The sequence below is a fragment of the Felis catus genome, chromosome X (genome assembly GCF_018350175.1).
Source record: "Felis catus isolate Fca126 chromosome X, F.catus_Fca126_mat1.0, whole genome shotgun sequence".
In the NCBI taxonomy this organism is placed as follows: Eukaryota; Metazoa; Chordata; class Mammalia; order Carnivora; family Felidae; genus Felis; species Felis catus.
The window spans coordinates 81,195,979-81,263,243 of NC_058386.1; the positions used below are offsets into that span (position 1 = coordinate 81,195,979).

General features: G+C 42.0%; 3 protein-coding genes across 27 annotated transcripts; all 3 read left to right on the forward strand.

The window, feature by feature from the left end:
* Positions 1 to 1,549: 1,549 nt before the first annotated feature.
* Positions 1,550 to 38,264, forward strand: ARMCX4 (armadillo repeat containing X-linked 4). Of its 14 annotated transcripts, XM_045050480.1 has the most exons (7): positions 1,597 to 1,670; positions 1,962 to 2,030; positions 2,605 to 2,678; positions 3,136 to 3,211; positions 3,430 to 3,519; positions 3,859 to 3,942; positions 4,669 to 13,251. In XM_045050480.1, exon 7 carries the CDS (start codon positions 4,813 to 4,815, stop codon positions 12,898 to 12,900), a length of 8,088 nt encoding a protein of 2,695 aa, XP_044906415.1. In that variant the 5' UTR covers positions 1,597 to 1,670; positions 1,962 to 2,030; positions 2,605 to 2,678; positions 3,136 to 3,211; positions 3,430 to 3,519; positions 3,859 to 3,942; positions 4,669 to 4,812; the 3' UTR covers positions 12,901 to 13,251. The 14 variants fall into 14 exon arrangements, 10 of the variants coding, with proteins under 10 accessions (XP_019679636.3, XP_019679635.3, XP_006943930.3 ...); XM_019824077.3 differs by lacking the exon at positions 1,962 to 2,030 and having other exon boundaries at positions 1,550 to 1,670; XM_019824076.3 differs by lacking the exons at positions 1,962 to 2,030; positions 3,136 to 3,211 and adding an exon at positions 4,223 to 4,313 and having other exon boundaries at positions 1,550 to 1,670.
* A 3,245-nt stretch (positions 38,265 to 41,509) lies between these two features.
* ARMCX1 (armadillo repeat containing X-linked 1) lies at positions 41,510 to 45,703 on the forward strand. Of its 12 annotated transcripts, none has more exons than XM_011291835.4 (4): positions 41,510 to 41,723; positions 42,036 to 42,106; positions 43,441 to 43,543; positions 43,795 to 45,703. In XM_011291835.4, the coding sequence occupies exon 4, from the start codon at positions 43,923 to 43,925 to the stop codon at positions 45,297 to 45,299; it is 1,377 nt and encodes a 458-aa protein (XP_011290137.1). In that variant the 5' UTR covers positions 41,510 to 41,723; positions 42,036 to 42,106; positions 43,441 to 43,543; positions 43,795 to 43,922; the 3' UTR covers positions 45,300 to 45,703. The 12 variants fall into 12 exon arrangements, with proteins under 12 accessions (XP_011290137.1, XP_011290139.1, XP_011290138.1 ...); XM_011291837.4 differs by having other exon boundaries at positions 42,036 to 42,094; XM_011291836.4 differs by having other exon boundaries at positions 42,039 to 42,106.
* A 6,106-nt stretch (positions 45,704 to 51,809) lies between these two features.
* On the forward strand, positions 51,810 to 64,010 carry LOC101091926 (protein ARMCX6-like). The gene is made up of 2 exons (XM_023248968.2): positions 51,810 to 51,867; positions 62,843 to 64,010. Exons 1-2 carry the CDS (start codon positions 51,810 to 51,812, stop codon positions 63,397 to 63,399), a joined length of 615 nt encoding a protein of 204 aa, XP_023104736.2. The 3' UTR covers positions 63,400 to 64,010.
* Positions 64,011 to 67,265: the final 3,255 nt, after the last annotated feature.

Consider the following 67,265-nt stretch of genomic DNA (forward strand, 5'->3'; position numbering starts at 1 on the left):
ATAAAATATTAAATGTTTATGTAATCAACTTATGAATCTTTCAATTTAATGGAGACTATAAGTTAGTCATGAGCAATTGAGTTCTGAGAAGTCATATCAAGGTTCTAGAGCACTCTGGGCTCCTTGGCTTGCTTCCTAGAGGGGCCTCCCCCACACAGAGGCCCCTTGTAGGGAGAGCTTCCTGCTAGAGTGTCATATTTCAGCATTCAAAGAAAGAGGCTGCCTAAGGGTCCATATTTAGAGTATGATTCCCTAGCTGGGACAGCTGAATGGGGACTAATTTCTGCATACTTTGTCCCTGAGTTCTGGTATTATTCTGAGGGGCTTGTATGGGTGGTACAGTGAAATTGTTACAGAAGGCAGCGAGTGAAAAGGCCTCTTTCTTCTGGTGACTGCTTGAGATCCTGTAAACTGTGCTTTTTGTGAGGGAAAAATGACAAAGATTTCATTTACAGACCCTCACCACTTTCTACACTGGAAGGTGCTGAACACAAGCTGCTGCTAGGGTGACATATAGTACATGAACAACAGATCTTGGAGATATCTCACCAATGTCGTGATTAAATGAACATTCCACCTGCTAAGCCTCATTGCCATCAGTGGGATAATAGTTGGTCCTGTCCAGGGTGTGAGGAGACTGATTTGATCACATGCTTGTGTAAAATCCAAATAAAGCCCTGAAAATGGAAAACAGGTTAATCTAGGAAGTCACCAGTTTTCAGGCACTGGGTTCATCAGGAGTTGGGTCTTCATTCAATCATCCAGGAGTCATCTATGAGGAAGTTCCCAGACACCTGAAACGAGATCATAGTTCATTTCAGTCAGAACCTCAAAAGGTTGTAAATCACTTGTGGGAAATTGACACTTTTAGAAAACTGAACGTTTTCCCATAGATTATAGATGACATTGAAACCGTGGTTTTGTTTGACATTTGTATATAAAATGTCAGTAATTACTAATATGTTTTGAAAACTGATATAGTTCATAGCAACTAATGTGGCACAGAATAATGTGTTTTGTTATTTTTGCGAGCTAAAATTTAAATGTCAAATGAAAATGGCTTGACTGCATTTCCCGATTACAAAAACAATGAGTGCAATGTTAAAATTAAAAAAAAAAAAAGAACATAAAAAATGTTAAGCGTCCTTTCTAAATGCATTCTCTGCCTCCTTTCCTGACATCCTTTCCCTAGCCCATTTTGGTGCATCACTGTACCCCATGGGGACTGTTGGTCTTATAGTCTAAGGCAGAAACAGAGGATTCCTCTAAGAATCCAGAGAAAAGACTAGAGCAAAGGCCTGGGGGAGGGTGAGATGCAGACCCTCCCCAGTAACCCTAGAAGGGCAAACCACAACCTCAAGGCAGAGAGGCTACTCAGATTGGAGAGGACAGAGCTGAGTGACTGGGCGGTGCACGCTGAGGCCCATCGCAATGACGGGTGGAAGGGGAGTTGGTGCACCATGAGGTGGGGTGTAGGGTCCTGCAAAACTCCCGGCTGTCCAGAGGGGGTGGGGTGGGAGGGGAGAGAGCTTGGTGACGCGAGGCCCTCACATGACCTGGAGCTGCAGAGCGACGCAGCTTTCCGTGCAGTCGTCACTCCCTTCTAGGTATCAGCTCCCCGCTGCCTTGCGCCTGGCGGGCTGGCACTGGGTCCGAGGAAAGCGGAGCAGGTAAGGGCTCTGGGGCCCGCGCGCTGAGGCCAGGGGGGCAGCCGCCCACCAACCCCGGTAGCTGGTTCATGGATACCGGACAAAGCGGGTCCAAGTTCCAGGAGCCTTCGCTGTGATTCTCCCGAGTCCCCTCCCCCTGCCTACGTCTGTGCTGGGGAATCTTGGGCTATGACAAGGCGGATAGTTGGCAGGGGGTGGGGTGGCGGGGAGGAGTGTCTCGAAAGGGAAATGCAGAGATTGAGATGTCCCATCCTCTCTGATTCTAATCGCTGACCTCACACTTCCGTCCAGATTCCTGCTCCTTTCATTGGAAGGGACATGTCGCCGTGGCATTTACACAGAAAATGGTGGGCCTTCGCGGTCCGTGAGTTCGAGCCCCGCGTCAGGCTCTGGGCTGATGGCTCGGAGCCTGGAGCCTGTTTCCGATTCTGTGTCTCCCTCTCTCTCTGCACCTCCCCCGTTCATGCTCTATCTCTCTCTGTCCCCCAAAAAATAAATAAAAAAACGTTGAAAAAAAAATTAAAAAAAAAAGGGGCGCCTGGGTAGCGCAGTCGGTTAAGCGTCCGACTTCAGCCAGGTCACGATCTCGCGGTCCGTGAGTTCGAGCCCCGCGTCGGGCTCTGGGCTGATGGCTCGGAGCCTGGAGCCTGTTTCCGATTCTGTGTCTCCCTCTCTCTCTGCACCTCCCCCGTTCATGCTCTGTCTCTCTCTGTCCCCCAAAAAATAAATTAAAAAAAACGTTGAAAAAAAAATTTAAAGAAAATGGTGGGCCTTGGTGACTGGACGGTGGGGTTGGTGGGGATGGCGTTTTGGAATGCGGGAAGGGACATTTGATAACAGGGATCCTGAATTCAGAAAGGTGAGTATTAGGATCTGTGTCCTGGGTGCTGGTCCAAGCACTCAGCGCGTTTCCTCTTTTCTGTCTGATGAACAGTAGATCGGTGTGGCACTGTTCTGTGGCGAGGCAAGGGAAGAAAGAGAGAAGAAAACTGCACGGGATCTGTGGAGGTTAGTGTGAGCACAGGCACTGCCTATGGACAGTTGAAGTTCTGTGTGCATTCTCTATGGCAGGAACTTAGGCACCGCTGTCTGGTTGAGATATAAGGTGGGGCTAACTAGGGGACTTTCCCTAAACTGCGTTTACTTACCAAGCTTCGGATTTTTAACTTAAATTGTATGTTGAAGACCAGTAAAGACCGCAAACTTTTCTACGGATGCTTTAATTTGCACTCCAGATAATATTGAGAAAATGCAAATTATATCAAAAAACATTATTATTATATTTTGAGATAGCCTTTGCCAAGAGGCATAGCAATTTTACAAAAGAAAAAAACCTTCCCTCACTCCTTGTCTGTTCTGCTGGAGACTTCTAGAGATGTATTTAAGGAGAAGTAGGTGTCAGTCTGCTATGTATGATTCTGGAGTAAGGGATCTGGGGGCTTCCATCTCTTTCTCCATTTTCCAGTTTTCCAGATTCCCCTGTCTGACCACCTTGGTGAAAGAAATGATGGACTTTTGGGAGAAACCCTAGAATCTTACAGGTGGTTTTAAAATAATTTCCCTTTGTCTCTTCCCTTTTATTTTTTCTGCCTCCCTTTTACACCCTGCCCATTTCAGTGCTGGGGAAGCCCCAGGCTCTGCTTTTCAGAGAATGGGTTTCTAGATCTAGCACAGAAGGTACTGGGACCCCTGTTTTAGATATTGGGATGTAACAAGCACTCAACAGTTAACCTTCCCCTCCTTCTCTGTTTGTTCCTAGGTCTTCCCATAGGCCCACAGTAGGGCTGTTTACCATTGGAAGCAAGGGAAAGGGGGAGACTGGCTTGGAACCATGAAGGTTGGTGTGAAGGTGAGCAGTGCCTTGGGATAACAAGAGGGTGAGCACAGAAGGTGGCCAAGACTTGAGAGGGTCTTAGTGGAGGGTATTTCTGCCTCTCCCACACTCTGTCAGATTTCCACAGTGTTGCCAATCCCTTGGTGATTTCTGTCCTGGAAACAGGAGTAATATTGGGATAGGGGTGGGCTGGAGTGTGACTGAGAAGACAAGAGGAGGGATCACAAGATTTAACACATTAGCAAACTGGACATGGGCTCTGGCAAGGCAAGTACTGGGGTCAGTGATTAGGGCACTTGTGTGTTCTATGAGGACTTAGTGTCTATTACCTCCTGTTTGTTTACTTGTCCATAGATCTGCCTGCAGGTCTGCTGTAGGGCTTGAGATTACTGGAAGCAAAGAAACAAGGAGGAAATTGCCTCTGATCGGTATAGACTGGTAAGAGGATGGGGAATACCTGTAGATCTCAAGGGTGGGTTGGTGGAGATCAGTGTGCATCTAGTAGGGTCAGTGTGCAGTCTGGAGGATCCTTAGCCTCTCCCTTTCCCAGCCACCTTTCCTACAATCTCTGTCACTTACCCCACACTCTTACCTTTATTTTGGTACAGAAAGTTGGGTAAACTGAGCAAGATAGAAACATAGTTTGATAATGTGCCTGTCACATTAAGAACAAAATCTCCAGTCCCATCTGTCCCTCCGTCTGTCTGTCTGTCTCTAGGTCCACAGATCTCATAAGTTTATAGATCTACTTTAGGGTATATCACCAATCAAAAGAAGGAAAGAGGAGGGAACTGCCTTGATCATTACAGGTTGGTATGAGGGTGGGGACCTCTGGGAGTGGTGACAAGAGTAGGTCTAGTAAAAATCAAGGTCTGAGGGCTTCTCAGTCTCCCCCATTCATAGTCAGCACCAGACTCCAATATCTTTTTCATTATTCATTTGGTGTAAGGAAATGTGTATGGATGTACCTTAGGGGAAAGTTGTTGGGCACTGGGGAAAATGGGGAGGGGAGAAAATAAAAGGGATGGAGAGAGAGTTTGCTCATCATCCTCTTCTCCCACCAAGGACATCATTTCTACACTTTTCTGTCCTTCTGTATATCTATCTGTATGATGCACGAAATTAGAAGAGAAATTTTAGTCCATTTCCTTCCTCCACTTCTAGGTCCACCTCCAGTGGCAGCTGTAGTGGCCTCTAAGTGGCTGAAGACCAGCGCCCTCACAGGCCTACACCCAGACCTACTACCCTCTTTCCCCATCCTGATTGAGCTCCCCGTATCTTGTTCGTGCCTTCAGTAGGAGTGATTACATGGGTCGCATTCAGGAAGTGGGTTGGGTGACTGCAGGATTGGTGATCTGGGCTGGTACCTGCTACTGCATTCACAAATTAACCAAAGGAAGAGCCCAGGGAGTGAGGAAACTTTCCAGAAATGGGTCCAGAGTCAAGATGGAGACTGTGGTTGGGGTACAGAACCAGACCTTGGCCATGAGTGAAGCCATGGCTGGAACAGAGACTGAGACTAGACCCATGGCCAAGACTGGAGCAGAAACCAGAGCAGGAGGTAGGATTGGGGTTGAAGTAGAGACTACCACCATTGCTAAGGCGAACTCTCAGGCCAAGACAATGGCTGAGGTAGAGGCAGAGAACCAGTCTGAGGCCAAAACAGTGTCCACAACAGTGGGCATGATAGAGGCAGTGACTCTGAATGTGGCCCAGCTCAAAACTGGGGAAGTAGCCATGAAAGAGGCAGTGACCCAAACTGACTCTGAGGCTGGGAGAGTAGTCAAGAAGGAGGCTGTGACCCAGACCAAGGCTAAAGCTTGGGCACTGGTTGCCAGGGCAGAAACCAAGAAGCAAATAATGACCCAGACAAAAGTGGAAGCTTGTTTACTGGCTGAAAAAGACACGAACAAAGTAATGGTGACACAGAATGAGGCCTTGGGAGTGACCAGGGAAGCAGCCAAGATGGGTGCCATAAATAAAACTGGAATTATGGCTGAAACCAAGGCAAGAGCCCTGGATGAGACTGTGAATATGGTCAAGACTCAGTCTGAGGCCAGGCCTGGTCACATAGTTGATGCTAAGGGAAATCTTAGTACCATGTCCAGGAAAGAAGCTGGAGTGGACATGAAGTCCTGTGTACCATCTCAGGCTGTGGCCAAGATCCAGGTTGACAACATGCCTGGTGCTGGCGTGGAGGCCAACGGGAATCACAAAACAGTGTCTCAGGCAGAGTCTAGGGCAGACATGAGGGCTTGTGCTCAGCCTCAGATTGTAGCCAAGACCCAGGCTGAGGCTATGCTTGGGGTAAAGTTTGATGCCGGGGGTAATACCAATGCTGTGTGTAAGGCAGGGGCAGGGGAAGATATGAGAGTTTCAACACAACCTCAGACTGTGGCCAAGAAACAGGCTGAAGCAATGTTTGGGGCCAGGGATGATGACAGAGGAAATACCAATGTCACATCTAAGACAATGACTGGAGGTGACATGAGGGCTGCTGCTCAACCTCAGGCTATAGCCAGTGCTCAGGTTGAGCCTATGCCTGATGCCAGAGTTAAAGGTAGAGGCAATTCCAATGCTGTGTCTAAAACAGGGGTCAGGGCAAACTTGAGGACCAATTCCCAGGCTGAGGCCTTGCTTGATGCCAGGGTTAAGATCAGAGACAATCCCAATACCATGTCTAAGATGGGGGCTGGGACAGACATTGAGCTCTATACACAGCCTCATCCTATGGCCAATGTCCAGGTTGATGCCTTGCCTGATGGCAGGATTAAGGCTAAAAGCAATGTCAACACCATGTCTAAGGAAGGGGGTGGGACAGACACAAAGGCACAGTCTCAGGCTTCTAACAAGAGCCAGGTTGAGGTTTTACCTGGTACTAGAGGTAAGGCTAGGGGAAAAGCCAAAAGCAAGTGTAAAGCAGAGGTGGGGATAGAAATGAAAACCTGTGTGCAGCCTCAGATTGGCGTCAAGATCCAAGCTGATGCTTTACCTGATGGCAGGGATGATCCTAATGCCATTTCTAGGTCAGGGACTAAGGCAGACCTGAGGGCCTGTGGTCAGCCTCAGACTATGGCAAATTCCCCGGGTGAGGCCTTGCCTGGTGCCAAGAATAAGATCTGGGACAATTCCAATGCTATATCTATGTCAGGGGCTGGGCCAAATACAATGGGCTCTGCCCAGCTCCATGGTATGGCCAATTTCCAGGATGATGCCTCACCTAATACTAAGAATAAAGTCAGGGGCAATCCCAGTGCTATGTTTAAAGCAGCAACCGGGCCAGATTCAATATGTTCTGCCAAGCCTGAAACAGATAAAACAGACTCTGCCCAGCCCCAGGCTGTGGCCAATTCCCATGGTGAAGTCTTGTCTGGTACTAAGAATAAGGTTAGGGGCAATCCCAATGCTGTGTCTAAGACAGCAGCTGGGCCAGGTGCAATAGGCTCTGCCCAGCCTGAGGTATCTAATATCCAAGATGAAACCTTGCCCAGCACTAAGAATAAGGTCAAGGGCAAGTCCAATGCTGTGTCTAAGACAGGGGCTGGGCCAGATACAGTGGGTTCTGCCCAGCTCCAGGCCGTGGCCAATTCCCAGGGTGAAACCTTTCCTGGTATCAAGAATAAGGCTAGGTGCAAATCCAGTGGTGTGTCTAAGACAGGGGCTGGGCCAGATGCAGTGGACTGTGCCCAATCTCAGGTTGTAACCAATTCCCAAGGTGAAGTCTTGTTTGGTACTAAGAACAAAGCCAAGGGCAATTCCAATGCTGTGTCTAAATCAGGCACTGGGCCAGATACAGTGGGCTCTGCCCAGCTCCAGGCTGTGTACAATGCCCAGGTTGAAGCCTTGTCTGGTACTAAGAACAAGGTCAGGGTCAATCCCGGTGCTGTGTCTAAGGCAGAGGCTAGGGCAGATGCAATGGGCTGTGCCCAACCTCTAGCAGATACAACAAGCTCTGCCCAGTGCCTCACTGTGGCCAATTCCCAGTGTGAAAACCTAGTGTACCTGCCTGGTACTAAGAACAAGGTCAGGATCAATCCCAATGCTGTGTCTAAAGCAGGGACTGGGCCAGATATAGTGGGTCCTTCCCAATCTCAGATTGTGGCCAATTTCCAGGGTGAAGTCTTGCCTGGTACTAAGAACAAGGTTAGGGGAAATTCCAATGCTGGGTCTAAGACAGGGGCTGGGTCAGATACAGTGGGCTCTGCCCAGCTCCAGGCTGTGGCCAATTCCCAGGGTGAAGGCTTGTCTGGTCCTAAGAATAAGGTCAGGGGAAATCCCAGTGCTGTGTCTAAAGCAGAGAATGGGTCACATATAGTGGGTTCTGCCGAGCCTCAGATTGTGGCCAATTCCCAGGGTGAAGTCTTGCCTGGTACTAAGAACAAGGTCAGAGGAAATTCCAATGCTGGGTCTAAGACAGGGGCTGGGTCAGATACAGTGGGCTCTGCTCAGCTCCATGCTGTGGCCAATTCCCAGTGTGAGGCCTTGCCTGGTATCAAGCATAAGGTCAAGGGCAATCCCAGTGCTTTGTCTAAAGCTGAGACTGGGCCAGATACAGTGGGCTCTGCCCAGCCCCAGGCTATGGCTGATTCTCAGTGTGAGGCTTTGCCTGGTATGAAGAATAAGGTCAGCAGCAATCCCAATGCCATGTCTAAGGTAGAGGCCAGAGCAGATATAACAAGCTTTGCCCAGCCCCAGGCTGAGTCTGATTCCCAACGTGAAGCCTTTTCTGGTGCCAGGAGTAAGGTCCAAGGCAATCTGAGTGCTCTGTCTAAATCAGGCACTGAGCAAGATATAGTGGCCCCTGCCTGGCCCCAAGCTGTGACTAATTCCCAGGATGAAGCCTGGTCTGGTACTAAGAATAAGGACAAGGGCAATCCCAATGCTGTATCTAAGGCAGAGGCCACTGCAGATATAACAGGTTCTGCCTGGCCCCACGTGGTGGCCAATACCCAGGGTGAAGCCTTGTCTGATATTAAGAACAAGGTCAGGGTCAATATCAACACTGTGTGTAAGGCAGAGGTCAGGGCAGATACAACAGGCTCTTCCCAGACCCAAGCCGTGACCAATTCCCAGGGTGAAGCTCCAACTTGCACTAAGAATAAGGTCTGGGGCAATCTTAGTTCTGTGTCTAAAGCAGGGATTAGGCCAGAAACAATGGGCTGTGCTTGGTCCCAGGCTGTGGCCAATTCCCAAGGTGAAGCCTTGCTTAGTGTCAAGAATAAGGTCAGAGGCAATCCCAATGTTGTGTCTAAGGTAGAGGTCAGAGCAGATACAACAAGCTTTACCCAGCTTCAGGCTGTGTCTGATTCCCAAGGTGAAACCTTGCCTGGTGCTAGGAGTAAGATCCAGGGCAATCCCAGTGCTATGTCTAAGGCAGGCACTGGGCCAGATACAATGTGTTCTGCTCAGCCTCAAACAGATATAATAGACACTGCCCAACCCCAAGCCAAGTCTAATTCTCAAGGTGAATCCTTGTCTGGTGCCAGAAATAAGGTCAGGGACAATCCCAATGTGGTATTTAAGGCAGGGGCTGGGCAAGATAGACGAGGCTCTCTTTCACCCCAAGCTGTGGCCAGTTCTCAGGGTGAGGCCTTGCTTGGTGCCAGGAGTAAGGTCAGGGGAAATACCAATGCTGAGTCTAAGGTAGAGGCTGGGGCACATATGATGGGCTCTGGCCAGCCTCAGTCTGTGGCCCATTCCCAGAATAAGGTCTTGCCTGGAGCAAAGGACAAGGCTATACCCAAGTCTGAGGCAAAAGTCACAGAAGATGAGGGCTATGTAAAACCTAAGACTGAAGCCATGCTCACTTCTGAGAGTGGCGGTGGGACAGGCACTCAGGCCTGCAGAAAAATTCAGCCTAGGGTCCATGACTATTACTGGAATGGGATTGGTATTGAGGATTGGATTGCTTCTGAGCGATGGATAAAATTTAGGTTTCAGGCCAGGGATGGATACTGGGAGAATAGCATGTCCTGGGCTGATGATGAGAATGAAGCCAGTGTTGAATCCTGGACTGGGGCTAGTGATAAGTCTGATATTAAGTCCTGGGCTGGGGCTAAGGCTGACAATGAAGCTGGTTTTCCTTCCTGGACTGCAGCTGGGGACCAGGCTTGTGGGAGGCTCTGGGGTGGGAGCCAGGCCAGTGAAGAGTCCTGGGCTGGGAACAAGGCCAGTGGGGGTTCTTTGTCAGAGGTTGGGGACATAGCCATTGGAGGGTCTTGGATTGGGGTTGAGAACCAGACCAGTGTGGGATCTTGGGCTAGTACTGGGAACCAGGCTATTGGTGAGCCCTGGGCTGGAAGTCAGGCCAGTGGGGTGTCCTGGGCTGGGAAAGATGCCATTGGAGGGTCCTGGACTAGAGCCGAGGAACAGGACAGTGGAAGGTCCCAGGATGGGGCTAGGATTCAGGCTAATGGAGGGTCTTGGGCTGGGAATGTGGCTAGCATTGGGTACTGGGCTGAGGATATGGACCAAGCTAGTGGAGGGTACTGGATTGGGAATAGTGATCTGTCTGCTGGATCCAAGCCTAGATTTGAGGATCAAGCCAGTGGAAATATGTCCTGGTCTGTGGCTGGTGGCCAGTCCAGTGGAGGGTCTAGGCTCAGGCCTGAGGATCAGTCTGGTAGAAAGTCCTGGGCTGACACTGCAGACCAAGCCAGTGGAGGGGCCAAAATGAGGCCTGTGGACCAGTCTGGGGGTGGGTCCTGGGCTAGGGCTGGGGAACAGGCCAACAAAGGGTCTAGGCCAGGGTTTGTGGACCAGTTGAGTAATGGGTCCTGGGCTAGCACTGGCAGTCAGGTCATCGGAGGATTCTTGGTTGGGACTGTGGACCAGGCCAGTGGGAATTCCTGGGCTGGGACTGGTGATCAGTCTGGTGGTGAGTCCAAGCCTAGATTTGAGGATCTGGTAAATGAAGAAGAGTCTTTGGCTAGGGCTGTTGGCCAGGCTGGTGGAGGGCCAAGGTTGGGGCCTGAGGACCAGTCCAGCAGAAGGTCCTGGGCTGACTCTGAGGTCCAAGCCAGTGGAGGGTTCTTGGTTGAAGCTGTGGACCAGGGCAATGGAGGGTCCTGGGCTGCACCTGGGGATCAGGCTGGTGGTGGGGCAAAGCCTAGATTTGAAGAGCAGACAAGTGGAAGAGGGTCTTGGGCTGACAATGGGGGCCAGGCTGGTAGAGGGTCTAGGCTAGGTCCCAGGGACCAGTCATTTGGAGATTCCTGGGCTGGCACTGGGGACCAGGCCAGTGAAGAATCCAGGCCAAGGCCTAAAGACCAGTCCAATGGATGGTTCTGTGCTTGCAGTGGGAGTCATGCTAATGCAAGAGGGTCCTGGGGTGGGGCTGGTGGCCAGGCTGTTGGAAGATCTAGACTAGGGCCTACGAACCCATCCAGTGGTGGGTCCTGGGCTGATACAGGGAGTCGGGTCAGTGGAGGGTCTTGGGTTGTGGCTGGAGATATGGCTAGTAGCTGTCCCAAACCTGGATTTGAGGATGCCAGTGGAGGAGGGTCCTGGTCTGGTGCTAAGGACCAGATTGTTGAAGGGTCTAATACAGGGTCTGCAGACCAATCTAGTGGTGGGCCCTGGGCTGGCACTGAGAGTCAGGCCAGTGGAAGGTCCTGGGCTGGGGCTGGGGATCAGGCTGATAGCTGTTCCAAACCTGGATTTGAGGACCTGGCCAGTGGGGAAGTCTCCCAGGCTGGCACTGGGGATCAGGCTAGTGGAAAATCTTGCCCTGGGTTGAGGCATGGTAATGAGGCCAGTAGAGGATCTAGGCTGGGGCCTGAGGACCAGGCAAGTGGAGGGTCCTGGGCTAGGGCTGATGACCAGGCCAGTGGAAGACCACAGGTCAGTGCTGAGATGGAGGCCAATGAAAGATCCTGGTTTGGGACTAGAGGTGAGATTTCTACAGGGTCCTGGTTCAGGAGAAGGCAAGAGGCTGCTGGTATTGCGTCCAAACTTGGAGGTAAAAATGAGGCCAGTATTGAATCCAGATCAAGGGTTGAAGAAGAGGCCAATATTGAGTCCTGGACCAGATCTGAAGAGGCAGCTCATGTGGATTCCTGTGTGGGAGCTGGGGCTGGGGCAGAGGCCAGGAAGGAATCTTGGCTCTGGGATGGAGATGCAGCCACTACAGGGTCTAGGCTTGGGGGTGAGGAAGAGGCTTGCATGGGGTCCTGGTCTTTGACTGAGGATGTAGATGAGGATGAGCTAAGTAGAGTGTCCAGCCCTGATATTGAGGAAATCAGTTTAAGGTCCTTGTTTTGGGCTGATACTGAGAAGAGTAATGAGTTCAGATCCCGGAGTGAGAGAGATGTCTATAAGGCCAGTGCCAAGGATAACCTTGAGGCTTCTGGTGGAATTGATGTAAGGTCTTGGTTCTGGCATGGTAATGAAAACAGAAGTGAGGACAAATCTGCACTTAAGACTAAAGCCAAAAAGTCAATTGAGTCAAGAGGCACATATCCATCCATGGTCCCTGGGGCAGGAATGGGGTCATGGGCGGGAGCCATGATCTGGACGGAAATGAAATTTCCATACCAAAATGAGTCCTGCTTCCCACCTGAAGATGAAATCAGAAAGATAAGGTGTGAGGAGAAAACTCATCCCTGGACCTGTCGCTGTAAACGCGAAGCTAATATGGATCCACGAGAGCTTGAAAAACTTATTTGCATGATTGAGATGACTGAAGATCCTTCTATTCATGAAATAGCCAATAATGCTCTATATAACAGTCCTGATTATCCATTTTCCCATGAAGTCATTCGTAATGCAGGTAGAATATCAATTATTGAAAGCTTGCTCAATAATCCCTATCCCAGTGTTAGGCAGAAGGCTTTAAATGCACTGAATAACATCTCAGTGGCTGCTGAAAATCATAGGAAGGTGAAAACATACTTAAACCAAGTATGTGAAGACACAGTGACCTATCCCTTGAATTCAAATGTGCAGCTGGCTGGACTAAGGTTGATAAAGCATTTGACTGTTATTAGTGAATATCAGCATATGGTTACAAATTATATTTCAGAATTTCTTCGTTTGTTAACTGTGGGAAGTGGAGAAACCAAAGACCATATTTTGGGAATGCTTTTGAATTTCTCTAAAAATCCATCTATGACAAAAGACTTACTCATTGCCAATGCACCAACATCACTGATTAATATCTTTAACAAGAAAGAGACAAAAGAGAATATTCTTAATGCTCTTTCACTATTTGAAAATATAAATTACCATTTTAAAAGAAGAGCAAAAGTATTTACCCAGGACAAGTTCAGTAAAAATTCCCTTTATTTCATATTCCAACGACCTAAAGCATGTGCCAAGAAACTTCGAGTCTTAGCAGCAGAATACAGTGACCCTGAGGTGAAAGAAAGAGTTGAGCTATTATTAAATAAACTCTGATTAGTTATATGTTTCCAAACAAATCTGAGTAATATTTTGGTTTTGCTGCCTGGAGGTAATGCACATTGTAAATTGCATTATAACTTTGAAACTGATGTTACTTATGATGGTCTATAGCTGGATCACTTTATGAACACCAAACGAATTCAAACTTGTATTGAAAATACATGTGTTGATTATTACCTTGTCTGGATCAAGATATTTTTAGTATGCTTCATGAACAGAAACTGACCTGATTTTTCATAAGTAAGGTAATTTTTGGTCCTTTGTGTGGACTTATGTTTATACATTTGAGGCTTTATTTTTATGTCATCAATAAAGTTGTGTGTTATAAGCAGAAAAAAAGAGACACATCTTTGTCCTTGGGTTTATGATCTATTTGGAAAGGCAAGATGTATGGAAACAAAAATATACTACAAAACCATGAGCCTCTGATCATGGCCAAACAGTGCAGATACTTCTGCAGGCAACAGTGGTCAGAGAAAATTTTACAGAGGAGGGGGACACTTAATGAAGCTGGGCTTGAAGGATAGGATAAAAATGGGGTGGGAGAGCATTTGGAGGAGGGATGAGTGGTGGGAAGAAATGCATGGAGGTGGAAATCCTGCTCCATAGAGGAGGCTGGCCTGCCTGGAGTTCCACGTGTGGGGAGGGGAGTATGGGAAATGTAATCCATCAATTTGGGTGAGCCCTTTCATGGAGGATCCCTGACTGCTAAACTGAGTTGTCTTAATGTTACTCCATCCACCCCTGGGTGACCCTACAACCTTTTGTGACCAAAGGAATGAGCAATTAAAGGAAAAGAATGTAGCTGATCTGTGTGCAGGATGGGTCAGAGTTGGGGTGGGGACAAGAGTGGCCACTGGAGATTGGAACACCAGTTAGGAAGTTACTGCCATGGTCCAGGTATGAGATGTTAAAAGTGTGAGACTTCACTACTGGCCATGGGAATAGCAAGGGGAGGAAGGAAGTGATACACTCTTTGAACAAAGAAATGATGGAACTTAGCTTGAGGGCATACATAGAGGGACAATTTTATTTTAGGGTCCTGGTGGTATTTAATAGGAAAACATTCTCTTTGTTGACTAACTCTGGTGTCTGTGTAAGGTAAATACATTAGTTATTATTTTGAAATAATAAAATATAATAGAAGAAATAACAATGTTTAGTGCTTCTATTAGATTTCTTTTAGAAGTTTGATTGAGGCAGGGCCTTTATGGAAACACTGAGAGTGGTGTTGATATCAATACTGAAGAATATCCACCTTTCTCCCACTCCAGATTGTGGTGAGGGTGTGGTGGGAGGGGCACTCTCAAACTGGGCTGGTGGGAGCATACATTGGTACAAAGATCCATCTGGATACATGTTTCAGAAGTCTTTAAGATACACATGATCTTTGACCCAGTAATTCCACTTGTAGAAATTTATCTATAGAAGATGATCAAATAATTGGCTTGTGCAAAGCTGTGTATCTTCATACTGTTTTGAAGAGTGAAAAATTGTGAATGACCCAAGTGTCTCAAAATAGGCAATTGGCTAAACAAATTAGGGTGTGCCTACACATAGAAACATCTTGCAGCTACTGAAAATTGTGATGGGCATCCAGACTTATTTACTTGGAAAAAACTCAGCATTAATCTTAAGTGGGAAAAATAGGCTGCAAAAACACATGCTATACTTTTTATAAAGTAAAAGTATATATCTAAATTATCTCCTGTATAAACTTTGGTGTATACTGAGAGTGTTAATAGTGTTCTATGGGTGTTAGATTAATGGGCAATTTTATCTCTTTTTTGCTCATCTGTATTTTCTGATTTTTATATACACCACAAATTTTTGCATAACTTGCCAAGAGGAAATGGATGGATTTGGACTAAGCAGACCTGTCAATAGTATATCAGGGAACTAGGGCAAAATTATAAATAGAGGTTCACATATTGATGTCTAGATATTTGGAAGGTATAAATTAAATTTTTGAATAAATATTTGAATAAAGCTGTAAATGTAAGTGTAAATGTTTGAAAATTTAAATCTTGTTAATCATTTTAAAAGTAAAACTGTTCTCAATTCTATTATTCAATGGCCACTAAGTTTCCAGTGGAAAAAATGATGTCACATTTGTGGTAGATTCTGCAGTCTGTTGCCCTAAATCCTCCTTCAGGAATAAAGAGGTTATTTAGTTGCTAGGAGTGCTGCCAGCAGACAGCCCTCAGCTGTCATCCCTTTTCAGGAATTGCCTCAGCTGGGAAGTCACCTCCCCCAAGGTCATGCCCTCTTCCTGGGGGTACTTTCATCCAATGGCTGATTGACATGGCCTTCTTGCCCCAAATGGGACAGCTAAACTTCTCCTTCTGTCCAATCCTGCTTCCTTCTTTTCCCTTCTACAGATTTTGATCTCAAGAGCAATTCCTAATAAAAGCCCTTCATGCTGAACTCTGAGTCTGCTCTCCAGGAAGCCAACCTACAACAGTTGATATAAGCAGTAGTTCAGGAAGGCAAACACTGTGATGAAACTTTGGAGATGAATCACCTGCTGCCCATCTGGCAAGGAGGACCCCATCACTGATGGTAGGTGGAGTAGATAGGCATCTGAAACATGTGGCAGAGGAATTGTCAGAGCTTTCAGTGATGGTGAACTGGGATGGCACTGGTGGAAGGAGATGCATTAGCTGGTTCTATGTAGCAGACTTTTGAGAAATATGTGGGAAATATTAGATATAAAGAATGCCAGAAAATTGTGTAACTATTTCTATGCTTGACTTCTAGAAAAAAAATAATGAAGAGCCAAATTAAATTAATCAGCAATTAAATGCTATATGTGAAAGCCAGAAAGTTTCATTCATAACCTATAAAGAGGCCCTCTTCTTTTCTAGGTAGAGGGTAGAGAGATCGTAGGACCAGGCCCAGGACTTATTGAAAGCAAGAAAGTTAGAATCCCAACCAAGACAAGTCTGCTATTCTGGTTAGGAAGGAATGGGACCCTGACACGTGGGATGGGGACTTATGGATTGATATTCCTAAAAATCTTGTATTCTCAGATTTCCCTGGACACCTTGAGCATTCAGAAGTATCCCACTCCTTCCTATTTAGGGCTAGTACTTCACTTTGTTTGAAAATGCAGTGTCCTTTCTCCTCTAAGGTAATGTGTGTTTCCTTCAGAACCTGCCCCACTTCTCATCCTGGCCACTGGGCCTATGTATAGGATTAAGTCACAGCATAACCTCCCTGGGGATGTGCTGGGCCTAAGAAGAAGGAAGGAAAGGGGATACCCCAAGAAGAAGCTATAGGACTTAGCCAGCATGTACTAGCAAGTGCTGAGGGGGAATCACGGGACTAAATTCTGAGGGCCTTGATCAAGGGAGATGGAATATAAAATTGAATAAGGGAAAAATTAATTGTATTGAGAGTCATCTCCCAAGATGCAGTATTTAACACCCTGGGAAAGACCCCAGGAGATCTGTGAACTCACTAGTAGAATGGCGTCTCAAAGTATGGAAAAAAAGAATTAAGTGAGGTTTAAATGCCAGAGTTGTCATAGCAGATGGCAGGGAAAGGGTTAAAGTCTCAAAGAAGTGGGGATGATAGAATAAATATATCATGTATGTTCTGAAAACCCTCTGGAGGAGTATGTTCTTCAGGAGGATCCAAAGGACACACTATTTGCTGGAGCTATAAGGAATGCACTGGTGAAAGGAGCAGCAGCATCACTAAGTTCAGGGGCGGCTTGCCTCTGGAGGCCAAGGCTCAGAATAGGAGAGGATGTTACAGGATGAAGAACACTGATAGAAATGGTGATAGTTCAGGGCACTTGGGTGGCTCAGTCGGTTGAGTGTCCAACTCCTCGTTTTGGTTCAGGTCATGATCTCGCAGTTCGTGGGATTGAGTCCCGAGTCAGGCTCTACACTGACAGCGTGGACCCTGCTTGGGATTCTCTGTATCCCTCTCTCTCTCTCTCTGTCCCCCACCCTGTTCATACATGCATGCTCTCTCTCTCTCAAAGTAAATAAAATAAACATTAAAAAAAAGAAAAAAGAATTGGTGATGCCTCTGAACCAATAGAGGCAGGATGACTGCACATAACCATCAGAAGTCGGGTCAATGCAAATACCATAATGTGCTGCAAAATCAGAGTGATAGGCAGGGAGGCCTGATCTGCAGAGATCTGTGGAGATGATTAATAGAACAACAGTGCCCTGGGGAAAATAAGCAGCCAATAATCTGTACCGAATGTGAGCAATCATCAAAGATGGTTCAGAAGTCTGAGGGACAGTGCCTAGATAAAAAGTCACAGTTCCCTGCTCAGCTTCTGACCCTAACTCAATTTTTGATCCAGAGTGCATTGTTTGAAGGAGAGGCTGGGTGCAGAGGAAGAAGAACCCTACAACATTAGTAATTATTTCTCCAGTCCTTCCATTTATGCATGTAGCTGTATGCAGGGAAAAGAGGAATACTCAAACATTTTGAGGACTTTTGGACGGTAGTTATGAGTTGATTTACCCAGAGACCTAAAATGTCAACATGTTCTCCTTCTTAGAATAAGGGCAGATGGGAGCCTGGTATTAAATGGACTCCTGGCCTATGTTGAATTTGGAGTGGCTCCACTGGGTCCACAAACCTACCTGATGGTTATTTTCCTGGTCTCTGAATATATAATTGGAATAGAAATTTTGGTAGTTGGTATAAACCTTACATTTGTTTCTTGGCCTGTGGAGTCAGACCTGTTTGTAGATGAAAAGTGAAGTTTCTGAGACTGCCCTCACCTTCCTTGGCCAAGATAATAAACAAAGACATATAGCATCTTGGGGAGGATGGCAGAAGTTAGTGCCACTGTTAAAGACCTAAAGAATGCTGGAATGTGGTCCCCATCATATCTACATTTAATGCACCATTTTGGGCCCCTGCAAAATGTGGGCAGAGCCTGGTAGACGATGGTAGACTATTGCAGACTCAACCATGTAGTGGTACAAGTGCAGCTACCATGTCAGATATAATATATTTGCTAGAGCAGAATAACATGAGCTTAGATACTTAGTAATTAGTTATTGATTTGGAAAATGTAGTTTTCTGTCCCGATCAGAATAAAACATCAGAAAAAGTTCACATTCATGTAGAAAAGACAACAGTATACACGTACAGTTTTTCCTCAAAGGCCTACCAACTCTCCTGTCCTCTGTCATATTATAGACTGAAGATAGCTGGACCATCTGAATATAATACTAAACCGCTATGTTGATGACATCATGCTAATGGGACCAAAATGAGTAAGAAATGGTTAGCACATTACAAGCCTTGGTAAGACACATGTACTCCACATGATGAGGGATAAACCCTACAAAGATCCATGGGCTGGCTACGTTAAGTGCAGGTTTTAGAGGTTGAATGATTTGGGGAACATGCCAGGGGATCGCCTCTAAATTAAAAGACAAATTATTGCATTTTCACCTTCCCCACAAAGAAGGAAACTCAATGCCTGGTAGGCTTCTTTGGGTTCTGGAAATACCATATTTCACACCTGGAATTACTGTTTCTACCCATATACTGGGTGACACAAAAAGCTGCCAGCTTCGAGTGGAGCCTAGAGCAAGAGAAGGTCCTAAGCAGGTCCAAACTTTGGTACCAAGTAGTCTTGGCACTTGGTCTATACAACAGACAGACCTTATGGCATTCGAGGTATCTGTGTTGGCAAAAGATGCTATCTGGAGTTTTTGATAAACCCCAATGGGAAAGTCAGAGCTTGGTCCAGAATTTAGGGTCTGGAGCAAACCAATGCCATTTGCAGTGGAGAATTATATATATCTTTTGAAAATAGCTCCTCACATGCTACTGCATCCTGATAGAGATGGAAAGCTTGGCCATAGGACATCAAGTGACCATGTAGCCAGAACTGCCCATCATGAACTGAATTCTGTCAGATACACCAAGGTATAAGGGTGGGCAGGCCCAGCAACCAGATGGAAGTTTTACACGCGGGATTAAGCATAAGCAGGGCTGGAGGACACATGCACCTGCACAATTAGCTAGAGCATATCCGCCATGATAGCTACCACTGTTGCATTATCATCATTAATTCACCTTACACCAGTGTCCCCTTGGGAAATGTCTTTTGACAAGCTGACTAGGAAAGAAAAACCCAAGCATTGTTTATAGGTTGGTGGGCTTGGCTTGTGGGTATCAGCAAGTATAGCAACTCCAACCTAAGAAAGCCGTGGTGACCAGGAAGGAGGGTCTGAGTCACACTACCAGGCAAACTACCAAGACCCTAAGACTGATGGGGATCTATAACTGTTAGTTGAAGTGGGAGATGATTATTTGCAGCTTTGAGACCAGCTACAGTACCGAAGGTTGTAGTTTGTCCAATGTTTCTCCTAGGAAGAGAGGTCCACCAGACTCCTGGAAGAGTTGATCCCAGAACTTATATGAAATGGATCTGGGAGGCACAAGGTGTGGACTGTGGTGGACATTGTAATGCCTTTCCCAGAGCTCCCTTTAGCAATAAAGGCCTTATTACTTCAGTTGTTAGGAATTCTGCCATCAGAGAGCCCTTAGTTGCCTTCAGGGATTACGTTAGCTGAGAGTTATCTTGTTCAAGATTACATCCCATTGTCAGGGTGACCCACATCCAATGACTCACTGATGCTGTGTATAAAGGCCTGGCCCTCTTGCCCCTAACTGAGATAGTTTTGGAGTTTCATTTTGTCTTCAGAATTCCCTTCAAAGTATGCTGAGTCCTTCCATTGAGAGCACACTAAAATTTGATTTCTCCCTTTTCCAATTCCTGCTTCTTTATTCCTTTTCCTTCCATAAGTGTTGATGCCAGGAGCACTCCCCAGTAAATCTTCAATTCTCTCATCTTTGTCTCAGAAAATGACTCCTGGAACATCCAATCTGTGACAATGCTTTACATATGTTACATCTATCTATCTATCTATCTATCTATCATCATCATCATCATCTATTATCTATCTATCTATCTATCTATCTATCTATCATTTATCTAATCTAGCCATCCTAAAATCAAGAGTAATAGGTGTTGTTTAATGTGAAATGTTCTTTAACCTCTATATGCAACTGTTGCAAATATTGCACTGATTTTTTATTACTTCTGGAGCCACAGACTGGAAATTAAAGATAAGCAAGAAAATGGACACTATTGGGAAATGATAGTTTGTTAAGCAGAAACCTGTTGTATTCATGTATCTAAGAAGGCTTTGACAAGTTAGCTTGTTTCTTCTCTTCCATAAGTGCTTCCACTGCTTGAATCTTCCCTGCCTTCTGAAATAATGTCTGCCTCTTAGGTCAGCAGTGGCATGGTCTACAAATCTTCATGACATTTGGACACAGTTGCCTTTTGTTTAGAGGATAGAGGGGAACAGGTGTGGAGAAGTACTTTCCTGGAGCCTGAACAGTACTAGCCAAAGTGCATATGTTTAGGGTTATAAGTTGCACTGTGCCAACAATGAGCACGAGATCCTGTGTCCTTTGTGTTATTCTGTGTGTGTGTGTGTGTGTGTGTGTGTGTGTGTGTGTGTGTGACAGAGAGAGAGAGAGAGAGAGAGAGAGAGAGAGAGAGAGAGAGATGCAGGACTCTTCAAAACATGGGATTTAGATAGGGCCCCTCACGCCCAGTTCTAAGGGCAGTGTTGAGAGTAGGATAGAAGTGGATGACACTCCTAGATATTTGGGGGAGTTAAGTGGTATTATAAGCTAATTCTGGGTTCCAATGTGGCCCAAAGTCCTGATTCTTACTCTAGTGCTGTTTTAGCAGACTCAGGGCTCAGGGGTTGGCTTAAGGTTTTGGGTACAGTGGCCTTGCTGGATCATGTACATATGAGGAATAGTTTAACATCACTTTTTGAAGATGAAATGCAGTTCTTCTTGGAAAAAAGGCCCAGTTCTGATTGACCCTTAAGGCATTGTAGCGTAGGGGAGAGATTGCAATCTGGAGCAGAGGATGAAGCAGGAAGGGTGTTAATATTTCTCTTCATTTTTATGTTTCAAACCTAAAGGATCATATTTGAGAGGGGAATGGAATGAATCTGGTTTAAACTATATGAATTTGAGGTGCTTATTGGACTTTCAAGTGGAGATGCTCAGTGTTTATTTGATGAGTATGGATCTAGAGCTCAGAATAAAGGTCTGACCAAAGATAGGTATTTTAGATGATAACTAAAGCCAGAGAGTGAGTCAGGTGGCCCCAGTAGGGGATACAGACTGAAAAACTGAGGACATAATGCTAAGAAAACTCAACACAAGTGGGACTTTGGCAGAGAGGAGTGCAGAATTGAAACTGAGGATATGGCTTCCCATCAGCATTACAACACATATCAAGGGGCTTCTGGGTGGCTCAGTTGGTTAAATTTCCGACTTTGGCTCAGGTCATGATCCCCGTGTCAGACTCTGTGCTGACAGCTCATAGCCTGGATCCTGCTTTGGATTCTCTGTCTCCCTTTCTCCCTGCCCCTCCCCTGCTCTTGCTCTCTCTCTGTCTCTCAGAAATAAACTTTAAAAATTTTAAGAAAATATTACAACACATATCTCTATATATTCTTTTTCTTCCCTTTTAAACAATGTGGCAAAGTACACCAAACATTTACCATCTTCACCATTTTTAAGTGTACAATTCATTGACATTAAGTACATTCCCTTTGTTGTGTAACTGCCACCACTATCCATCTCCAGAAGTCTTTCCATCTTCCCAAACTGAAATTCTGTACCTATTAAATAATAATTCCCCATTATTCCCTCCCTCAGCCCCTGGCAACCACCATTTTACTTTCTGTCTCTATGAATTTGACTACTTTATAAGTGGGATCATGCAATGTTTGTCCTTTTGTGACTGGCTTATTTAATTTAGCATAATGTCCTTGTATTAGTCTGCTTGGGCTGCTAGAACAAAATACCACAGACTGGGTGTTTTAAACAACAGAAACTTATTTTCCAACAGTCTTGGAGACTGAGAAGTCCAAGATTAGGTGCTGGTAAATTTGGTTTCTGTGACAGATCTCTTCCTGGCTTGTAGACAGTCACCTTCTTGCTATGACTTCACATGACCTTTCCTTGATGTGTGAACCTAGAGAAAGAGTGAGCTCTCTGGTATTTCTTCTTATAAGGACACTAATCCTATTGGACAAGCCATCAGACAGCATGACTTCAAATCCTGGTCTTTTCACTTAATAGCTACATGATCTTAGGCAAATCTTTTCATTTCTCCTCCTCGTTTTCCCTATATTTCAAATGGAAATAACAAAACCTATTTTATAGAATTGCTGTGATAATTAAATGATTAAGCTCTCAGAGTAATACTTATAAATTGGCATATATTATATATTATTGTTATTCCTTGTATATATTTTTGTTTCCCTTCAATTCTGTCTGGTTTTGCTTCATGTACTATGGGGCTTTGTCATTAGGTCCACATATTTATATTTATAATTGTCATATATTCTTGATGGACTGACATTTTCATCATTATAAATGACCCTTCTTAGTTTTTAATAACAATGTGTATCTTAAGGCCTAATTTTTCTGGTATTAATACAACCATTCCAGGTCCCTTCTGGTTACTGTTTACATGTATAACTTTTTCTATCCTTTGATATTCAACCTATTTGTGTCTTTGAATCTGCATGTATTTTGTATACAACGTATGGTTGGATCATACTTTTAAAATGTATTCTGCAATCTCCACTTTCAGATTGGAGTGTTTAATACATTTATATTTAATGCAATCACTGATAAGGTATAATCTGCCATTTTGCTATTTGTTTCTATATGTCTTATGTCTTTTTTGTTCCCCTATTCCCCCATTGTTACCTTCTTTTATGTCAAATAGGCATTTTCTAGTGTGCCATTTTCATTCCCCTGCCATTTCTTTTACTATATTTTAAAATAAATTCTCCTGGGTGGCCCAGTCAGTTAGGCCTCCAACTCGATTTCGGCTCAGGTAATCATCTTGTAGTTTGTGAGATCAAGCCCTATGTCCAGCTCTGCATGTGAAGCCTGATAGGGATTCTCTTTCTTCCTTTCTCTCTGCTCTTCTCTCTCTCTCTCTCAAAATAAATAAGTAAACTTAAAAAAAAAAAGATATTCTGTTAGTAGTTGTCCTGGAAATTACAATGAACAACTTAATTTATAAAAATCAAGTTGACATCAATACCAGCTTAATTTAAAATCTTTTCTCCTAATAGTTCCATTCCTAACCACTCTTTTGCACTATTATTGTCATACAAATCATATCTCTATACATTGTATGTACATCAACATAGATTTATTCATATTGCTTTATGAAGTTGTCTTTCAAATCAAATAGAAAAAAATAGTTACAAAAATACATTTATACTGTCTTTTATGTTTACCTATATAGTTACAACTATATACTATATATGTATTTTAATATTTTGTTGAGAGCTGGACATTTTAGGTAATATAGCAACCCTGCATACTGATGCTCTTCTCAGTGGTCATTGTTATTATTTTATCAGTTATTTGTTTATTCGTTGACTTAGTAGGACTAATTCTGTGAAGTTTACTTCCTCCACACTCATAATGTGCATCTCTGATGTCCCAGCTCATATCTTTTTCCCTTGTTTTTATCTTTGAGCTTGGCTACTTAGGTTTTGCCCGTGGGTTAGCATAAGTCACTTATTGGACAAAGGTTGTGCTTAAGTTCCCTTAGCCAATTAGATATTTACCCTTTTTAAATGTTTATTTATTTTTGAGACAGATAGAGACAGAGTGCAAGCAGGGGAGAGGCAGAGAGAGAGAGAGGGAGACACAGAATCTGAAACAGGCTCCAGGCTCTGAGCTGTCAGCACAGAGCCTGATGCAGGGCTTGAACACATGAACCACGAGATCATGACCTGAGCTGAAGTTGGACGCTTAACCAACTGAGTGACCCAGGCGCCCCTAGATATTTACCCTTTACCATTATATATCTGTGTAGCTGCTCTCACATTTCAGTGAATTTACATATTTTGCCTCTCTCCCATTCAGCCAGGGAGTAGTAGCTTGGAGGTTTTTTTTCTGATTGCTCCTGAAAGACTATAGACATTCACACATTTTTCCAGACTGCCAAGGATGACTGTGATTTTATTTTTAATCTTGGTTTTCTAGGATTTGTCCCTGGGTCAGAGTAGCTTATGATTTAGTCAGTGTTTGGTCAGAGGTTGTGTTTAAGTTCTTTGTGCCAGTGAGGCTTTATGCCCTGTGTTTATGGGTCTCTATATGGCTTGGGGAATCCGTTCAAGCCTGTTGCATGTCTTTCTCTAATTTTCCCAAGGGGATACAGCCTAGCATATACCACAATCTTCCTGACCACCACAATTTTATATGATCTCAAGAGGGCTCTTACTGGTTGTCTCCCTGGTTCTCTCTAGGAAACTTGTGATTGTTCTGACATTTTTCTTGTATTAGTGGTATTAGCTTCCTCTTAATTATTCTGCACCAAGATCTCCATTGTTTTTTGACAGTGTCTGTCAAAATGCATGGAATTTTCTACTACCATTTCTGGATTATTTCAGCCCTTTCAGGCAGACAGAGCATTCAGGCAGAGCTTCAGCATTCTTCATCCTTGTGCCCTGCCTTTCTTCTTGGGACAAACTCTTCAACCGATGCACCAGAGCAGAAGGCAGGTACTTTTTTTTTTTCCCCCGAGTGACACTCTTGCTCTGTGAAATGGTGCTGGGAAAGGGTAGCATTTCCTGTTCTTTTCAGCCTTCCTTTCCTAGAATAGAAAAATTATTTGAGGATATAATTGTCAAAAACTTCCCAGATGCTTTGAAAGTCATAAATTTACAGATGCAAGAAGGTCAATAAATCCCAAGCAGGATAAACTCAAAGAAAACTATGCTTAGATACATCTTATCAAACTGCTGGAAACCAAAAGTAAAGAAAAAAAACCTTGAAAATTGCTAGAGGAAAATAACACATTACTTATAGGGGAACAATTTGAAAGACTGTGGTTTTCTTATCACAAACAGTGAAGGTCAGAAGATAGTGGAATAACATGGTTGATGTGTTTAAAGGAAAGAATTGTCAATGCATAGTTACAGTTCAGGAATAGAGTGTGGAGATGAAAATAAAGATGTTCCTCGATGAGGGAAAACCAAGAGAATTTGTTGCCAAAAGACATGCTCTAAAAAAATGCTAAAGTAAGTTCGACAGCCTAGAGGGAAATGATACCAGAGGGAAATCTGGAATTCAAGAATGAAGAAGCAATAGAAAAATGGTAAATATCTGGGTAAATATAAAAAATTTCTATTCTTTGAAAATAATAACGATATTGTATTAGTTTCCTACTGCTGCTGTAACAAATTATTGAAAACTCAATGGCTTAAAATAAGACACTTTTATTATCTTAACAGTTCTGGGGGGTCAGAAGTCTAAAATGGGTTGACAGAGCTATGTTACCCTGGATGCTGTAGCAGAGAATCCATTTCCTTTTTCCAGCTTCTAGAGGCTACCTGCATTCCTTGGCTCATAGCCCACATCACTCTGATGTCTGATTCTGTCATCATATCTTATGTGGCTCTTCTGCACCCCCCCCCCCCCGTATCAGGACCCTTGTGATTACATTGGGTCTACTCAGCCAGTCTAGTATAATCTCCCTATCTCAATATCCTTAATTTAATCACATCTGCAAAGTTCCTTTTGCCATATAAGGTAACATAGTCACAGGTTCCAATATGTAGACATCTTTGAGGAGACATTATTCTTCCTACCACAACATCATCAAGGATCCACTAATTTTTTTATTTTTTTATTTTTTTATTATTATTTTTTTAATATATGAAATTTATTGTCAAATTGGTTGCCATACAACACCCAGTGCTCATCCCAAAAGGTGCCCTCCTCAATACCCATCACCCACCCTCCCCTCCCGCCTACCCCCCATCAACCCTCAGTTTGTTCTCAGTTTTTAACAGTCTCTTATGCTTTGGCTCTCTCCCACTCTAACCTCTTTTTTTTTTTTCTTTTTTCCTCCCCCTCCCCCATGGGTTCCTGTTAAGTTTCTCAGGATCCACATAAGAGTGAAACCATATGGTATCTGTCTTTCTCTGTATGCTTATTTCACTTAGCATCACACTCTCCAGTTCCATCCACGTTGCTACAAAAGGCCATCTTTCATTCTTTCTCATTGCCAAGTAGTATTCCATTGTGTATGTAAACCACAATTTCTTTATCCATTCATCAGTTGATGGACATTTAGGCTCTTTCCATAATTTGGCTATTGTTGAGAGTGCTGCTATGAACATTGGGGTACAAGTGGCCCTATGCATCAGCACTCCTGTATCCCTTGGATAAATTCCTAGCAGTGCTATTGCTGGGTCATAGGGTAGGTCTATTTTTAATTTTCTGAGGAACCTCCACACTGCTTTCCAGAGCGGCTGCACCAATTTGCATTCCCACCAACAGTGCAAGAGGGTTCCCGTGTCTCCACATCCTCTCCAGCATCTATAGTCTCCTGATTTGTTCATTTTGGCCACTCTGACTGGCGTGAGGTGATACCTGAGTGTGGTTTTGATTTGTATTTCCCTGATAAGGAGCGATGCTGAACATCTTTTCATGTGCCTGTTGGCCATCCGCATGTCTTCTTTAGAGAAGTGTCTATTCATGTTTTCTGCCCATTTCTTCACTGGGTTATTTGTTTTTCGGGTGTGGAGTTTGGTGAGCTCTTTATAGATTTTGGATACTAGCCCTTTGTCCGATATGTCATTTGCGAATATCTTTTCCCATTCCGTTGGTTGCCTTTTAGTTCTGTTGGTTGTTTCCTTTGCTGTGCAGAAGCTTTTTATCTTCATAAGGTCCCAGCAATTCACTTTTGCTTTTAATTCCCTTGCCTTTGGGGATGTGTCGAGTAAGAGATTGCTACGGCTGAGGTCAGAGATGTCTTTTCCTGCTTTCTCCTCTAAGGTTTTGATGGTTTCCTGTCTCACATTCAGGTCCTTTATCCATTTTGAGTTTATTTTTGTGAATGGTGTGAGAAAGTGGTCTAGTTTCAACCTTCTGCATGTTGCTGCCCAGTTCTCCCAGCACCATTTGTTAAAGAGGCTGTCTTTTTTCCATTGGATGTTCTTTCCTGCTTTGTCAAAGATGAGTTGGCCATACGTTTGTGGGTCTAGTTCTGGGGTTTCTATTCTATTCCATTGGTCTATGTGTCTGTTTTTGTGCCAATACCATGCTGTCTTGATGATGACAGCTTTGTAGTAGAGGCTAAAGTCTGGGATTGTGATGCCTCCTGCTTTGGTCTTCTTCTTCAAAATTCCTTTGGCTATTCGGGGCCTTTTGTGGTTCCATATGAATTTTAGGATTGCTTGTTCTAGTTTCGAGAAGAATGCTGGTGCAATTTTGATTGGGATTGCATTGAATGTGTAGATAGCTTTGGGTAGTATTGACATTTTGACAATATTTATTCTTCCAATCCATGAGCAGGGAATGTTTTTCCATTTCTCTATATCTTCTTCAATTACCTTCATAAGCTTTCTATAGTTTGCAGCATACAGATCCTTTACATCTTTGGTTAGATTTATTCCTAGGTATTTTATGCTTCTTGGTGCAATTGTGAATGGGATCAGTTTCTTTATTTGTCTTTCTGTTGCTTCATTGTTAGTGTATAAGAATGCAACTGATTTCTGTACATTGATTTTGTATCCTGCAACTTTGCTGAATTCATGTATCAGTTCTAGCAGACTTTTGGTGGAGTCTGTCGGATTTTCCATGTATAATATCATGTCATCTGCAAAAAGCGAAAGCTTGACTTCATCTTTGCCAATTTTGATGCCTTTGATTTCCTTTTGTTGTCTGATTGCTGATGCTAGAACTTCCAACACTATGTTAAACAACAGCGGTGAGAGTGGGCATCCCTGTCGTGTTCCTGATCTCAGGGAAAAAGCTCTCAGTTTTTCCCCGTTGAGGATGATGTTAGCTGTGGGCTTTTCATAAATGGCTTTTATGATCTTTAAGTATGTTCCTTCTATCCCGACTTTCTCAAGGGTTTTTATTAAGAAAGGGTGCTGGATTTTGTCAAAGGCCTTTTCTGCATCGATTGACAGGATCATATGGTTCTTCTCTTTTTTTTTTTTTGTTAATGTGATGTATCACGTTGATTGATTTGCGAATGTTGAACCAGCCCTGCATCCCAGGAATGAATCCCACTTGATCATGGTGAATAATTCTTTTTATATGCCGTTGAATTCGATTTGCTAGTATCTTATTGAGAATTTTTGCATCCATATTCATCAGGGATATTGGCCTGTAGTTCTCTTTTTTTACTGGGTCTCTGTCTGGTTTAGGAATCAAAGTAATACTGGCTTCATAGAATGAGTCTGGAAGTTCCTTCCCTTTCTATTTCTTGGAATAGCTTGAGAAGGATAGGTATTATCTCTGCTTTAAACATCTGGTAGAACTCCCCTGGGAAGCCATCTGGTCCTGGACTCTTATTTGTTGGGAGATTTTTGATAACTGATTCAATTTCTTCGCTGGTTATGGGTCTGTTCAAGCTTTCTATTTCCTCCTGATTGAGTTTTGGAAGAGTGTGGGTGTTCAGGAATTTGTCCATTTCTTCCAGGTTGTCCAATTTGTTGGCATATAATTTTCCATAGTATTCCCTAATAATTGTTTGTATCTCTGAGGGATTGGTTGTAATAATTCCATTTTCATTCATGATTTTATCTATTTGGGTCATCTCCCTTTTCTTTTTGAGAAGCCTTGCTAGAGGTTTGTCAATTTTGTTTATTTTTTCAAAAAAACCAACTCTTGGTTTCGTTGATCTGCTCTACAGTTTTTTTAGATTCTATATTGTTTATTTCTGCTCTGATCTTTATTATTTCTCTTCTTCTGCTGGGTTTAGGCTGCCTTTGCTGTTCTGCTTCTAGTTCCTTTAGGTGTGCTGTTAGATTTTGTATTTGGGATTTTTCTTGTTTCTTGAAATAGGCCTGGATTGCAATGTATTTTCCTCTCAGGACTGCCTTCGCTGCATCCCAAAGCATTTGCATTGTTGTCTTTTCATTTTCATTTGCTTCCATATATTTTTTAATTTCTTCTCTAATTACCTGGTTGACCCACTCATTCGTTAGTAGGGTGTTCTTTAACCTCCATGCTTTTGGAGGTTTTCCAGACTTTTTTCTGTGGTTGATTTCAAGCTTCATAGCATTGTGGTCTGAAAGTATGCATGGTATAATTTCAATTCTTGTAAACTTATGAAGGGCTGTTTTGTGACCCAGTATATGATCTATCTTGGAGAATGTTCCATGTGCACTCGAGAAGAAAGTATATTCTGTTGCTTTGGGATGTAGAGTTCTAAATATATCTGTCAAGTCCATCTGATCCAATGTCTCATTCAGGGCCCTTGTTTCTTTATTGACCGTGTGTCTAGATCATCTATCCATTTCTGTAAGTGGGGTGTTAAAGTCCCCTGCAATGACCACATTCTTATCAATAAGGTTGCTTATTTTTATGAGTAGTTGTTTTATATATTTGGGGGCTCCGGTATTCGGCGCATAGATATTTATAGTTGTTAGCTCTTCCTGATGGATAGACCCTGTAATTATTATATAATGCTCTTCTTCATCTCTTGTTACAGCGTTTAATTTAAAGTCTAGTTTGTCTGATATAAGTATGGCTACTCCAGCTTTCTTTTGGCTTCCAGTAGCATGATAAATAGTTCTCCATCCCCTCACTCTCAATCTGAAGGTGTCCTCAGGTCTAAAATGAGTCTCTTGTAGACAGCAAATAGATGGGTCTTGTTTTTGTTATCTATTCTGATACCCTATGTCTTTTGGTTGGCGCATTTAATCCATTTACATTCAGTGTTATTATAGAAAGATATGGGTTTAGAGTCATTGTGATGTCTGTATGTTTTATGCTTGTAGTGATGTCTCTGGTACTTTGTCTCACAGGATCCCCCTTAGGATCTCTTGTAGGGCTGGTTTAGTGGTGACAAATTCCTTCAGTTTTTGTTTGTTTGGGAAGACCTTTATCTCTCCTTCTATTCTAAATGACAGACTTGCTGGATAAAGGATTTTCGGCTGCATATTTTTTCTGTCTAGCACACTGAAAATCTCGTGCCAATTCTTTCTGGCCTGCCAAGTTTCAAAAGAGAGATCAGTTACGAGTCTTATAGGTCTCCCTTTATATGTGAGGGCACGTTTACCCCTTGCTGCTTTCAGAATTTTCTCTTTATCCTTGTATTTTGCCAGTTTCACTATGATATGTCGTGCAGAAGATCGATTCAAGTTACGTCGGAAGGAAGTTCTCTGTGCCTCTTGGATTTCAATGCCTTTTTCCTTCCCCAGTTCAGGGAAGTTCTCAGCTATTATTTCTTCAAGTACCCCTTCAGCACCTTTCCCTCTCTCTTCCTCCTCTGGGATACCAATTATGTGTATATTATTTCTTTTTAGTGTATCCCTTAGTTCTCTAATTTTCCCCTCATACTCCTGGATTTTTTTTATCTCTCTTTCTCTCAGCTTCCTCTTTTTCCATAACTTTATCTTCTAGTTCACCTATTCTCTCCTCTGCCTCTTCAATCCGAGCTGTGGTGGTTTCCATTTTGTTTTCCATTTCATTTAAAGCGTTTTTCAGCTCCTCGTGACTGTTCCTTAGTCCCTTGATCTCTGTAGCAAGAGATTCTCTGCTGTCCTCTATACTGTTTTCAAGCCCAGTGATTAATTTTATGACTATTATTCTAAATTCACTTTCTGTTATATTATTTAAATCCTTTTTGATCAGCTCGTTAGCTGTTGTTATTTCCTGGAGATTCTTCTGAGGGAAATTCTTCCGCTTGGTCATTTTGGATGGTCCCTGGCATGGTGAGGACCTGCAGGGCACTTCCCCTGTGCTGTGGTGTATAACTGGAGTTGGTGGGCGGGGCCGCAGTCTGACCTGATGTCTGCCCCCAGCCCACCGCTGGGGCCACAGTCAGACTGGTGTGTGCCTTCTCTTCCCCTCTCCTAGGGGCGGGATTCACTGTGGGGTGGCGTGGCTGGTCTGGGCTACTTGCACACTGCCAGGCTTGTGATGCTGGGGATCTGGCGTATTAGCTGGGGTGGGTAGGCAAGGTGCACAGGGGCAGGAGGGGCAGGCTTAGCTCGCTTCTCCTTAGGTGATCCACTTCAGGAGGGGCCCTGTGGCAGCGGGAGGGAGTCAGATCCGCTGCCGGAGGTTTGGCTCTGCAGAAGCACAGAGTTGGGTATTTGTGCAGAGCGAGCAAGTTCCCTGGCAGGAACTGGTTCTCTTTGGGATTTTGGCTGGGGGATGGGCGGGGGAGATGGCGCTGGCGAGCGCCTTTGTTCCCCACCAAACTGAGCTCTTTCGTCAGGGGGCTCAGCAGCTCTCCCTCCCTTTGTCCTCCAGCCTTCCCGCTTTCCGAGCAGAGCTGGTAACTTATGACCTCCCAGACGCTAAGTCGCGCTTGTTGTCGGAACACAGTCCGTCAGGCCCCTCCGCTTTTGCAAGCCAGACTCGGGGGCTCTGCTTGGCCGGCGAGCCGCTCCTCCGCCCCGGCTCCCTCCCGCCAGTCCGTGGAGCGCGCACCGCCACACAGCCCTTCCTACCCTCTTCCGTGGGCCTCTCGTCTGCGCTTGGCTCCGGCGATTCCGTTCTGCTAATCCTCTGGCGGTTTTCTGGGTTATTTAGGCAGGTGTAGGTGGAATCTAAGTGATCTGCAGGACGCGCGGGAGCCCAGCGTCCTCCTACGCCGCCATCTTCCCTCATCCCTCTAATTTTTTTTCTTTTTTATAATTTAAGGTGTTCTAGAGCATAAGAGAAGGTGGAAATCTACTGAATTAATTCTATACGGCTTCATAAGACTTATACCAACACAAAGAGGAATAGAAGTAAAAATGTAAACCAGAGGTTAATCTAAATCATAAATATAAATGCAAAAATCCAAAGTAAAATATTAGTAAATTCAATATAGCACTGTAGTAAATAGAATTGTAATAATATTCTCTATTTTTTGTGCTATCTGTATTAGATTAGCATCAATGCTATGAAGGCAATGCAAGGGCTTAATAACATGGACTTCCACTCACCAAAGTTGATTTTGTACTAACACTAGCAACAAAAGTGCCCAAACTGGCAACAAAATAAGATGATGATAAAGCATTCAATACAATAAGACAGTATTTCTTGGGGGTACCATTCAGCTCCATGGTGGTAGGATTATTATATGGGACACCTTTCATCGTGGTGAGAACATAAATTTTTCCCTATGGAAATAAATATATATTCCAGATGCACATTCACCTTCATTGCTTACAGTGATTCTGTCAGTGCCACCATCCATGGACTTCCAGAATGCCTTAATCATCATCAGGTTATCCTATACAACATTGTCTCTGACTAAGAAACTCATTTAATGGTAGACAAAGTACAATAATGGAGTCATATACAAAGATTCACTGGTCTGTATTACTTACTCCATCATGCAGAAGCAGCTTGCCTGATAGAAAAGAAAATGAATTTCTGAAGGCTTAGTTATAGGATCAGATGTTCCAGATTGAGACTGCTATACTACAAGAATACAACAGCTGCTTTAAAACCAGTGACCATGACAATTGTCAAATTATGGAAATAGCCCAGATGTCCATTGACTGACAAATGGATAAAGAAGATATGGAATATTACCTGGTGATCAAAAATAATGAAATCTTGCCATTTGCAGTAATGTGAATGGAACTAGAGTGTATTATGCTAAGTGAAATAAGTCAGTCAGATAAAGACAAAAATCATATGATTTCACTCATATGTGGAATTTAACAAACAAAACAGATGAACATAGAGGAAGGGAAAGAAAAATAAGATAAAAACAGAGATGGAGAAAACCATAAGAGACTCTTAAATGCGGAAAACAAACTGAAGATTGCTGGAGGGGTGTTGGGTGGGGGAATGGACTAAATGGGTGATGGGTATTAAGGAGGGCACTTGTTGTTATATGTAACAACAAGAGCACTGGATGTTATATGTAAGTGATGAATCACTAGATTCTATTTCTGAAATCATTATTACACTATATGTTAACTAACTTGGATTTAAAGAAAAAAAAAGAAAACCAGTGACCAATATATGGTGTTATTTCCCTCATTTAGTGAAGATACACAAATCTGGGAATGAAGGGGTGGAGGAGGGAGTGCCCCCCTGCCTCTCTCTCTCTCTCTCTCTATATATATATATATATATATATCTCCAAAGCCTTGGGCTCAGCAGATATGAAAGTTCTATTTTATAGGGAATGAATGTTTCCAACAGGGAATAAAGCCATGGTTCCATTAAATTGAAAGCTGAAACTGCACCCTGGCTATTTTGGTCTCCTCATGCTATTGAACTGAGAGGCAGAGAAAAGGGTTACTGCACTGCCTGGAATGATTGAATACCATTACCACGGGAAATAGAGTTGTTTCTATACAATGAGAACAGGAGGAGAAGTATGCTTGGAGTCCAGGTATAGTCATTAGGGCACCTCTTAATACTCATTTGCCCAATAGTCTTGGTCAATGTGAAAATGCAAAAATCCAATAAAGATAGGATTGAAGGTTAGGGTCACTACATCAGGGAAAGAACTGTGGAAAACTAAAGGAGATATGAAATGGATTATTGACTTTGGCCTCATGACCAGCTACAGAAGGGAACTGTGGCAGCTAGGTGTACCTTTATTGATAATTATTTTTTTCCTTCATTTCTCTTATGTGTGAAAAATACCAGATATTGTTGTTATAATCAGGTTTCAAGTGGAGAGTATGACTTAACATTACTCCATGATAGTACATAGGCTCATGGGTCTTTTTGTCTCTGCCTCCTTGTTGGAGATGAGAGTTTCTTTATTGGAGTAAAGGGCAAGAATGGATGCTGAGTGGCTAAAGGTGGATTGGGTTGGTTATCCTTTATTTTACCTCAATTCCTAATCAATTTTCTGCTCCTTAGTCCTTTTCTATGCCCCAGAAAGCTGACTCTTATGGATTATAATCCCCAGGCACCATTCTTCTTTGGATTTGGCCAATGGGATACACTTACAGAACTTTGGAGGAAGAGAGAAAACAATTTTTTTTTTCTGTTCCATCACTGACTTGGGCTGTGTTTTATTGGCAGTGACTGCCAGTAAGTATACTGGCAGTGATAGGCCAAAACTTCAGCTCCTACAGAAGATCCCTCTTCCATGGCCCTAGCTCTCACCAAGAAGTCCCTCATGCTTGAAGGACAAACACCAAAAGCATTCCCATAAAAATCAGGAAAAAGACAAGGATGTCAATTTTTCCACAATTATTTAACATTGTTCTGGAAGTACTACTTAATGCAATTATCGGAGAAGGGAATACAATATTAATATTGGAAAGGAGGAGACAAGATGATCATTACTGCAAATGAAACAAATCTAAGAGAATCAATCAGTGAAAAATTATTTTAAACTAGGAATTCCATAAAGAGGCTGGTTATAAAATTAACTGCAAAATCTAACGACTTTCATATATAAAAAGAATAAATAGAAAATGTAAGATAAAGAAAAGATTCAACTTACAATAGCCATGGTAAAAAGTAAAGTACTTAAGAATACACTTAACAAAGTGTATTTAATTTAAAAAGTATTTATTGATAACCTATAGTGTGCCAAGTAATGTTCTAGGAGTTTTTTTTTTTTAATTTGGAAATGCTGCTAAGGAAAATTAATGAAGACAACTAGCAAAACTGGGTTCTGGTGTAGAAAGATATTCTTTTCCTCCTAGCTTTATTGAGATATAATTGACATGTTATCTAAATTTAAGGTGTACAATGTGATGATTTGATACACATATATATTGCAAAATGAATATCACAATATGGTTAGTTAATACATCCATCATACCATATAATTACACCTTTTTTGTTGTAGTTGTGAGAACATTTAAGATCTACTGTCTTAGCAACTGCCAAGTATACAATACAATACTGTTAACTATAGTCACCATGCTGTTCATTAGATCCCCAGAACTTACTGATCTTAAAACTGGAAGTTTATGCCAATGTCTACTTATTTCTCCCTTTCCCCAGCCTCTGGAAACCACCAATCTACTCTCAGTTTCTATGAGTTTGGCTTTTTTAGATTTCACATATGAGTGATATCATACAGCACTTGTATTTCTTTGACTTATTTCCCTTAGCACAATGCTCTCCAAGTTTATCCATGTTATTGCAAATGGAAAGATTTCCTTTAAAAATTTTTAAAAATGTTTTATTTATTTTTGAGAGAGACAGAGTATGAGTGGGGGAGGGACAGAGAGAGAGGGAGACACAGAATCTGAAGCAGGCTTCAGGCTCTGAGCTGTCAGCACAAAGCCTGACGCAGGGCTCCAACTCATGAACTGTGAGATCATGACCTGAGCTGAAGTTGGATGCTTAACTTACTGAGCCACTCAGGTGCCCCAGAAGGATTTCCTTTTCTTAATGAATGAATAAAATATACCAATATAAATACATATGTGTATTTTAATCTAGCCATCCATTGATAAATACTTTGGTTGTTTTCATGTCTTGGCTATTGTGAATAATGCTGCAATGCACATGGGGGTGCAGATATCTCTGAGTGATTTCACTTTCTTCAAAGAAATACCCAGACATAGAATTGCTGGATCATATAGTATTTCTACTGTTAATTTTTTGAGTATCCTCCGTGCTGTTTTCCATAGTGGCTGTACCAATTTACATTCCCACAACAGTGCACAAGGGTTCCATTTGTCTCCACATTTTCACCAGCAGTTGTTCTCTCATCTCTTTTCTCTTTCTTTCTTTCTTCTTTCTTTCTTTCTTTCTTTCTTTCTTTCTTTCTTTCTTTCTTTTCTTCTTTTTATTTCTTTTTCCTTCCTTCCTTCCTTCCTTCCTTCCTTCCTTCCTTCCTTCCTTCCTTCCTTTTTTTCTTTCTTTCTTTTGAGAGAGAGAGAGCGAGTGAGAGACATAAGGGGAGAGGGCCAAGAGAGAAAGAGAGAGAGAGAGAATCCCAAACAGGTTTCGCTCTGTCAGCGTGAGCCTGATGTGGGGCTCAATCTTATGAAACAGTGATGTAATGACATGAGACAAAATCAATAGTGGGGTATCAGCCACCCAGCACCCTGTGTCTTTTTAATAATAGTCATTCTGACCTGTGTGGGTGGTAAGATATTCTTTTAAAGATGCCAGTTATCCTTCAATTAACTTATAAATTAAATGTAACCAAATTGAAATAAGGACAGGATTTTAAGGGAATGTAACAAAATAATACATTTTATGTCTAAATAAACACATGTGAATAGGCAGGTAAATTATGAAAAGGAGTGATTAGAGAGGCTTTACCCTCCCCGATATTAAAACATATTATAAAGATACTATAATTAAAAGTTTGGTACATAAAAAGAAAAAAATAACATTCAAGAAACATAATAGAGAATCAAATATATCAAATATATGTGGATAGTTAGTTTATGATAAAGGTGACGTTTTACTTATTTATTTATTTATTTATTTATTTATTCTTTCAGGTTTTTATTAATTTTCTAGTTAGCATATAGTGTTAATATTAGTTTCAGGAGTAGAATTTGGTGATTAATCACTTACATATAACACCCAGTGCTCATCACAAGTGTGTTCTTCAATACCCATTATACATTTAGTCCATCTCCCCCACCCCCTGCCCACGTCCCCTCCAGCAACCCACAGTTTGTTCTCTAGAGTTAAGAATCTGTTTGGGGGTGTCTGGGTGGCTCAGGTGGTTTAAACACCTGACTCTTGGTTTTGGCTCAGGTCATGATCTCACTATTCCTAGGTTCGAGACCCACATCAAGCTCCATGGTGATGATGCAGAGGCTACTTTGGATTCTCTCTCTCTCTCTCTCTCTCTCTCTCTCAATAAATAAAAAAATAAATTTAAAATTAAAACAAGAGTATTTTATGGTCTGCACCTTTCTCTCTCTCTTTTTTTCCCCCATAAAGGTGACATTTTAAATCAGTGAACTAGAGAAAGATTATTAGATAATTTGCATTGGACAGTTTACTATTTTGAAAAAATAATTCCATGTGTTCAGTAAAGTTGGAAAAAATATATTTGCGATAACATTGAGATGTTATTTGCTTTATTCACCATGTTAACATTTATACAAATGGTTCAAAAGTAATGGTGGGTAAAATTGCTGGTGCTTTACTGGTAACAAAGGCAATGGCACCAAAAAAAATTCCATGTGGACCAAAAATTTAAGTACTAAAAATACACAAAAAAATTAGAAGAAAATACACGACTTCCTAAGCAGGACACACAACCCAGAAAATGTAAAGAAATAATTGATAAATTTTGTATCATAAAGATTTAAAAATTCCATATTGCAGAAGTTCAAATAAAATTATAAACAGGGAATATATTTATAAAACTTATGATTGTCAAAGAGCTCATTTCCTTGATTTACAGAAAGTTCTTATGTACTAATAAGAAAAAGATGAATAACCTAAATGGAAAAATGGGGAAAGACAATTCATAGAAAGAGAGATACAAATGGTTAACAAACCTATGAGAAGATGTTTAATCTCACTTATAATTAATGAATTTCAAAATTTTTGGAACAGAACATGGAATATATATACCACAATTTAAAAGGTGAAAGTTGGCAACATGGATATGATTTAAAATGAACATCCACTTTGACCCAATGATTTCACTTCTAGGAATTTATCATAAGGAAATAATGCCACAATTATCAAAATATATGTGTACGAAGGTCTCCACTTCAGCATTTTTATAATAGGCAAATATTGGTAAAAGGCCAAATGTGAATCAGTAATAGATTGGTAAAATTTTGGTAAATCCACACTGTAGAATATTATTGTATCTGATAAAATAATGTACATGATATATTAGGTGAAGAAATAATTTGCATTTTATGATACAAAATTATTTTAAAAAATATATATGTGTACATACACTCACATATAATGTATCTACCTACTTATTATCTATTTACCTATCTTCTACCTATCATCTATCTATCTATCTATCTATCTATCATCTATCATCTATCTATATTGTTGTTATTTGTACATATAAAACAACAACAAAACCTGGAGAGTCAATTGAAAAGTTAAGTGATTTTCACATGATTTATCCTAGGATTTAGGTATATGGGTTATCACAGTGGTTATCATGAATGTGGCGAATTTGAACATTCTTATTTTCTGCTCCCCTCTTTTCCTAGTTAACACCTGCTTTCTTTCATCTCAGTTCAAAATTTCACTCCCTTTCCCCCCTCAAGGAAGTCATCTTTGATCCCCAGATTCTGCCACTTGTTTTAATATATTAATAATGTTCTTTTCTTTCATGATATTTTTTTCGATTTGTATACATGTATAATTGTTTCATTAAAGTCTTGTTTCCACTATGAGGGCAGAGTGTCTGTTTTTACTCACAATAAGCACAGGACTTGTGTTAACTCTCCTTGGTCCCCTCTCCATCTCATAATTATGACGTGGACAACTGAGTTTTTCTCAGTCTTATACAAAGGGGTATGAAAGTGTAGCTTTTAGACATCACCCTTCAGTCACACAAAAACAGATAAAGGAGAACACATCAGAAACAAACAGAAAACTCACACTAAATGGTGAAATATTAAGGGCATTTCCATTTACCTAAGGAACAAGGCTGGGAGACCCTCAATCACCGCTATTGTCAACATAGTTCTGGAGGTTCTGGTCAATGCAGTACATCCAGGAAATGAAAGAATAAGAGATATATAGATTGGAAAAGAAAAAATTTAAAAATCATCATTTGCAGATGATTATGTATGCATACCTAGAAAAAACAAATATAACAATTGAAAAACTATCAGAAACATTATGAAAGGTCATTAAAAATAATAATTATTGTTTCCTTAGGTATTCAATAACCTGCTAGAAAATATAATAATAAAGGAAATTTATTCTTCAAAACAACAAAAACAATAAAATACCCAGGAATAAACTTAGCAAGTAATGAGTATGACCTACCTAAAGAAACATAAAATTTGTTGAAGATCATAAAAGTAAACATGGACAAAAATCAATTTTTAAAGATGTTGGTTCTCAAATTAAAGTGGAGAATTCATTGCACTTTATGTCACTAAATGTCAACCATTTCGTTTTGTGTATGTTTTTCAACTTGGAACTTGACAAAGGCATACATATATTTTTTGTATTTGCATGAATAAAGGTGGAAATTGTTAAAAGTGGTTGGTGGTGGAACATGAATTTCAGGGCACTTTCACATTCTACTTTATACATTTCTGCATTGTTTGCACATTAAAAAAAATAAGTGTATGTAATGAGAGTGAGACAGGAAGAGAGAGAGAGGAAGAGATTGATTTCTGTTCAAGGGATATATCTTTTTTCCTAGGTAAGTACTTAGGCTTTTTTACTTTTTTTTAAAAGTTTATTTATTTGAGAGGAGAGAGAGAGAGCACAAGCTGTGGAAAGGCAGAGAGAGAGAGAGGAGAGAGAGAGAGAAAGAGAGAGAGAGAGAATCCCAAGTAGGCTCTACACCAATAGTGCAGAGCCCCATGTGGGGCTTGAACTCACGAACCACTAGATCATGACCTGAGCTCACTGAGCCACTCAGGTGCCCTATTGTTTTTTAAAGTCATAGATGCCTGTGAGAATCTGCTGAAAGTTATGACTCCTTTAGCCACTAAAATGAACATATGTATATGCATAACTTTGATACAATTTCAGGTACAGCACAGAGGCAGCCAGTTAAGAATGCCTACTCTAATCAGTATGGTCAGTGAGGAGACTCCCTTGGACCTCAGCATACATTTGGCTGAGGGAGGACTAAAATGGGTGTGGGCTACAGGCAGTGACCCTGTAGAAGATCTTGGTTCTCCCTGGGTGCCTGCAGCAAGGAGGCCAGAGGCAAGAGGCCCAGCTGGCTCCACCTCTCAAGCCAGGTGGGAGCAGCAGTGTTAGGAGCAATTTTAACTAAGGAACCATGGATGAGGGCAGAGCAGGCAGACCTGGGTGCTTTCCCCAGCCAGCAATCACTTCTTCTTCATGGAAACCTGCAGCTGCAAGGGTATGTGGGAATAGCAGTCCCTTCTGTGTATCCTTGAGTTACATCTGTGAGGATTTGGGGGAGGAGGGGAAAAAAGGAAGAAGCCAAAGGTGGTTACTCAAGTTGGTCACCTGAGTAAAGGTGACATTTACCATCTTGGTCACCTGTCCATGTGTACTTTCTTAAGCTTTTCTGTCCATTCTTTAAAATCAGTGATGCATAACTCTTATATTGAGAAAATAAAATGCTATTTTTTTTAATTTAAAAATTTTTTTAAGGTTTTATTTATTTTTGAGAGAGAGAATGAGAGAGAGAGACAGCATGAGCAGGGAAGGGGCAGAGAGAGAGGGAGACACAGAATTCAAAGGAGGCTCCAGGCTCTGAGCTGGAGTGACCAACAGAATCAGTGCCTAACTGTAAAGATGAGAGGTTTTGGAACACTGGAGAGGTGAGAGGGCAGCACCTTCATCCCTCCTTCTTTGACAAAGCTGAGAGGATCAGACCATTTCTATACTCCTCACACCCTCGGGTGCCTCTACCTCAGTGGACTGGAATCTAATCCAGGGGCTGGTGTTCAGAACAGCCATTGTATCATAAGAGGTTGACATAGCAGTCAGCCAAGACTTTAGGACGTTAAATACATGTCTTTCTTTAATGAAACAAGACAGGATTGTGTTGCTTTTTTAAACCAAATTGTAAGGTGATCCAAAAGTGGAAAAAGTAGATCATTCACATTAAGTGGCCAAAGTTAGACCACTAAAGATTAGATCTCTTTGTGGAATAATTCAGATTGTATGAAAAATTTGTTTCCAATTTTAAACCCAGTTAGTATGGTTTGAAAGCTGCTATTTGGCTATAACCGGTAGAAACCTTTTTCTTATAAATAAATATAATGTAATTAATGAGGCCTTTTGGGTTTTCCCTACCTCTTACATTTTTCTCCACTCCAATAAAAATAGCATCATTTTGGGGGTGCCTGGGTGGCTCAGTTGGTTAAGCGTCTGACTTTGGCTCAGGTCATGATATCACCGTTCGTGAGTTCAAGCCCCAGGTCGGGTTCTGTGCTGACAGCTCAGAGCCTGGAGCCTGCTTCGGATTCTGTGTCTCCGTCTCTCTCTGCCCCTTCCCTGCTCGTGCTGTCTCTCTCTCTCTCTCTCAAAAATAAATAAAACCTTAAAAAAATTAAAAAAAATTAAAAAAATAGCATCATTTTATTTTCTCAATATAAGAGTAATGCATCACTGATTTTAAATAATGGACAGGAAAGTTTAAGAAAGTAAAATATTCCCACAATGTATGTTCTTTTCTGAAATCTTTCCTTCCATTTCATATAGGGGTGCAGGGAAAATGCTGGCCCTTAATGACTGGAGGTGGGGGAAGGTGAGAGAATGGGAGAAGCAATTGGAGAGGGAGTAGAGAAAGAAAAAGAACTATTCCTCAAAGAGGGGAAAAAAAGACCAATGGACAGGGGAACAGATGCAGTTTCTCCCTGTTCACCAGAGAAAGGCAAATTCCAGCCACAAGGAGCAGCTCTCCTCAGTCTCCTGGATTGGCAGAAGAAAATGAGTGGCAGGACCTGATGTAGCGGGGAAGGAAAGGGGTGGGCGGGTTCCTGACGCACTGCCGATGGGATGGGAGAGGTAACTGGGGTCCTGCACTCGCGGGTGACGTGGCCCTCACGTGAGCAGCAGCCGACGTTTGCCCACGTCCTTCTAATCCTGGTCCTGGTTTTGTCCGGCTACCAGCTCCCTATTGCCCTAAGGGCGGGCGGGCCAGTGGCCAGGGAAGGAGGAGGAAGTAACCGCCCGGATCCCAGCAGGTCTGTGTGTGGATGGGAGCAGCCTGGGGGCGGGGGTGGGGAATCCCTACGGTGTGGGTAGCGGAGGGTGGAGACAAAGCGGACTTTCTCAACACCCTTCCACTATCCCTGGCCCTTCCAAGAACAAAAATGGTGGACTTGGGGGCCGGATTCCTGGGGACATCCCGGACCAAGAGGGAGGAAATTCGAAAACTTTGGCAGCCAGGGCCTTGAATCGGGAAGGGCAGATATTAAGATTCTAGTCCTGTGTGCATCCATCTACCAAGCCAGAATCTTGGGGGCTGTGCATCTGTCATTCCCCATGTCTTTCAGTAGGGCGCTGTATACCACCCAGAGGAAAAGAGTAAAGAATCTGCTCCGAATCCCTGGAGGTCGGTGTAAAGGTGGGATCGCCTCGCGGCCCCTGGAAGGGTGGGGGATGGTTGAGGTCCTTGCCTTAACTTGGGCCCATTTCTGACTCCAGCTACCTTCCTGTTATTTTATGTAGGAAGAAGGATGTGACGGCGCCTACAGGGAAAATGGCTGTCATTGGGGGTTGGAATGCATCGGGGAGGAGGCTCTTTTGCTTTTCTACTTTTCCATACTCCCTCGTCGGCCTCCTCCTTTTCTACTTGTTCGAAAGGGGTGTGGTTTTTGCTGGGAAAATGGCCGACCTCTGAGGGTGGGTGCGGCAGGAATGGGTGAGTGGACGCTGGGCTTGAAGAGGGCTGATGTCAGCGGAGTCCTGAGAAGTAGGGGTAAGGATTAGAGACCAAAACATGAAATCCGTTTGACAACCAGAGTCCTGAATTTGGAAAAGCTGGTATTGAGACCTTCCGAAGTGCTGTTCTGTCCGCAAGCCGTTTGCCTCTGCCGTGTGGCATGTGTGTCTATGGACACACTTTAGGGCCAATTCAACCGTAGAAGCAGGAAGAAGACGACAATTGTCCAGAAAAAGTAGGCCAAAGTGAGGGTGGTGGCAATATTTGGGACTCCTGGGGTGGAGAAAAGTGGAGACTGCAAACCCCAGTGGCCTCATGAACCTCCTCTGCACCCCCCCCCTCCTTTCCTCCTCTTTATACCATTTTGGAGCGTTGAAAACAAAGTGCTCTGCAGGTATTAGACAAAGAAGGAAGTGGCTGGGGGGCGGGGCACGGGAATCCTGAAACGGGGGTGGGGAGATCTTGCTTCAAATTGCTGTTTGGAGTACTGTATCCTGGGTTTGTCTCCTTCCTGCAAGCACTACGTCCCAGAGTTCTCAGTCCTTAGGTTTAATGGGGGAGACAGAAACTGAGATGAGAGAGGAAGGAAATTGCTCCAGAGCAGTGGAAGTTGGTGTAATGGGTGAAGGGAGGAGTGTCCTGGAACCTCCGTGATGCTGGAGGTGGTGGAGGGAAGGGTGAGCTCCAAAACTTTGTGCATTTTATGTCTGTCCGTCTTCCAGACAATCTCTCCACCACCATCTGATTTGTTACAGGGAAAGGGCTGTGGCATCACTTTTGAAGGAAACAACTGACCTGGGTTGGGTGAGGATACGGTGGAGACTTGAAAGAGATGAAGAAGATGGGGAAGGGAGATAATAATTTTCAAAGCCACAGCTCTGTGAGGAGGGGAGGGTGATGTTGGGGTACACAGAGCGAGGGCCAGAGATGCAGGAAAGGGATGTGTATCTATCCAGGATGAGGTCCTTCTGTCCCTTGATCATTCAGCATCCTCCTCCCCACCCATTTGTATGCAGCTTTGCAGGACCCAGTGGACTTCCAGGCAAGGAAGAGAAGGAAGAAAGTGCCTGAATCTGTATGGGTGTATGTGGGGGCGCCACTACCCCCAGGACATCTAGGGTAAGGGAGGTAGGGAAATGATTAGGTACCTTAAATTTAACATACTGGGGTGGGATGGTTGAACATGAGGTTGGAGAATCTGGACATGGGGAAATTTTTCAAAATTACCTCCCCAATAGAGGAGAGGAATCAATGATCCAGCCCTGATTCCCTGTCATGTTCTCTACATTTGTGGGTCTGTAGTTCAGTCTGTCTGCATGCAAAGGCACAAAAAGGGAGACTGACGCCTTAAATCTTTCTTTCATTCCTAGGTTCCGCTGTACCTGTAGCTGCAGCAGGGCCTGCTGAAAACTCTGTCCCCAACATAGGAGCACCCCTCCGGGCCAGAGCAATCTCATTCTGCCCCGGTTAAGAATTCGGCTCAGACATTGTCCCCAGCATGGGCCGTACTCGGGAAGCTGGCTGCGTGGCCGCTGGTGTGGTGATTGGGGCTGGCGCCTGCTACTGTGTATATAGACTGACCTGGGGAAGAGATGAGAATGAGAAAATCTGGGACGACGATGATGAAGATGATGAGGAGGAATCTAGTGATATTGTAGAGACTAGGATTGAGAATGGGAAGGGAGCTAAAGCTAATGCTGGGATGGGGTCTGAAGCTAGACTTCAGGGTGATTCAAAGGTGAAGGCTGAGGTGGGCATGGTACTTGAGAGTGGTTCAGATGTAAAGGCAGAGGTCCACTTGGGACCCCAGAGTGGAGGAGGCCTAGAGGCCAAGGCCAAAGCCCTTTTCAGCACCCTGAAGGAACAGGCAAGTGCAAAGGCGGGCAGGGGAGCCAGGTTGAGTACCATCTCTGGGAACAGGACCCTTGCACCCAGTTTACCCTGCCCAGGGGGCAGGGGTGGAGGCTGTCACCCCACCAGGAGTGGCGCTAGGGCTGGGAGTAGGGCAAGTGGAAAAACCAAGGGAAGAACCCGAGGTAAGAGCACCAGGACTCCAGCTACAGCATGGCCTGTTCGTAGGGGCAAGTTCAACTTTCCCTATAAAATTGATGATATTCTGGGTGCTCCTGACCTTCAAAAGGTTCTTAACATCCTGGAAAGATCAAATGATCCTTTTATTCAAGAAATAGCCTTGGTCACTCTGGGTAACAATGCAGCATATTCTTTTAACCAAAATGCCATTCGTGAATTGGGTGGTCTTCCAATTATTGCAAAACTGATAAAAACCAAAGATCTTATTATTAGGGAAAAAGCTTACAATGCCCTTAATAACTTGAGTGTGAATGCTGAAAATCAGGGAAAGATTAAGACCTATATCAGTCAAGTGTGTGATGATACCATGATCTGCCGCTTGGACTCAGCTGTGCAGATGGCCGGACTAAGACTGTTAACTAACATGACTGTGACTAATCATTACCAACATTTGCTTTCCTATTCTTTTCCAGACTTTTTTGCATTGTTATTCCTGGGAAATTACTTCACCAAGATTCAGATTATGAAACTAATTATAAACTTTACTGAGAATCCAGCCATGACAAGAGAGCTGGTCAGTTGTAAAGTACCATCAGAATTGATTTCCCTCTTTAATAAAGAGTGGGACAGAGAGATTCTTCTTAATATCCTTACTCTATTTGAAAATATAAATGACAACATAAAAAGTGAAGGACTTGCATCATCTAAGAAAGAATTCAGCAGAAGTTCACTTTTTTTCTTATTCAAAGAATCTGGAGTGTGTATTAAGAAAATCAAGGCATTAGCAAATCACAATGATCTGGTAGTGAAAGTAAAAGTCCTAAAAGTATTGACCAAACTTTAATTGGGTGTATGTCCCGAACAATATCGAGATAATTGTTTAGTTTGCACTTGGGAACAATGCATTTTGTAAATTCTTTGTTTGCCATTGTGCTTACATGGCAAAGAGATCCTTTCAGCTGCCATTTTGGAATAATGAATATGAAGGATCATCAAGAGTGATGATGGTTGTGGTGGTTGGTTTTAGGCTGTACCATTTTAAGGATGCCAAATGAATACTAGAGCTTGTATAAAGAAAACACTTATTGATTCCATCTTGCTACCTAGACTGAGGTATTTTTTGCTCTTTCCTTTACCTAATTTGACAGCAAACTAATTATAAATAAGCTACACTTTTGTATTGGTTTACATTGGTTAATCTTAGACTTGTGTTTCATCAATAAAGTTGTGTGTTTTAACCAGAAAAAAGTATTTTGTCCCTTGAGTTTATGATTTAGAAAGGCAAAATGTATCGAGACAAAATTATCCTAACAAAACCACGAACCTCTGATCATGGCCACACCCCTCCCATCAGTGCAAAAACTTCTGTAGGCAGCAGTGCTCAGGGAAAATTTTATAGAGAAGGGAGGCACTTAAGTAAGCTGAGCTTGAAGGATAGGATAAAAATGGGGATGTTTTGAGAATGACTGGTGACTTGGGAGACAACTTTTGTGTTCTGTTAAATATTGTCATAGCACAAAGTAGCACTACTGTATTCACTGATCATAAATAAGATAACTTCTTTCCCCCATAGTTTGGGATCTCCAAAGTTATGATGCATCTTACAGTTGATGGCATCTTAGCATTGTGCCATACTTTAATTAGAAGTATTTTTTTCCTTTTGTAGTGGTACATAAAATAATGATGCATCTAATAATCAAAGGCATCTTAGATCAATGAAATTCTAGTCAATGAGAAAAATGTAAAAATGTATTTAATACATAAAGGATGTATTTGCTCCATAATAAGTACATCATTTTGTACTGATAGAGGTTTTGCAGTAGTTTGAGTTAGGAAACTGGCAGAGGGTTGAGGGGGAGTCATCAGATTCCCCTTACTGAAGGAATGTTTTTATTTATTTATTTATTTATTTATTTATTTATTTAGACCGTTCATATCATCTTTATTCACAATAGCCTCAAACAGAAAACAAATGACCATCAACGGTATAATAGATAAATAAAGTGTGCTATATTTACATGCTACACAGCAAGAAGGAAGAACGCATGCTGCTATATGTGGCAATATGGATGACTCACACAAATATAATGTTGAATAAGCCAGATTCAAAAGAACATTTATCATGTGATTCCATTATATGAAATTCAAGAATAAGCAAAACTAATCTATGGTGATAGGAATAAGACCAGTGGTTACTTTGGGGAATGATTGGGAAGGGCATGAGGGAACCTTCTGGACAGTTGGAAATGACCTATATCTCAATTTAATTGGTGCTTACACAGGTGTCAACATCAAGGGAATGGTTGTACGACTACCGTATTCATATTACAGATTGTGATTTGGAGCCAACAAAGCAACATTATCAATCTCAGTAATGTTAATTTAAATTTTCTTAATTTTGTGGCTTGGTTTATTTTTATTTTGTGAAGTTTTTTTTTTTGTTTTGAACTTTATGTAAGAGTTAGGGTTGGTAGAATATGCCACTTTGGCATAAGGATTATTTTGAGCTAAAAACATTTGAAAAAATAGGCACAGGAAGGCAGGAGATAAAAACCTTAAGTAATCTGTTTTGTCTCTTAAAGTCCTCATATGAGTAAGGGAAGGGAAACAGAAATAATATAAAAACAGGGAGGGGGACAAAACAGAAGAGACATCATAAATATGGAGAACAAACTGGAGGTTACGGGAGGGGTTGTGGGTGGGGGGGTGGGCTAAATGGGTAAGAGGCACTAAGGAATCTACTCCTGAAATCATTGTTGCACTATATGCTAACTAATTTGGATATAAATTTAAAAAAGTAAAAAATAAAACAAGTTAAAACAAAAGAAAACAAAAACCAAAAGAAAAATCTTATGTGAAAATTGTATTCCCTAAACCAGGAGGAAAGACAGACACATTCTTATCACCAGAGAGGGAGTTAAGGTTGAGATATTTCTGTACAAAAAGATCTTGCTAAAATAAATTTTATCTTCCTTTAATCTCCCCATATTTTAGCTACTTTTACACAATTGCATCTTTTCCTTCAACCTACCATATAAACACTTGGATTTTGCCACTTGTTTGGATCTTCATTTTTTTATGAGGGTTCCTATGTCATGTAGAACTTATGCTGAATAAATTTGTTTGCTTTTCTCCTGATTACAATAATAATTTCAGACAAAACTAGAAGCCCTTGAGTTTTCTTTCTTTTTAAGAATAATATTACTCAAATTTGATAAGCAACGCATTTATCTACAAGATGTATATTAAAGAAAAAAAAAGTTGGTAGTACCTAATATTTGTCAGACACTGATTGGCATTTATAGAGTTCCTACCCCCTCCACTTAATCTCCTCAACAATCCTGTCAAGTAAACATTATTATATTTTTATTGCAGAAGAAATGACACTTGGAGGATATAGGTAAGTTTCCCAAGATCACTTCATCAGTAAGAGGTAGAGTCAGTGGCCTTCCAAACTTGAGCAATTGGTTGTTTTAATTTTTTTAATGTTTATTTATTTTTGAGAGAGAGACAGAGACAGAGACAGAGGAAGAGCGGGGGAGGGCAGAGAGAGAGAGAGAGAGAGAGAGACAGAATCTGAAGCAGGCTCCAAGCTCTGAGTTGTCAGCACAGAGGCTGATGAAGGGCTTGAACCCACAAACTGCGAGATCATGACCTGAGCCGAAGTTGGACACTCAACCACCTGAGCCACCCAGGTGCCCCAGCAATTGGTTGTTTTAAAATCGCTTTCTTTGGAACCAAATGTCTGTATAATGCCTCCATAGATATTTTATACAAAACTCCCCTTGATGAAGACAGAAATGGAGATGATATTCTTTATGTCGAGTCCATAACTTTATAGATAACCACACAGTAAAGTGTAGAAGAAAGAGTAAAGTCTTAGGAATTGCCAATAGTTGAGGTTCAGATTAAAAAGAGAAAATATTTATCTTGGTGCTCTTATGTGTCAGGTAGGATGAGCAGTTTGACTATTGAGCAAATAATAATGACTTTTGTATTGATTTGTTCAAGTTGGGGTACTGAGTGACTTTTATAAAATTAGGTACACTGTAAATAAACTTTCAGAGCCTGATTTAAAATCTTTCTAATTTTCTCCTAAAAAAATTCATTGGAGATACTTGAGAAAACAGAGGCAATGAGAACACACTTGTTTTCTGACCCAGATGTGTAGCTTGAACATCTAAAAAAAATTCACATCAAGCCATGTTGAATTTGGGGTGCTGAGTGATTTTTTTTTTACTTAACCTCATTTGAAATGTGGGTGAAAATGAGGTTAAGTAATAAAAAGCCACCATGTGGCAGGGGCACAGGCCTGACTAGCATCCATCTGCTCTGGCAGATTTCTCCTCCTTCCCTCTCATTCTTTCCCCCTCTCCTTCCCTCCCACTTATATCTTTATTTCCTCCTTCTGGAAGATAACTGGCTGCATAGTCTCTTTGTGCTTCTGTGACCATTTAATTTCCATGACACCAGGTCACTCAACAGTGGGCATTTAATACAGAATTGTCATTGCTGTGGTAATGTGGCGACCTAGGGTGTGAGTGGATGCCAAAAATTTTCTGGAACTCTTGTTGAACAGAGACTGAGGAGGAACTAGTCTTAGCGTGGCACAGCCCTATGTGCATGGCATGTACTTTTGATGTCCCACACCTGGTATTATTTGGAACCAAATTGCCCAGACTTTGGGAAGTGCTGTGTGAGACAGATGTGTGACAGCCTGGTCCAGGCAGGCCACATGGCCAGCCAAGCCACATGCCAGTGTCCTGATGCTTTCACACTGGAGGTTGCCACTCTCAATCTTTTTGGGAAGGGTATAGTTCTAGGATTGTGGCCGTGATAGTGGCAGATCATGGGGGCATGGAGGAGGCAGTGTCCTGTCTTTAGAGATGATGGCAGCTCCTGGGAAACTGAGGAAATTAGGAACTTGGAGGATATTTTGGTTTTGTTATCATCTAACAATTTCAGGAATTTAAGTGGGTCTATCCCAGTAAAATGTGTCCAAAGGTAATTTTACAAAAGTGAAGTATACTTCTCTTATAAATTGTCACCTAAAGCACAATATTTCAAGGCTCAGGAAAGTGGCTTTCTTTTTTAAAATTCATAGTTTACTTGTCTTGTCTCAATAAACATCCCAAGTGTAGGTTTAGCAAATTGATATGGTCAGGCAAACTGTGTGCTTATGCTTCTGTTTGGTTATTTTCTCTGCTAAGTTCACCCTGTGGGGTGGACTTTGACCAATGGAGACTACTAAAGAGAGCTAACAGGTAAATTCTTTTCTATCCCTTCCACTTAGACTGTCATAGATGCAATAATTTTATGTGCCCTTACTGAAGACGTCATGTGATGTAAGTAATCAGCTGTGTTTTTGTTGGAAAGTTCTGTCCAGATGAGTAACTTACCTCCTTATATTTGCCTTCCCTCTTTCCTTGTCTCACTTCCCTTTTCCCCTCACACTTTTTCCCTTGTATTATACATCTCAAGGTCAACTTTTGCCCCAGGCCCTGTTTTCTAGTCTTGAACTAAGGAACTACTCAAACTATTAATTCTATTTTTAAGAAAATGACTTCTGTAATATAAGATATTACTGTAGTAGCTCAGTGCATCATCCCTCAAAAGTAGCAAGCATAAAAAATAATGTTTCTACTTATGGAGAAAATTAACGTTTTGGAGGTAACCAAAAACCTTCCACAAAGTATGCTGTCAGAAAAAGGTAAGTGTTGATAATAGACACCTACTTCACAATACACAAAACTGTATATAACAGAAAAATTAAAAAGGAAAGCATTGAATTGTGTTTATAAAAAGTTTGATGGGAACAAGAGCCTATTTTTATAACCTAGAGGTAGGAAGAACCTTCCTCAGTGTGATCAAATCTCTAGAATCCATAAAGGGAAAATTTGAAGGATTTGATCACCTATATAGGGGGAAACACATGAGCAACACTAAATGAATTAGATATACCTACTTTGACAGCACCAACATCTAGCTAAGTCAGCTTGTCCTGATTCCCTGAGCACTAATCATCTGATGATAATTTGATTTCTGATGTAGATTGACCTTAGGGAGTGAATGTTCTGAGCAGCAAACACTAAGAATCTGGTCTACTTTGTAATTTTTTTTCTTATAGTAACATAACTCATCATTCTTTTATTTTCAAAAAGAAATGCTACCCCACTTGGTAATATGTTATACCTTCTGCAAACTTAGAAATGCTTAATAAACAGGGGGTTCTATGCCTAATCAAAGATCCTGTATTATTATAAATGGTCAACAGTGCCAGAGAGTTACACTAAACCCAATCTCAATGGTGGACTGAATGGATCTGTAAGGATAGTTACCACCCAATAAAGCTTCCTGCTCTCCCCACCACCCTTCTCCTTCCCCCTAGGCCTATCCCCAAACACACACATTGTCCAAACCCTTAACAAAAGGCCTGAGGGGGACTGAATGGACAGGGTCAAGCATGGAAGTATACCATTTCAAAAAATAAATGTCTATTATCTTGCTTAATATCACACTTCAGGGCAGAGCTGACCAGGGACCATTATCCTAGTTTTCTACACCTTATGATGGCAGCAAGATAGTTCTGGTTTAAGGGCAAGGAAGAGCCACAGCTCAGAGAAACCAGAAATAAACTTTAGCTTGGGATGTTATACAAAATGAATATGGAAAGGTAGCATTGAAAATGGTCATCATCATTCTTAGAAAAGCCATTATCAAGGGATCTTAGCTAGTCTCCATTTGTCAAAGTTCACCCTTTGGAGCATTAACTCTACTGTGTTTCCATGTGTGTAGTTTGGTTAGTTTGCAGCAGCAATAGTCCTTTCCTGCTATGTGACACTACATTAACTCGTTCCTCAAGCTGTGGTTTGAACCACAGTGGCATTGGCAGTGGCAGAAAGGATAATTGCTGTATTTCCTCTGGATTTGAAGTAAGGCAGGGCCCAGTAATGGAGAGGGGATGCAGTTGGGCCAAGTGGAACTTTGATGGTACATACATTGAATTGGGAAATGTGATACTAGTAATTGTGTTATGAGTCCATTATGAAGGATGCTAAAGCACCATGGGGATAAGATACACTATAATTTGGGCTATGAAAATTCTACAATTGGTAGAAGGGGGTCTGGACCAAAAATTCTGAGTCAGCAAGTGAAGTACTCATAATGCCTCCTATCTCAGGATATATGACCACGAATGAATTAATCAGTGCATTTAAGCATTTTCAAATCTGCTGCCTAATTCTGTTGTCCAAGTTATTACACATTGTCATCTTGCCTTGCAACCAAGTATAGGACATTGATGTTTTAGGAACACAAAACATGCTATTAGGTCTTGAAGACGTGAGCAGTACTAATGAAGACATTTTTGCTAGCACTTGCAAAGGAGAGTGACATCCTGTTTGACAAAGTGGGTAAAATGCACTTTTGAACTTTTGAAAATTTTAAAAGTTTTTAGAAAAAATGGAGAAATAATATAAGGATAAAATGAAATAAGTGTAAGAGGGACATTGGGACTGAGATAATTTTTTGAGTTCTTATTGCAGCAATTGATTGATTTGTTATAGTGTATTATTTCTTTGCCATACTTCTGGGTTGCATTTATAATTATTATATTTAGAATTTTCACATACACATCACTGGTGTGATTAATCCATCGTTTTATTTATTTTTACATCACCAAGTATTTTTTTTTTAATTTTTTTTTCAACGTTTATTTATTTTTGGGACAGAGAGAGGCAGAGCATGAACGGGGAAGGGGCAGAGAGAGAGGGAGACACAGAATCGGAAACAGGCTCCAGGCTCTGAGCCATCAGCCCAGAGCCCGATGCGGGGCTCGAACTCACGGACCGCGAGATCGTGACCTGGCTGAAGTCAGACGCTCAACCGACTGCGCCACCCAGGCGCCCCCATCACCAAGTATTTTTAAGTTGAAGTATGATTGACACACATAGTTACATTAGTTTCAGTTGTACAACATAGTGATTCAATAAGCCTATACATTATGTTATGCTCACCACAAGTGTAGTTACCATCTGTCACCAAACAATGCCATTGACTATACTCCCTATGCTGTACCTTTCATTCCTATGACTTTCATAACTGGAAGCTTGTATCTCCCACTCCTTCTTACCCATTTTGCTCATCCCCCACCCCTTCCCTCTGGCAACCACCAGTTTGTTCTCTTTGTGGTTTCTGCTTTTTTGTTCGTTTATTTGTTTTGCTTTGTTTTGTCTTTTTAGATTACACATATAAGTGAAATCATATGGTATTTGTCTTTTTTATCTGACTTATTTCACTTAGCATAATACCCTCTAGGTCCATCCATATGTCAAATATTGTTATTAAGATTGTGTGGCTGGGGTGCCTGGGTGGCTCAGTCGGTTAAGCGTCCGACTTCAGCTCAGGTCACGATCTCATGGTCTGTGAGTTCGAGCCCCGCGTCGGGCTCTGTGCTGACGGCTCAGAGCCTGGAGCCTGTTTCAGATTCTGTGTCTCCCTCTCTCTCTGCCCCTCCCATTCATGCTCTGTCTCTCTCTCTCTCAAAAATAAATAAAAACGTTAAAAAAAATTAAAAAAAAAAGATTGTGTGGCTTGTTTTTCACTTACAAAGCAGTGTCTTCATAAAGAAGAAAATTATCAATATTTTCATGCATTTATTTTATTCTTCTCAAACAAATTCTCCCTTACCATAAAGTCATGAGATTATCTACATTATCTTCTAGCAGGTTTACTGTTTTGCCTTATCTCATTTAGATCTACAATTCACCTGGAATTTATTTTTGTATGTGACATGAAGTAAGTGTCAAGATTATATTTTTTCCCTATAAAAAGATATCCAATAGACTCAGCACCATTTCTTCAGAAGACTGTCCTTTCTCTACTACATACACTACAGTGTCATATTTGTGACAACTTGTTGCCATATATGTATGGGTCTGTCCTTGTACTTTTGATTCTGTCCATTAGTCTATTTTTGTTTAATCCTTATTTATTTATTTTTGAGAGAGATAGAGAGATATATAGAGAGAGTGGGGGAGGGGCAGAGAAAGAAGGAGAGATAATCCAAGCAGGCTCTTTAGTGTCAGTGCAGAGCCCCACGTGGGGCTCGAACTCACAAACAGTGAGATCATGACCTGTGCTGAAATCAAGAGTCAGACACTTGGCTGACTGAGCCACCCAGGCACCTCTGTCCATTAGTCTATTTGTTTATCCTTGCATCAATGTGTTTGAATCCTGTCATAATTACTGTAGCTTTATAGTGCATCTTAATACTTGGTAGTATGACTCCTCTTTATTGTTCTTTTTCAGAATTCTCTTGGTTATTCTTGGTGCTTTGCATCTCCATATTTTTTTAAAAAATGCCAATTTACACTCATATTAGTTCAGATTTGTACACATTTTGTTAGAACGACTCCTAGGATATGATGGTATCTCAATGCTATTTTAGATGGCTTCATTTTTATTTTTATTTATTAATTTATTATTATTATTGTGTTTTAGAGAGAGAGAGTGTGCAAGAGAATTTCAAGCAGGCTGCATGCTCAGCACGGAGCCCAATGCAGGGCTCAGTCCCACAACCCCGGGATCATGACCTGAGCTGAAATCAAGAGTCGGACGCTCAACCAAGTCACCCAGGTACCCCAGATGTTTTTAAGTTTTCATATCCTACTTGTTCGCTGCTGGTATATGGGAATAGAGCTGATTTCTAAAAATATACTGACATTGTATTGAGTGGACTTGTGGAAATCATTTATTAATTTTTACAGTTTATTTATAGATTCTTTTGGGTTTTCTACATATGCAATCATTTTGTATGTGAGTTATGATTATTTTTTTCCAGCTATTGTTCCTTTTATTTATTTTTTTCTTCTCTTATTGTACTCTCCCCAGTATGGTGATGAATAAAAGTGGTAATAGTGGCCATCTTTTTCTTGTTAACTGATCTCAAGTGGAAAGCTCTCAATATTTCAATATTAACTATTATGTTTGTTGCAGATGGTGATTATCAAATTATAGAAGTTCCCCTTTATTCCTGGTTTCCTAAAAGTTTTAAATCATGAATGGGGGTTGAATTTTATCAAATGCCTTTTCTGCATCCATTGAGACATTTATATAAGTTTTTCCCTCTAATTATAATAATGTGGCAAATTATGTTGATTGATTTTTAAATGTTAATTTAACCTTGTGTTTTTAGATGAAACCCAACTTGATTATTATGTATTATCTATTTTGTATATCACTCAATTTGGTTTGCTTTTACTTGGTTTGAAATTTTTGTATCTATTTTCATAAGAGGGATTAACCTTTAATTTAATTTTTTGTAATATTTTTTTCAGGTTTCGTATCATATTTATTCTTGGATCATAACACAGAGTGGGTAGTGTGATAAATAATTTTATGTGTCAACTTGGCTAAGCCATAGTACCCAGACGTTTGGCCAAACACAAGTCTGGATGTTGCTGTGAAGTTATTTTTCAGATATCATTTAAATCAGTAGAGTTTGAGCAAAGCAGATCATTATCCATCATGTGAGTGGGCCTAATCCAATGAGCTGCAGGCCTTAAGAGAAAACAACTGAGGTCATTTGAAGAGGAGGGAATTCTGTTTTCAGATTTTTTTTTTTTTTTTTTTTACTTTAGAGAGATAGAGTGCAAGCAGGGTAAGGGCAGAGGAGAGAGAATCTTAAGTAGGCTCCATGCTCAGTGCGAGCTCAAGACAGGGCTCTATCCCGTGACCCCGGCATCATGACACAAGCCAAAATCAAGAATTGGACGCTCAACCAACCGAGCCACCCAGGCCCCCCCAGGTTGTCTTCAGACTCAAGCTGGGACATCACCTCTTTCCTGAATCTCTAGCTTTCTGGCCCACACTATAGATTTTAGATTTGACACCTTCCACAATTGCCAGAGCCAATTCCTTTAAATAAAATCTTTCTCTTTTTCTTTGTGTATCTATCTCTATTTCATCTGCATATATATCCATATCTATATATCTATATCTATCACTTATTGGTTTTGTTCTGTGGAGAATCTTGATTATTCCTCTTTTTCTCTTTGCAAAAAAATTCTATAAAATTAATTTGATTTCTTCTTTAAATATTTGGATAAATTTACTGGTGAAGCCACCTGTAGCTGAAGTGTCTTTTTGTGGGAAATTGTTTTTTTTTTTTTACCTATTCAATTTAGAAAATTAAGTACAGCACTAATCAAATTTTCATCTTTGCTTGTATCTGTTTATCCTTATATTGAATGTTTAATGTTTGTGGGTTCTGTAGCAATGCCTACTTTTTCATGCCTGATGTTGATTTTCCTGTTATTTTGCTTCTTATTCCTGATATTTTCTATCAGGAAAACCAATATGAGGCATGAAAAAGTAGGCATTGCTACAGAACTCACAAAAATTAAACACTCAATATGAAAATGAAGAAAGTAATAAAGATGAGAGCAAAAATTAATAGAAAACAAGCAGATGAGAGAGAAGCAAAAAGTTGGTTCTATGTAATATTTTCTCTCTCATATGCTTGTTTTCTATTAATTTTTGCTCTCATCTTTACTATTTAGTTTCTTCATCTTCATTTGAGTTTAATTCATTGTTCTTTTTCTAAGATCATTGATTTCTAGCCTTTCTCCTTTACAAACATGCAGTATAAAAACTATGATTCTATCTATAAATTTCTTTCTACACACTGCTTTAGTTGCATTCCACAAAATTTTGATAATTTGCATTTTCATTACCATTTAGTTCAAAATATGTTTAAATTTACATTCATATTTTTTCTTTAATCTATGTTATTTATAAGTATTTACTTAATTTCCAAGTATTTGAGAGTTTTCTGGTTGTCTTTTACTTATTGATTTCTAGTTTAATATCACTGTAGTCAGACAACATACTCTATGTCTTTTTAAATGTATTGAAACATTCTTTTAATACTATTTAAAAAAAATTTTTAGGAGTCTCTTGAAGATGGTGGTGTAGGAGGACACTGGGCTCACCGCATCCTGCTGATCACTTAGATTCCACCCACATCTGCCTAAATAATCCAGAAAACCACCAGAAGCCTAGCAGAACAGACTCTCCAGAGCCAAGCATAGACAAGAGGCCCATGCAAGAGGGTAGGAAGGGCAGAGAGGCGGTGTGAGCTACATGGACTGGTGGGAGGGAGCCAGGGCGGTGCAGGGGCAGCCTGCCAGGCAAGGCAGAGCCCCTGAGTCTGACTTGCAAAAGCAGAGGGGCCGGACGGAGTGTATTCTGACAGCCAGCAGGACTTAACATCTGGCATGTTATGTCAACAGCTCTGCTCGGAGAGTGGAAGGGCTAGAGGACAATGGGAGGGAGAGTTGTTGAGCCCTGGAGGACAGAGATCATCTTGGTGGGGAACAAAGGTGCTGGCCAGCGCCATCTGCCTTGCCCATCCCCCATCTGAAATCCCAAAGGGAACCAGTTCCCATCACGGAACTTGCTTGCACCATACAAACACCCAACACTGAGCTTCTATGGATCCATCTCTCCAACGGGTCTGCCTCCCTCTTGGTGTCCCAGGGCCCCTCCCCCAGGGGACCACTGAAGGCAAAGCGAGCTGAACCTGCCTCTCCCGCCCCTGTGCACCTTGCAGATCTACCCTGGCTAATATGCCAGATCCCATAGAAGCAGCACCACAAGCCTGGCAGTGTTCAAGTAGCCCAGACAGGGGCCACACCACTCCACAGTGAGTCCTGCCCCTGGGAGAGGGGAAGATAAGGTACACACCAGTCTGACTGTGGCCCCAGCGGTGGGCTGGGGGCAGACATCAGGTCTGACTGTGGCCCCACCCACCAACATAAGTTACTCCAGAGAGCACAGGGGAAGAGCCCTGCAGTTCCGCGCCACTCCAGGGACTATCCAAAATGATGAAATGGAAGAATTCTCCTCAAAAGAAACTCCAGGAAGTAATGACAGCTAACAAACTGATCAAAAACGGTTTAAGCAATATAACAGAACATGAATTTAAAATAATAGTCATAAAATTAATTGCTGGGCTTGAAAAAAGTATAGAGGACAGCAGAGAATCTATTGCTACAGAGATCAAGGGACTAAGAAACAGTCAGGAGGAGCTAAAAAATTCTATAAATAAGGTGCAAAATAAAATGGAGGCGACCACAGCTCGGACTGAAGAGGTAGAGGAGAGAATAGGTGAATTAGAAGAGAAAATTATGGAAAAAGAGGAAGATGAGAAAAAGAGAGATAAAAAAATCCAGGACTATGAGGGGAGAATTAGAGGACTAAGTGATGCAATGAAATGTAATAATACCTGTAAAATAGGGATTCCAGAGGAGGAAGAGAGAGAGAAAGGGGCTGAAGGTGTACTTGAGCAAATCATAACTGAGAACTTCCCTGATCTGGGGAAGGAAAAAGGCATTGAAATCCAAGAGGCGCAGAGAACTCCCTTCAGACATAACTTGAATCGATCTTCTGCACGACATATCATAGTGAAACTGGCAAAATACAAGGATAAAGAGAAAATTATGAAAGCAGCTAGGGATAAATGTGCTCTAACATATAAAGGGAGACCAATAAGACTTGTGACGAATCTATCTACTGAAACTTGGCAGGCCAGAAAGGAATGGCAGGAAATCTTCAAAGTGATAAACAGAAAAAACATGCAGCCTAGAATCCTTTATCCAGCAAGTCTGCCATTCAGAATAGAAGGAGAGATAAAGGTCTTCCCAAACAATCAAAAACTGAAGGAATTCATCACCACTAAACCAGCCCTACAAGATATCCTAAGGGGGATTGTGTGAGTGAAATGTTGCAAGGTCCACAAAGTACCAGAGACATCATTACAAGCATGAAACCTACAGACATAACAATGACTCTAAAACCATATCTTTCTGTAATAAACTGAATGTAAATGGACTAAATCCTCCAACCAAAAGACATAGGGTATCAGAAAGGATAAAAAAAAAAAAACAAGACCTATCTATTTTCTGTCTACAAGAGACTCATTTTAGACCTGAGGACACTTTCAGATTGAAAGTGAGGGGATGGAGAACTATTTATCATGCTACTGGAAGTCAACAGAAAGCTGGAGTAGCCATACGTATATCAGACAAACTAGACTTTAAATTAAAAGCTGTAACAAGAGATGAAGAAGGGCATTATATAATAATTACAGGGTCTGTCCATCAGGAAGAGCTAACAACTATAAATATCTATGGGCCGAATAAGGGAGCCCCCAAATATATAAAACAATTACTCACAAACATAAGCAACCTTATTGATAAGAATGTGATAATTGCAGGGGACTTTAATACTCCACTTACAACAATGGATAGATCATCTAGGCGCAGGATCAAAAAATAAACAAGGGCCCTGAATGATATATTGGATCAGATGGACGTGACAGATATATTTAGAACTCTGCATCCCAAAGCAACAGAATATACTTTCTTCTCAAGTGCACATGGAACATTCTCCAAGATAGATCACATACTGGGTCACAAAACAGCCCTTCATAAGTATACAAGAATTGAGATCATACCATGCACACTTTCAGACCACAATGCTATGAAACTTGAAATCAACCACAGGAAAAAGTCTGGAAAACCTCCAAAAGCATGGAGCTTAAAGAACACCCTGCTAAATAATGAATGGGTCAACCAGGCAATTAGAGAAGAAATTTAAAAAAATATATAGAAACAAATGAAAATGAAAAGACAACAATGCAAATGCTTTGGGATGCAGCGAAGGCAGTCCTGAGAGGAAAATACATTGCAATCCAGGCCTATTTCAGGAAACAAGAAAAATCCCGAATACAAAATCTAACAGCACACCTAAAGGAACTAGAAGCAGTACAGCAAAGACACCCCAAACCCAGTAGAAGAAGAGAAATAATTAAGATCAGAGCAGAAATAAACAATACAGAATCTAAAAAAACTGTAGAGCAGATCAACGAAACCAAGAGTTGGTTTTTTGAAAAAAGAAACAAAATTGATAAACATCTATTCAGGCTTCTCAAAAAGAAAAGGGAGATGACCCAAATAGATAAAATCATGAATGAAAATGGAATTATTGCAACCAATCCATCAGAAATCAAGCAATTACCAGGGAATACTATGAAAAATTATATGCCAACAAACTGGACAACCTGGAAGAAATGCACAAATTCTTAGGCACGCACCCACTTCCAAATCTCAAACATGAAGAAATAGAAAACTTGAACAGACGCATAACCAGTGAAGAAATTGAATCAGTTATCAAAAATCTCCCAACAAATAAGCGTCCAGGACCAGATGGCTTCCCTGGGGAATTCTACAAGACATTCAAATCAGAGATAATACCTATCCTTCTCAATACCTATCTGTCCTCCTACACCGCCATCTTCCCAGGATCCCTCTGGCTTCTCCTTTTAAAAATAATTTCTATTTGTCATTTTTCTCGTGTGCTTTCGTTTGAATGTTAAACATTATGAAAGAAAAATTCTAGAAAATTTAGATGAAATTTTCTTAATTTGTAGAGGATTTTCTTTTGCTTTGGGAAAGCAGTATACAAAGGAGTAAATTAGCTTAAGTAAATCAAGAATTAAACTATTTTGAGGTTGGATTTCAATCTTTGTCAGACTTATTCTATTTCTAGGTCACCCTTACTGCCAGTGTGTAATTCTTCAGGGCTTCTAACTGACAGCCTGGGGAATTTATCAGTTCCCCCAATCTTGGAAGTCCCCAAACTCCAATTTTTCATCTTTCTTGCACTTTGAAGTTGCCAATAGCTCTGTTTATCTTCCAAAACTCTTAATTACCTATTTCTACTTGGCTTCTTCGCTTCGAGTTCTATACCTATTAAGAATTGGTGAATGCATCAAGGAGAAAATTAACTCAGATTACCCATTTCATTTCTTTGTAATTTCCTTTTCTCCAGGATATTAGCCCATCAAACCCTGGCTGTCTAGTTGGCTTTGTGCTCTGGATTTTGACTCCTTAACTCTGCATAATTACTAAAAGCTCTATTCAGGTTTCTGTATCTTCCCAGCTTCTTTTTCAGCCTCTTCACCAATGCTGATAATGGACTGGTCAATGCCTCAAGGGGAAAATTGGTGCCAAATGTCAGTTCACCTCATTAAATTTCCCTTCTTTCCAGGATTTTGGTACCTCAATCCTGGCTGCTTTGGAAGCTTTCTGATGTCTTTAGGTAATTTAATCTATTTAAATATAATAACAATGAATTTTTCAGGTTTTCTTTTCCTTCTAAATGGGGGGGATTAGTCTTCTATTAGTAGGCCATTATAGACAGAAGCAGAGCATCTTTCAAAACTTTGAACATAATATTTTCATTACCATCCCATGCAAAATGCTTTCTAATTTTAGATGTAATTTCTTCTTTGACCCTTATGTTATTAGAAGTGTATTGCCTAATTCCAAAAAATACGTGGATTTTAGTTATTACATTGTTATTATTGATTTTTAGTTAATTGCACCATGGTTAGAAAACATACTCTGTATGACTTTAATCTTTGTGAAATGTTAGAACTTGATGTATGGCCTAGGATATGATCAATTTTTATACACATTCTGTATGATTTTTAGTTTATTTATGAGAGAGAGAGAGAGAGAGAGAGAGAGAGAGAACGGGGAAAGTGCAGAGAGGGAGACATAGAATCTGAAGCAGGCTCCAGGCTCTGAGCAGTCAGCACAGACTTCTATATGGGGCTCAAACCAATGAGCCATGATATCATGATCTGAGTCGAAGTTGGACGCTTAACCAACTGAGACACCCAGGTACTCCTATACATATTCTGTATGTTTTTAAAAATAATATATAAACATATAGTTGTAATTGTTGAGTATAGCTTTATACCAACCAAGGTTTGAATTAATTGGGTCAATTTTGCCAGTCATGTTCAAATTTTTTATGTCTCTGCTATTTTTATTTGCTCATCCTGTCAGCTATAAAAAGAGATATGTTAAAATCTCCCACTGTGATTGGGGATCTCTATTATTTCTTGTAGTTCTGTCCATTTCTGTTTTATATATTTTGAAACTATGTTATTAGATGCATACAAATTTAGAATTGTTACATCTTTCTGGTGAATTATACATTTTCCCTCATGGAGTATCCCTCTTTATCTCTAGTAATGCTTTTTGAGATAGTGCCCATTTTATTTGATATTAGTATTTTTTTAGTTTATTTATTTTGAGACAGAGAGAGTGAGTGAGCACGAGTGGAGGGAGGGGCAAAGAGAGGGAGGGGTAGAGAGAATTCTAAGCAGGTTTCATGCTGTCAGTACAGAGCCTGATGCGGGGCTTGATCCCACCAACGATAAGATGACCTGAGCCGAAATCAAGAGTTGGACGTTTAACTGACTGATCCACCCAGGTGCCCCTGATGTTAGTATATCTTTATCAATTTTTGTTTAGTTAATGCTTTCATGGTATATATTTTACATTTTTACACTTTCAAACTTTCTGTATGTTTGAGTTTTAGATGTATCCTTTCTGAACAGCATATAGTTGTGTTTTGTTATTTGTATCCAATATTTTAATATTTATGTTTGAACTGAAGCATTTATTCTGTTTTAACTTAATGTAATTTCTGATACATTTAGAGTATAATCTCTTATCTTATTCAGTGATTTCTATTTGACCTGCCTACTCTATGTCCCAATTTTTTTCTTATCTTCTTTAGGATTTATTCAATTTTTTATTATTCCTCTTTACTAGCTTGATAGTTGTACTAATTCACTATTGTTTAGTGATTACCCTATACATTACAACATGCATTCTTGATTTTTCAAAGTTTTCTATGAATCAATCCTTTTCTCCCTTTTCTCAGACAACTCACAGGACTTAAAATGCCAACTCCACTTACCCTCATCTCAAAGTATATGGTATTGTTGTCATGCATTCAAAGTTTCTATATGCTTCCAACCTATTTCTGTTTATATTTCAATATTTTAAGAATTCTTACAATTATTTCATATAGTCAAGACTCATATATTTACATTTTCCTTTGTAGTTCTTTTCTTCCTGCTTTGTAAAAAGATAAATTTTCATTATGCTTGAAGAACAACATTTAGGATTTCTTCTAGTATGAATTTGCTCATATCTATATCTATATCTATATCTGTATCTGTATCTATACCTATATCTAACTATATATCTATATCTCTATCTATCTCTATATCTTATATATATATATCTGACTTGCATGCTCCACTGACAGAGCCAGCCAGGCATACTTGAATTTGCAACTGGTATATATTTTTTGTCTGAGAATGTCTTTATTTCAAAACAAAAAAAAATAAAACAAAACAAAACATAAAACAGGGCTTCCCAAAGAGGACAATGTCCCAATAGGGAAGAATCACTCTTTCCCCAATTAAAATGATCACATTTTTTTTGCGTGATGCTTAAGATATTACAAATTTCAGTTGTGTTCCTGACCTCTCCAAGTGTCCTTTCATTCAGGGCAAAATGTGGTTTGCTCAGCCCAAGGATGCTGGTTTTTCATCTATCCACAATATCAATAGTCATTTGGCCAGCCTCTCCATTGTTGGAAACACGATCCCCACTCCTGACCCCGCTATTAAGGAGAAAGCTTTATGTGCTCCGGATAACTTGAATGCAAGTATTGAAAATCAGGGCCAGATTAAGATGTACATCAATGAAGTGTGTCGGGAGACTGTGTCACATTGCTGCAACTCGTTTCTGCAGCAGGCCGGATTAAATTTGTTAATAAGCATGACAGTTATTAATAACATGCTTGCCAAGTCCGTTTCAGACTTGAAGTTTCCTTTGATAGCAGAGGGAAGTGGATGTGCTGAGCTTCAGGTTTTGAAACTGTTGATGGGTTTGTCTGAAAAGCCAGTCTTGGCAGGGGAATTGCTGGGTGCCCAAATGCTGCTCTCATTCATGTCCCTCTTTATGAGGAACGGAAACAGACAGGTTCTCCTGGACACCCTGGCCTCTTAAATGGCCATCTCGAACAGAATGGAACTGAATCTGCCCAAAACCCTTCTGGTGAACACACACATGTGTTCTCACTCAAAGAATCTGCAGTGGTTGCTGTTGAAGATCCAGTCTTAGCCCATCACCACATCACGGGGTGAAAGTTACACTCGTTAAATCGAGGACCACATTCCTATTGGCCAGGCAGGGGTTCCCACAGGGCTTGGAGTAACTTCTTGGTTTTGCAGTCTGCAGGCAATGTGCATTGTCAGTCACTCCCTTGTGGCCTTCTTCCTGTGGTAAAGGGATCATTCCAGCTGCCAGCTGTGGATACAGAACATCCTATTATAGCATCATGAGGGATGCCCTGCCCGTGGTGGTCTCCCTGTCTAAGCGGGACCATTTTGTGGAGACCAGACACATATCGGAGCTTGTGCTGAAAATGCTTTTGCTGCCGCCTAGGTTGAATTCTTTCTCATTTACTGCTTCTTCTTTGCGAGCTGATGGATGGTGAACCTATTCATCAAAAACGTACACCCCCCTTTTGTGTGCTGTACTGACTTAACCTTACCCACCCAAACCTACCATTTGTATGTATCATCAATAAAGGTGTGTGCTTTGATTGGCAAAAGCGAGACATGGAACTTGCCCTTGAGTTTACAGTCTACATGAAGAGGCAGACAAAAATACGCGACCAACCGACACCAACCCACGCTAACTGGGGGCCTTTGCTCCCTGACAAATGCATGCTTATCAGTGCTCACAGGAGGTGGGGTAGAGGTGGGCTGCAGCGCTCAGGATAAGCCTCAAGAAGGGCCTGGAGGGCTGGGGGTGGGAGCAGGGGAGTGGAGGTGGGGTTAGTGGAATCAGGATGGAGTGTTGGGGAGGACTGAAAGAGACAACACTTTTGAAGCAGGCGGCACAGTGCCTGGCACCTGGAGCAGAGAAATCCCTCGACAAAGGTGTCTTTCCTTGACTGCCAGCCTAAATAGGAAGGTCAGTATCCTTGGGGTGTGTGTACACGTCCTTGGGGACCACTGGACAACCCATCCCTGCGCATGTCACGCACTAGTATAGCAGTGATGGTTGCCGCTCTCCGAGTGCCCACTTTGTGCAGTTCCGTCTCTCCTGCAAAGCGGCTGTTAAACCTACCTCCAGGCCCCCTCCCTCCCTTGGGACCCCAAGCCCAGATTCCTGGCAGAGCGAGAAGTGTTGGCCTCTGCTTCCTCTGGGGGAACCTCCTTTCTGCCCTTTCCCTGGTACCTTCGGTGAAACCCAAGAAGGGGCCAGCAGAGCCTTCCATGAACTCCCCATTGGGGTGGTAGGGCAGATGTTGAGGGTGGTGGCAGGGTATGACAGGTCCATGGGGAGACATCTCTGTCGCCTCCATCCAAGCTCCTGGCATCCCTAGGAGGAAAGGAGGAACCCAGCCCTGTGCACTGAACCACTCCGTGGATCTGGGCAAGTCACGTTGCCGCCCCTCTCAATACTGCCAGACCCCTCCCAGCAGCACCTTGGCCCCTGCATCACCAAAGCCAGGTTCTCTGACAGCTATTGATGTGTCAAGCGATGGTCCTCTTCCTCAGAGCCCTGGCCAACAGGCTCAACAAGAAGCTTCCCTTGGGCAGAGCTGCTTCTGTGCCTGGTCTCCATGGGATGCTGCTCTGGGCCACTGTGCCCTGCACATCAGCACTCTGCGCATGCTCTGCTTTCGGACTGCTCTCCTCTGCACAGAGCACAGTTTTACTTTTTTTCCCTTCTCCCGGAGTTTGGGTTGCAGGTAGATTACAACTCTAAGACTTGTATCCATCCTCCCTGTGCTTCAGCCTGACTAGCAGGCACCGGCACCTGCCAGGTGCCCCAGAATCTTCCAACATGCAATGGAGACACTGCTTCTTCCCAGGCACTGGCACCTTGGATGGCCAGCATGTGACTTGTGGTTGCTGTGACACCACGCCCCAGTAGGGCTCACCCCCCAGGAACTCTATTCCTCTGCTGGCTGCTGGGCCCTGCCATGTTGCTTAAGAGTTGCTAATGCGACCACCCCTTTCTCCCAAACCAGCCTCAGGTGGACTGGGCAATCCATTTCCCAAGTAGAATGGCCGTGCAGACAGCGCCCACACCCACTTGTCCCAGTGGAGCCTGCTTGGCCAATGCTGTCTTCAGTGACACCCTCATGCTCATTCTCTTTAATCTCAGCACAAGGGCAGAAAAGATTTTCTCCTTCCTCCTGGCTTGGGGCCCCAAGTTAACACATGCCTCCCTTCTCCTCTTTGCTTTGCCAAATCAACAGTCGAGTGCTGCCACAGGCACTTGTCCTCCATCTCCAAGGCAGGCACTTGGCATTTTTAGGCCATGGCTGACTTCTAACTCAGGGAGGGCCTTGGAGGCTTTCTGCCCATCTCCTGAGCAACTTTCTGTCCCTGGGAAGCCTGTTGGCATCGAAGGGTCTCCATGGTGTGGTTTTGGCCCAACTCAAGAGCCTCCTCTGCGTCTGCTGGCACTGCCCTCCAGAAAACACTCCCTGTGTCTGGAAGCTCAGGCCTCTGGTCTGCCCTTCATCCCTTGGTTGGTTGCTGTGCCAGAGCAGGAGCCCTAGAGGCAGGGGAGGGGACTCAGGAGCATGCCTGCCACTCAGGGCCTGATTAAGACATACAGAGGCTTTCAGCACTAGAAAGACCATGGTGCCCCCTCTCATACCTAATTCAGAATGAAACAGCATGGGACCACCGGGCACCAAACTTGCCTACCTGCCTGCTGCAACTAACAGATTCTTTCTGGGCTTCCCCATGGGAAATATTTGATAAGGTCATCGATGCTTGAGATTGTCACACTCTGTGGGGAAGGGCCCTGCCTTGATGGGGCCCACCCCAGCCTTGCCTGCCTCTTGGCTAAATCTGGAACTGCCCCCACAGACTGCCTTCCAGCTCCCAAAAAGCCCTGGTTCTGCTTCTTATTCATCTCATGATTACGTCTACATTTGGTGCCTGTGGGTACTGGCTTGCACACTAGCTCCCAGTGCCCTCCCCAGCTTGCTACCTCTCCTGGGAAATTTGTGATTTGACCTCCCCCCCGCCCCCATTAAGTGGCTCCTGAGGTTGCAGACATCCAGCTTCCCAGCGGATGCCTCCAGTCTCAAAGTCTGCATCCTTCCCCAGAGCCCTATGTGCCACTCTCAAAGCAGTTTCAGCCATAATCCCCTCACCTTGATGTGCCACCGACAGATAGGCACAGCCCTCACCAAGTCAATCTCTAAGCCGCCACAGCACTATTCAGCTTAGAGTTTGACAACTGTGGCTAGTGCTGGCTCCAGGCTCCTTTCCGGGGGCGGGCCACCAGTTGGTCTAAGATGCAGATGGGTGTTACACCACAGTCCAGGACAGTCCTGCAGAGGATTGGCCAGTCCCTTGTCTGCTACACATGCTGCATGCATCACCTCACACCCTGTCACTTCCCTCCTCTCTTGCTCTTGACCTCCTGTTACCTGGAAGGCAGGCTTCTTTTCCCTCGTTGCCTCTTGTTTTTGTGTGTGGCTTAGGATGTCCTCCCTCATGCCCCAATTACAAAGAGTCTCCTATAGGGTTTCCTAATTCCTTCATACTTTTACACTTGAAGGGTCTCACAGATCTACTTGGAAGTTACCTTTGTGAAAGGTAGGAGGTGTGATCCAACTTGACTTCTTTCCCCAAAGGGGTAGCAAATTAACCCAGCACCATTTAGCACTCCATTCTCACGCTGCAGTGTGGCACATATGGGATCTTCATGCACCCAGCCGAGCATCCCCTCTGTGGCTTCCCGGTGGGAATTATGTCCTGAGGCACACCTTTCTCCCAGGAACTCCTAACTGACTCGGGGACCCTCAGCTCACTGGGGGGCCCTATGGCAGGTGG

Coding starts and splice junctions, on each gene's coding strand:
- ARMCX4 (XM_019824077.3), top strand. CDS start 4,813: ATGGGTCGCATTCAGGAAGTGGGTTGGGTGACTGCAGGATTGGTGATC.
- ARMCX1 (XM_011291835.4), top strand. CDS start 43,923: ATGGGCCGTACTCGGGAAGCTGGCTGCGTGGCCGCTGGTGTGGTGATT.
- LOC101091926 (XM_023248968.2), top strand. CDS start 51,810: ATGAAGACATTTTTGCTAGCACTTGCAAAGGAGAGTGACATCCTGTTT. Junction 51,868..62,842: donor CATCCTGTTTGACAAAGTGG/GTAAAATGCACT, acceptor GTGATGCTTAAG/ATATTACAAATTTCAGTTGT.